This window comes from Scaptodrosophila lebanonensis, unplaced genomic scaffold (genome assembly GCF_003285725.1).
Source record: "Scaptodrosophila lebanonensis strain 11010-0011.00,11010-0021.00 unplaced genomic scaffold, SlebRS2 tig00000159-arrow-arrow-pilon, whole genome shotgun sequence".
Taxonomy (NCBI): domain Eukaryota; kingdom Metazoa; phylum Arthropoda; class Insecta; order Diptera; family Drosophilidae; genus Scaptodrosophila; species Scaptodrosophila lebanonensis.
Window position 1 is genome coordinate 545266 of NW_022060596.1, and position 71034 is coordinate 616299.

General features: G+C 38.2%; 8 protein-coding genes and 1 non-coding gene across 9 annotated transcripts; 5 read left to right on the plus strand and 4 right to left on the minus strand.

The window, feature by feature from the left end:
* The first annotated feature begins 12669 nt into the window (after positions 1 to 12669).
* LOC115629583 lies at positions 12670 to 16554 on the plus strand. Its single transcript, XM_030526076.1, has 6 exons — positions 12670 to 13774; positions 13831 to 14544; positions 14611 to 15002; positions 15667 to 15812; positions 15880 to 15968; positions 16042 to 16554. Exons 1-6 carry the CDS (start codon positions 12818 to 12820, stop codon positions 16330 to 16332), a joined length of 2589 nt encoding a protein of 862 aa, XP_030381936.1. The 5' UTR covers positions 12670 to 12817; the 3' UTR covers positions 16333 to 16554.
* A 92-nt stretch (positions 16555 to 16646) lies between these two features.
* LOC115629584 (ATP-binding cassette sub-family D member 3) lies at positions 16647 to 33398 on the minus strand. The gene is made up of 8 exons (XM_030526077.1): positions 33019 to 33398; positions 20905 to 21017; positions 20535 to 20725; positions 20374 to 20471; positions 19825 to 20288; positions 18159 to 18594; positions 17920 to 18094; positions 16647 to 17858 (listed from the first exon to the last, which is right to left on the minus strand). The coding sequence occupies exons 1-8, from the start codon at positions 33129 to 33131 to the stop codon at positions 17445 to 17447; spliced, it is 2004 nt and encodes a 667-aa protein (XP_030381937.1). The 5' UTR covers positions 33132 to 33398; the 3' UTR covers positions 16647 to 17444.
* On the plus strand, positions 18814 to 18886 carry Trnav-aac. Its single transcript has one exon. It is a non-coding gene; the product is annotated as a tRNA-Val (tRNA).
* Positions 33399 to 33779: 381 nt separating the features above from the next.
* LOC115629558 (FAD-linked sulfhydryl oxidase ALR) lies at positions 33780 to 35847 on the minus strand. The gene is made up of 4 exons (XM_030526049.1): positions 35689 to 35847; positions 35014 to 35379; positions 34706 to 34944; positions 33780 to 34636 (listed from the first exon to the last, which is right to left on the minus strand). Exons 2-4 carry the CDS (start codon positions 35368 to 35370, stop codon positions 34474 to 34476), a joined length of 759 nt encoding a protein of 252 aa, XP_030381909.1. The 5' UTR covers positions 35371 to 35379; positions 35689 to 35847; the 3' UTR covers positions 33780 to 34473.
* A 131-nt stretch (positions 35848 to 35978) lies between these two features.
* On the minus strand, positions 35979 to 38037 carry LOC115629557 (beta-parvin). The gene is made up of 5 exons (XM_030526048.1): positions 37884 to 38037; positions 37332 to 37421; positions 37001 to 37272; positions 36754 to 36938; positions 35979 to 36688 (listed from the first exon to the last, which is right to left on the minus strand). The coding sequence occupies exons 1-5, from the start codon at positions 38002 to 38004 to the stop codon at positions 36253 to 36255; spliced, it is 1104 nt and encodes a 367-aa protein (XP_030381908.1). The 5' UTR covers positions 38005 to 38037; the 3' UTR covers positions 35979 to 36252.
* A 245-nt stretch (positions 38038 to 38282) lies between these two features.
* Positions 38283 to 40959, plus strand: LOC115629582 (histone acetyltransferase KAT8-like). Its single transcript, XM_030526075.1, has 2 exons — positions 38283 to 40753; positions 40821 to 40959. The coding sequence occupies exons 1-2, from the start codon at positions 38329 to 38331 to the stop codon at positions 40838 to 40840; spliced, it is 2445 nt and encodes an 814-aa protein (XP_030381935.1). The 5' UTR covers positions 38283 to 38328; the 3' UTR covers positions 40841 to 40959.
* A 1209-nt stretch (positions 40960 to 42168) lies between these two features.
* Positions 42169 to 44919, plus strand: LOC115629581 (histone acetyltransferase KAT8-like). The gene is made up of 2 exons (XM_030526074.1): positions 42169 to 44680; positions 44749 to 44919. Exons 1-2 carry the CDS (start codon positions 42256 to 42258, stop codon positions 44766 to 44768), a joined length of 2445 nt encoding a protein of 814 aa, XP_030381934.1. The 5' UTR covers positions 42169 to 42255; the 3' UTR covers positions 44769 to 44919.
* Positions 44920 to 45675: 756 nt separating this feature from the next.
* On the plus strand, positions 45676 to 48120 carry LOC115629597 (glycosylphosphatidylinositol anchor attachment 1 protein). The gene is made up of 5 exons (XM_030526088.1): positions 45676 to 45922; positions 45993 to 46343; positions 46412 to 46612; positions 46673 to 47772; positions 47837 to 48120. Exons 1-5 carry the CDS (start codon positions 45745 to 45747, stop codon positions 47981 to 47983), a joined length of 1977 nt encoding a protein of 658 aa, XP_030381948.1. The 5' UTR covers positions 45676 to 45744; the 3' UTR covers positions 47984 to 48120.
* A 6158-nt stretch (positions 48121 to 54278) lies between these two features.
* LOC115629608 lies at positions 54279 to 56095 on the minus strand. Its single transcript, XM_030526104.1, has one exon. The coding sequence runs from the start codon at positions 55872 to 55874 to the stop codon at positions 54333 to 54335; it is 1542 nt and encodes a 513-aa protein (XP_030381964.1). The 5' UTR covers positions 55875 to 56095; the 3' UTR covers positions 54279 to 54332.
* Between the last annotated feature and the right edge of the window lie 14939 nt (positions 56096 to 71034).

Sequence of the window (71034 nt, forward strand, 5' to 3'; positions counted from 1 at the left end):
TTGGTACCTAATGGCATATGCCTGTCCAATGACCAAAATCTGACACGAATGCTGTACTAAGCTCATATTTAAGCGCAGCAGGACATGGTCAACCCCATAGCTTATTAACTGAATCGTGATGAACTAATTAAGCCAAAAAGGTGTCCCTAACTCTACTAAACGACGAGAATTTCAAAACTCACAATGTTTCCAATGCGAGAAAGCAAAGAGTCTACAACACAAATGGTTTAAAGAGTGCAATTAATGGTATTCAAAACGAATACTCTTGAGTAAAACAAAGGGCCATGTCCATGGGGTTTATGGTTCAAGCAAAACAAAAAAAAAAAAAAAAAAAAAACACACACAAATTACAACAAAATTGCAAAAGTATAACACAAATAAGTAGAAGAAGTTGATGATGATGAAAAAAGTAAAACATAGCACCTATATCAATTTTGTGCATATCATTTTTGAAAGAAAAGAATAAACAATAATTAAACTTAAAACAAATAGTAAAAGTAATTGAAATTGGAGTCGAACCGCGAAGAAGCAGCAAAAGGCAATAATTTTAGTTAAATTTTGTTTAATTTAATAACTAAAGCAATTTCTTCCTATAACGACGATACTGTGCAATACAACCAATACCAGAAAAACGAGTTAAACAAATACATAGGTGTGAGTAATGAAATTTATATATATATGTATATTTTTTTTTCTAATTTAATACGAGTATATAAGTAAATATGTATGTATTTGTAAGGGGCATCCACAAGCATATGCCAAAATGCTAATACAGGACCCTACACTAAAAGGATTACCTCATGAGAAACAAATAAGCAAACACGAAAACAACACATACGATCAAAGATATGGAAAACAGCTCAAGCAACTACCTCGTTAAGAACAGAAACTATGTCAAGGATTTTTCATAAATAAAGCGAACAAAAATAAAGAGGCATATTTACTAAATGGCAACTAATTATACGTAAAACTAAAACAAATAACAATTTATACGAATTGAAATCAATTTAAATTAAATGTACATTAAATTTAATTGTTTATACACATAAATATATTATATATACATATATATATATATATATATATACAATTAGAGCGATCTACCATATAGAAGGGGGCTCCTCGCAGCAGCCGCGCTTGCGATTTTTTGATTCACGTTGTCATCAGTTTAAATTTGAATTGAACGTTTTTTGACAAAGGTTTGGCCAGCTAAGATATTGTTGCACACATGACAACGGGCGCGGTGCGAGTCGGGGAGTGGCAAGTGTAGGGGAGTGGAAGATTCTCCTACTATTTGTATAATGTAAATCTAGAAGTTGTGCATCATCTTTTTTCTACAACGAAAACTAATTGCGAATTAAAAAACGTTTTTAACCTAATCTTTCTTGTTTTGAGAATAATTTGTTTTCAAATACTTGTACTAGCATATTGCAGACCTTTTTTTCGTTTTATTGTTCTGTAACCAAAAACGCTGAAGCAATATTGAAAACAGGCACTTAACTATTATAACACTAGAGCTCAGTTGATCGAAAACGTTTTCATTTTATCTATGCAAGTCCTACGACAAGCGAAACATACTTGTATTGTATTTGAATTATGTAGCAACTACATGTTAAATTCTAGTACTTAATTATGTAATTATTGAATGGAGGAAACTCGAAAAAACTCTGCCGAAGCAAATTAATTAATTGAAGAGTAATTAATTCAAAATTTAAACTATACACATACGACTTATACACATATTTAAGAGTTAAAAACAAAACAATTTTAAAGCACCAACTAAGCACATAAAACACAATCCAGCAACAAGCGTATTCCATCAAACGTTCAAACTACTTCAGTCGATGTTAATATCATGAAAGGTATGTCTTTCACATCATCTAGAGATTGGCCAGACCCCCTTTTTGTCGCACAGAGAAAGAAACACTCTCCGAGTCCGAGTCCATAATAATATCGAACTTGAACGCCTTAGTTAACAATTTCCACATATTTAAGCTTAATAGAAAAGTAATGCGAACTCAACTACTAAATAATTTATTTGCGAATCTTCCAAGCCTTTCGGTTTTAAAATTGTACTGGCACGTCCTGGTGGCACTTCACTGAAAGGATTGAAACTTAGATAACTTTTACTTACATAGAAGATTTCATTGGTGATCCCTGGGTAGCTCTAGGGTACGGCTGTATCTCAGACTACGCTGAAAGTATCAGAAGAAAACAGCTTTAAGTAGAAGAAACATTAACACTGTCAGCAGTTGAAACGTTTGAAGGAATACCGATTAGGTCCTGCTGAGCAGATTGCTTTTGAAGGTTTTCAGAGCTAAGGCAAAACCAATTCTGCTCAGAGGGCATTGTTATACTCGTATTTGTTAGCCTAACACAATTGCCATAAAGCAGGAAACTAAGCTAAACAACAAACAATAAGATGACAAGGAACCGTGTACCTCTCACCACTGGCTAGAAAACTACAATTTTAGTCGGCGTAAACTTTTGTGTGTGTGTATTTGTAAATTTTACATTTAACTAAAAAACAAAAAGAAAAAAAAACAAAGAACAAGAAAAGGATATCAACAATTTTAAATTATATATTAAAAGAGGATATATACACTCAATTTTTGATAGCAGAAAGTGAATAAGTTTAAAAAAAGAAAGAAAAAGAAAATCTATGTTGAAAAATCCATTACGAGTATATCAATTTTCTTCAAAAGTATAAATGTATTAAAGTAAACTGTAGTAGACAAGTGACTAAGCCAAAACAACATAACAACAAGAAAGCTAATAAAAGTACATATTAACACAATGACTAATTGAATAATCAGCAGAAGCAACATACAAAGAATTTATTGAGCAACAAGAAAAAAACTAAAAGAAAAACTGTTTTTTAATTGATGAAGAGAAATTCTACAATATATATATATATATAAAAAATATATATATACATAATGCATAATATAATTATTATATATGTACATACATATGAATATATGAAATAAAATACACTGCTCTATATATATATACGCACATACATACATGTGTATGTGTATGCATCGATTTAATAAGAAGCAACTAAATTGTAAACAGATCAAGAAATGCATAACAAGAAACAAAACAATTTTTTTGGGCCGAAATAAAGTATGAAGAAATGTAAACCTACAGAGAAATTTTTACTCAATTGCACTACACTGGCAAAGAGCTGCCTGAGCCGGATGGTACGAGTAAGTATAAAAACTATCGTGCAAAATTATGCTAACTTTTTCACAATGGAAAGGCAAACTGAGGCCAACTTATAATGATTATGCCCTGCATCCAAAGTGCCAAAGGGCATACTAGAAAAGGGGGCTCTATATTTAGCTACAAATATGTCTATATTATGAGCATGATAGATACGCCCGGGCTTTTTTCAACCATTACACTTAAGGATACCTTCTTCTTCTTCTTTAATAAAGATATCGTATGTATTTTTCGTATCTATGAGTAACCTAGCCCTCGCCTAACAGGACCTCTTTTAATACGAACTCGGTCTAAGACGATTAAAAATTTACTCCCTTTTCGCTTTTTCTTACACGATAAAAGTTGAAAATATTTAAAAAAGAAGCGTACAACTTTAACTCACTTTTGTTTTTGAAATGTGGCTAAATCTGAATGTTAAAATATTAGTTCGCAATTTCAAAGCTACTACGTGGAAGGATATCTACATTCCTATGGCCTTGAATTGTTTATTTTATCCCTAAGAGTTTAAGAAGGCAACATTGAATGGATATTGGTAGAAATAATGACCAGTGGTGGTTTACAATTGCAGAATCCTTTCTTTTGCTCACCCAAAAAAACAAATGTTAATTATAATTAGATTATATCCCGATGCCACCAAATGGTTCTTAAATTTTAAATTAAGCTGCTTCAACATTTTTTTGTAAATATTTTTCTTTCTATTAAGATTAATCTGTTAAAGATAAATATTCAACACTTGGAGTAATTTTTTGTTAATTTCAAAAATGTTTGGACCTTAAAAACAGCAGGAAAAGAAAAATTTTGTTTTGTATATTTATCAAAATCTAGGATCGTAACCCCATATTTTGTATGGAGTCCATGTCTCATTTCACACGAGGTTTTTCTAGGTACTTTGATCGCCTCCTGCTCGTCAGGACATCGTTTGTGCAATTAATGAATGCTCTTCGGCAAAGATTCTATTGCTCTTTAGCTATCCACAAAAAATGTAATAAGGTCTCAAATATTCGGTATTCCTAGAGCTGTCTCCGCTGCCTCTATTATTTATCCTTGGAATATACTGCAGTAGTAGTCAGACAACTTATAAATGCTTGAAAATGTTCGTGTATTTTATAGTGCTTCAGCATATTGCTGACTTAAAAATGCAAGCATTGTAATTGAAGAACTGTTGGTTGGGGAGGAAAGGATATAAGAGACTAGATGATTAAACTAAACTAAAGGATCAATTACATTTTTGAAGCAACTACTTCGTTCCGAACTTCAAACTACATTATTTGGGCTCCGTTCCAAAAACTAGATTAGATTTCAGACAATGAAGATTATTTAGCAACAATGCACTTAATTGAAATGAAATGGTAATTGATTTTTAGATATTATTTAAATAATAGGAAGATTGCAAAAAGAATATCAAAATATATTGAAAATAACGAAATGGTTAGGAAATACCCTGAAGGCGCCGTGATTGTAGGCCACGGATACATAAATACGTACACATATATGGATGTACATACATATATGTATGTGTGGCTAGGTCCAATTCCTCACACATGCACACAATGAACGTCGCAACGTAGTCGTGGGAGGGGGGACATGAAAAGCACAATCACGCAGACCGTGTCCAATTAAAAGGCGCCGTACATCATTCCCAATGCAGCACCAACAATATTGGAAAATCTACAGGTGGTGGCGGCAACGGCAGCAACAACAACAACAACAACGGTGCCGACATCGATGAGTTTCCTGCACACAATCTCGTGAAGAGCTGAGCGTGTTGTCCAAAAAAAAAAAAAACAAAAAAAAAACAGAGAAGGAGGGGTAGAAAGAGGGAAATAGAAAACAAAAAACAAAAAAGAAGTAGGCGGCAGCCGGCACTTGCAGTGCGGGAAACTACAACTACTAGTATGCAACTTGCAAGCCACACGCACACACACACACACACACACACACATACAAATGGCCCGGCAAGGACACAGACAAATGCCAACGCCAACATTTTGTTTCGTTCCATTTTGTTCGTCTGTCTGTCAAATTGTTGTAATTTATTATTGCATACCAAGTTAATGAGTCCTCTGTGCGTGTCCGTGTCTACTTCTATGCATGCATATATGTATATGTGTGTGTAGATATACACACTCTCTCTCTCTGTGTGTGTGTTCTCTGCCGCTCTGCCGCCAGGATGGCCGGCCAACTGCCGCTGCTCCGAACAATGGAAATCGAGAATTGCTGTTCAAAACGAGGCAGGGAGGCAGCAACAACAGCAAAGCATACAGATTTTCATTGCAACACACCTTCCTGCATTTAATCCAGTGGAAAATCAAGAAAATAATGCGCTGCAGGTAGAAAAACCTCGAGTCGTCTCTTCTTCTGCTTGTGTTTTTTTTTTTTCCTTCTTTTATTGCCTTTTTCTATTTTGCGTGTACTTGTTCGCGTGTGAGTCCAGGCCCAGTGATTTGGTTGCACGTTGCACTGCAAGAAATACTAGCAGCGGAATAAATGCGTCTTTTATTTTAGCGCTTACGAAATAACGATTCAAGCACACTTCGAAGGGAACCACTAAAAATGAAAATACAACACATAGTACTATATATAAAGGAGCAAAAAGAGCATACAAAAAAAATTATTAATAAAAAAACAATTTAAAAACTTATTCTTCAATTTATATAGAAATAAAATGTATTGTGTTATAAAGTAAAATATAGCAAATGAGAATAAGATTTAATTAAATGTATTTAGATAAAATTATATATGTATTGTTGTTGTTAACTCAAAAGTAACCTAATACTTGTACTTGTAACGCTAGGATAAAGATTTTAAATGAATTAATAATAATGGGTTTATTAAAGTAATATATACTAGTGGGTATTATTTTTAAAGAACGCCACTTTTTGATTGATCGTAATTTTATTGTAGATGGTATATGTCTTAAGTGCTTAAAAAGTGAATTTTTATTGGTCTCCTTGGGTTTGTAAAGCACACATTATCATTTGTTTGTCTCTCCTAGTTCTCATTTCTTCTAGTTTTCCTATCAAGATATGTTCTTCTACCATATTACAGTACTCTCTCGGAAACTAAGTACTTTGAAAAAAGATAAATAAAGATTCAGGAACTTTATACTTTTACTGTGCCCCGAAATTAATGCGACTTTAGAATATAGTGAGAATATATATGATTTGTACACATTTAAAGCGAAAAAAAGTCAAATGAAAACTAATTTCATTTTTTTAATTCGCCTAACTTATAGCTCTTAACTGGACCTTATAGCCTGATCAAATCCAGATTTGGGCAATTTTTCGTTTCCAAGATAGTTGCAAAAAAAACCAAGGTATTCGCTCGGGACAAATTCAAATGTGGATTTCGTGGCCACGAGTTCAAACCCTTTTTTTAACAAAATTATAAATGAAAAAAGCTTAGTAAACTTTCTTTTTAGTTAACAGAAATATTCTATGTATTTGTTTCTCAAAACAACAAACCTAAAAACTATATGTATGAAGGAACAATGTTTGTAAAAGTATTTCTGTTTCGTTATGCAATGCTATCCCAACTTTTCTTCAATAGTTTTCAGAAAATAATTTAAGAAACAACTGTGGTCTGCGTCTTTAGTTGTCCGGTTGTATGCAAATAAAAATGAAAACACTATGGCCGCCCAATCCTGACAATCCAATGTAATGACAGTGGAAAGTCAGTCTATATGTTCTCTGTATTTAAGCTGCTTTGTATCCAGGAAGGAACTGGTGATGGTCTGGTGGATGCCCAGATTGATGACGCCTTGTGGCCTCCTTCACCTCCCTCTGTCCCTCTGTTCGTCCTCATCCTTGCTGTTGTACTTCAGCTGGAACATACGCGTATATATAGGATGCGATGCCCAAACTAATTGAACAGCCTTTATCTTCCTTGGGCGCTTCCCCATTGGCTCCTTAGGCACTTAAATAGAACTTTGAACATATGCTACGCACCGTAAGATGTACTATACATATGTACACACATACATACAAGAGTATTTGCCATCCACTTGGACGGGCCAACGTGGCTTCTTTTTTTCTTATTTTGGGTGAATTTTTAAACCTTTTAAAGCGCTTTGCGCTGTAAGCAGCGCCTAAAAGCGGCTTACACTTACATGTAACCCCCACACACACACACACACATACTCGTATGTTAATGTGTGTGCAGGGGGGGGGTGCTGGGCTGCAGGCCCCGTTGATGCTTAAGCAAACACAACAATAACAACAACAAAAACAACAATGAAAACAGCTAGCGGATAAACATTTTTGCATACGAGACAGCCCAGTCTGCCCTAGAGAGAAGTTTTTGCTCGCACTTTCGCACTCTCACAGGCACACACACACACACACACACACACGTACACACGATACACACACCAGCACAATTCCTTTTCAATGCTCTCACCCAGTTTTTCACATTCCACTTTTTTCCTGCCCGTCACATAATCACATAACTTTTCATTATGTGAGCCAAATACGTGTATGTGTGAATGTGTGTGTGTCGCTGCATACGTATGTATGTAGGAGTATGTGTGAAGGTGCACAACTACTATAGCTATAAGCTACAGTGCTGATTACAAAAGACGTGTTGAATGGGGTTAGGGGCAAATAAGTTATATGAAGAATTAAAGAGACTGCACAGTCTGCACTGTAAAGCAAAAAGGACCTTTCTAAGCTTTCGTCCCCATTTGATACGAAATCCGGCAACCTTTATACCTATCGAAAGCCTAAGTCACATTTATATGAGAATTATCTTATTATATCTTGCATTACGTTCTGGAGCCAAGTTAAAACTCTGGGTGGGATTTTGGAGTTTTCCGTTAAATTAGACTTCAGTTTCTTGGATTAGAGCCATATTTGTACACAATTAACATTCATCGTTTATTTAAAAATTGTTACAATTCGGTCAGCTCCAAAAATGTATTAACGCAGCAATTCTACTGCGGTACTACGCCCACAAACTGCGGCCTCATAACCCTTAGACCGTTTAATTGTTCTAAAGGAGTTATTTCCTGTAATAACCTCTTTTCACCACAAGAAAAATGATCAAAACGGAAAGTGAACAAGAAATGTTATGAAGTGGTCCAAATCGGCCTAATCATCCTCCTTCCCAAAACTTCGTTGGCTACCAAACAAAAACAAAATAGCATCCGCCCAGCGTGTCCTACATTTATGAAGTTCAAAGAAATTCATGTTTTTTAAATCAAGGTTCTTCTCTTAAGATCAAAAAGAAACTTAGAGGATTACAGTGCGCCAAACGATGATCAGGGACCGCAAATAATGATTAATTTTTTTTTAACGACAAAATCATTCAGTTATAGTAACTTTGAGAAAGCGAGGAATTTACCGATATTCTTTTTTTTAAGGATTTTCAGTTTCACCATGGTTTAAAAATTGTAATTTTTACTCATTCTCTCTCTCGTTTTATGATTACTTTTGAGTTTTACTTTACAACTTAACTATTAATCTTTTTTTTGGGCAACAAAACAAAACTAATAAAATAATCATTATTCTTTGAGTTTTCTTTTTTTGATCAAAAAATAAAAATTTAGCTTTAATTTTGCCTGAGCCCAAAAATAATGATTATTAGTTAAGTCGTAAAGAGAAACTCAAAATTAATCATTCTACACCTAATTCTGTTTTTACACGGTTTGAAAAATACAAATTTTGTGTCTTGTAACACGACTTTATTCCATTTAGCACGATTCAAAATAACACTAAATAAATAAATAAAAACACACACAACTTGCAAACAGTTAGAAACTATTCTTATATGGCTCGTTATGCACATTATTTATGTGACTTAATAAAATAAGCACTGATTTTGATTAGGTTTTAGATATAAGGAACCAAACACCTATTCTTGCTTTCGATCAATGTCTTTTTTTACACAACTTTTTCTGGAACTAATCCTCCGTGTGAAAACAGAATTAGGTGTATTGTGAGCGAATGAATAAAATTAAAAAACAATCATTATTACAGTCCCTGATTAAATGAAAATGTAAATACTGATCCATTGTTGTAAATTCAAACTAAACACAGAAAAGATGCCCAAAATGGCTCTACAGTTTTTAAAATAGCCCCCCAAAGTACAACGCTTTTGAGAAAAAAACAAAACGAAATATCTGAAATGTTTCTAAAAATTAGAAAATATTTTTGTAAAGTACCAATCTTTTTTGCTTACACTATTGGGATGTGGGGTTTTTTACGCCCCAAGTATATATATATTTTTTTGGATTGTCGCCCATTTAAGTCACTAAGGAAATTTGTATTATTTTCTAAATTTTCTTAAAAAAAGGTAAAGTATTGAAATATTTTGAAAATTTGGTAAAGTTACTTATGGTGAGTAAGTATAAGACTTTGTATTTGAGAGTAATATTTCTGATTCATATGATTTGTCATAAGTTTTTATATATTCATAGATATAATGGAACGACCTGGAGGAAATTCGATTCCGCTTGAAAAACATGGTTTGTTTCTGGTAGCATGGCATGGGATCAGAAATAGAATGTTCTGACCAGGCAGTCAGACCAACAGCTGACTACAAAAGTGGGTAATGATTTATGCGTCTGTGCGGCGCATAACACAATATTGATCCAATACAATTTTATATGTAAATTTTGTCCGAAGATTAAATATATATGCATGCATACATACACAAACACACACATACACGTATATCTAAATACATACGAGTATGTATGCATATATACATATATATGCCTATATAGGAGTACATGACAGGACCTTGAGAGTCAAACGCAAAATCAAACAATGACACAGACGCCCACAAACATCTGCCACCTCTGCACCGCACCGCACCGCACCGCACCACACCAAGCCACCCACCCACCAAAAACTCGGCCCGACGCATCCCACATCCCCAGCTAGCAGCAAGAGCGACACAGTCGCCACAGTCCAGCGCTTTGCTTCCGTTTGAATAAAACGCATTTTTCAAACAAAGTTAAAAATGCCAATGTCTGTGTGTGTGCGTACATTATTCATGAACACACACATATATGTATATACAGTATTATATATATTTGTAGATACATATATGCTCATGTATTTATGTGTGTGTGTGTGTGTGTGTGTGTCTTGTGTACATATGCGAGATGTGGTACATGTGCGATTATTTGGGGCGGCTGGGCAGTTGAAAGGCATTGACTCCCATCCTATTCCAACCCTATGCCAATATTGAAACTTTCAACTACACACACGCACGCTCACACACACAAATTCCCTGACAGTTTTAAACTTACGCTCTTTTAGTAGAACTATATGTACAGACATACTATATACAGTGTGGCCTCCCAAACTGAAATTTACGAAACAGCCACACATTTCTCAATAATATTTTATATTCATAAAATGAGAAGACCATGAAGAATGAATATCTGAATAAAATTGGCCTGTGCATACATATATGTATATCTAATTAATAAAACATACATATACATACATATGTATGATATGTATAATTTGAAGTAATGCTTTTTATCGGCTCCAATTTGAAAATAAGTTCAGACTTTAACTCTATTTCTCGAAAGGAAATTCTAATTTGGCTTAGGGACGCTTGCCTGTATTTAGGTTTGTAATTGTGTATGCACATATCAGCAAGTGTCTGTGTGCATGTGTGTGTGTGTGTGTGTGTGTTGGACCACTTTCACTTTTCACATAACACAGCACAACTCATACACAAACAAACATTTTTATCCAAAGTGAGAGCGGGAGAAAGGAACGCATGCATAACCATAAGTCCAACAGTCCGTTTGATTTTAGCCCATTGTGGCGCACCGTGGTCCAAATTTAAAATGCTTGGTTCGTCATGAATGTTTATAAAAGGAAGGATAACAACTCGCCATGAACTAACGCCCAAAAGATGATTTTGGTTATTATAGTTTGTGGCTTGGATTTTATGTGCAAAAATAAATAAGCTCAAGTACTTCATATTTTATTTAATACATACTCATATATTTATTACTTTAATCTGGCCATAAACTTAAGAATTATAATCAAACGATCATGGCTCGATCGAAATAATATACCAGCTCAATGAAATTTTATGAAAAGAAAGTGACAAACAATACTTACAACATCATTAAATTATGATATTTAATTGTATGTTGTTGCTTTGAAACGCAAACCAATGTACTTCAAAATGAGCCATTTTCATCAAAAGCATTTGTTTAAGAAACATTGTTAGAAAGTGCTTACGATTCTCTTTTACTTAAAAAGTTTTTCATCCACATCATCAGAACTATTCCATTTTACACATTTGAAAAGGTGTTGGCATTTCTGATTCTAGTTCCACTGCAGAATTAAAATTTGGAATTTCAGAAAGTGCTATGGTCCAAAAATAGATCCACCATTCGCTTTTGAGCAACGGCCCTCTATAAAGTTCATAGCCTACTTTAGAGCGTCGAGCACACTGTGCGCTGTGCTGGCCTCATGGTCGACACGATAAAAAAGCTTAGGCTTATGCTGTGCACATTTTAAGCTGCCCGCCCACTGCTGAATAACAGCTACACACACTCACACACACACTCACACACACACCCGCACATGTACATACAAGTACATGCCCATCTACATACCAAGTAAGGCAGAAAGTCTAGGATAAGGTATGTGTAGTTTAGGGTGTTATTTGCTGCCACACACATGTGTGCACCACTTGTTCATGCGTATGCGTGTGTTTGTGCGAAGGGGGTAGTGGAAAAGTGGCAGTTGTGAGCAGAACAACACACACACACACATAAATAAGCACATGTGACCATCAACGCGTGGCTGCTGTCCAGCGTAGACTGTGTGCTTCACAATTCGTTTTGATTTTGCATAGACTTTTGAAAATTTATGCGCTGCGCTCTTTGAAATGTTACGCACGTGTCCGTGTGAATGCGCGTAAGTACGTTTTCTTTTTTTTAAACTTAAACAGTCGAACAACTTAAAGTAAAGTTGCTCCAATTGACTTTATGTGGGAAAAACTGCCCCTGTGCGCGCTGACATAACTAAATGAAAGAAATGTCTTAAATGTTAAATGTGATCTGTGGTCATCTTTTAATTTTATAAACTATACAATTAGAATTCTTTGAAACACTGACATTTTAATACAATTCATTAATTAATAAAAGACTTGATGTCTTATTTTATTCAGCCAAACAAACACCACTGTACCACCAATAAGCGCTAAATGATAAACTACTAAGATCGCGCTTGTTACCAATCGAAACAAAACATTTGAAATTAACGCTTTCGTGCTGTAGCAGTCAGCTTTTGTGTTAGTCCAGCTTACCGGCCTTGCCACGCAATGGTAGTGCTGCCATTCAATTGTAAAAAATCGCGGCTGTAATCGATGTATTGCCAACTATCGCTATTTGTCTTGTAACGCGGCATAGTAGCTATTTTTTTTGTATAATGAAATAAAAGTAATTCTTGGACACAATGCATGTATAAAACCGATACTAAGATAATATTCTTATTTTGGGTTAAGTTTGCAAGTCCTAAAGTAATAATTGCCAGTTTATCCGGCTAGCAGTGAAGCTTTGCGATAGCGCCTTGAAAATATTTTAAATTGAACCGAAAGGAGGTGAAGCAAAATGAGTTCAAACAGAGCCTGTAGCAATACCAAAAACAACAACAACTCCGTAGAATCGCCACTACATATGCAAAACCAAAGCGATGCTGCGCTCCAGCACTCTATTGGCTACGCGCGCGAATTCAGCACGCAGGCGGCGGCCTATCATCTGCTCAAAACGGAGGAGCCTCTGGTCCATCTGCACCGCACCATCGTACTGCTGAGTACCAAAATCCAACCGCACTGCTTTGCGCCGACGCACCTCGAGCTGGCCAAATTCTTTGTGGACCTGCAGGCATTGATGAGCGCTCTGGATGATGAAAGCGACGCGTTGTGGGCATGCGTGGCTCTGCTGCAGCACTGTAGTCGCAATCTAGAGGCACGTCGTGCCATAGTCGAGCAATATTGCTATGTGCCGGTGCTGAGCTATTTGTTGGTACGCACAACCCGGCCAGAGCGCGTCCATCGCCTAATGCTACTGCTGCAGGATCTCACATATGGCATACGCATTGCCTGGGAGGAACCGTATCTGGTGGTGCTGCTCGAGCACCTAGTAGACATTGTGCACAACACGGAGTGCGACGCTAGCGAGACGGCATCGCCGCAGGACGATAGCTCACACGCACTCCTCGCGCTCTCCATCCTCGTTAATTTGTGCTATAAGAATTTTGTGGTTCTGTTTCTCTTTCTGCGCCGTGTGAACATCTCAAGCTTCAGTCGACGCATTCAACATTATGGCCTGCTGGCTAACAAGATGCTTATCATTCTCTCTCAGGATGTGCACCCCTTCGAGGAGCGTGAGCTGCACATATTCCTTCGCACATCTTTCGCAGCGATCGACGAATGCCTTAAGCAGTGGAACGTTCCTCAGTTGAGTCACATTGTGGACTTTCTGCTCGATTCCCAGTGTCATCCCCGACTGCAACGTGCGATGCTCACGCACACTCACTATTGTGAGGACATCGAGCGGTTGCTGGATGTGAGTATTACAAAATGTATCCCATATATGTGCAAACCACAATTTGTTTCCTGCAGCAAATCGACGCGCGTAGCGGCATGGACGACTCCAGTGAGGATATGCGCAAGCATCAGCAACTCTGCATGGATCTCATCTTCCGGCTGGTCAGCCACGTGTTGCAACTCAGTACTAAAGACAACAGCAACATTATTAGCCTGGACGCCATCACGCCACGTCTCTATGAGCTACTCTGCTGCTGGATGGAATCGGAGCATTGTGGTGTGGCCGCCATCGAATTGCTGTCCATACTATTGCGTGTGGGCAGGCGCGGTATCATTTCCCAGCTCATAGCCCGAGAACCCACAACAGTGATCAAGTTGGTGGCCAGTACCAAGCTAGCAGACACAAAGCCCGATCACGTGATGGCCATACTGCGCCTGTTGCTGACACTGCTGCGTGAATCCAAGACCGAGAAACTAGTACTGGCCGAGATATCCGAATCGTATTTTGATAATATACTGGCCGCACCGCTGGCTCTGAAGCCGGAGCTACTCAGCAAGCACGCCATTGCTCAGTCCGAGATAGACAAGGCAATTTTCTGCCTGCTGCTGCTCATCAATTTTGCCAACATTGCCAAGAAGGCGTATTTCGACAAGTGCCGTGAGCTCCTCGACAAACCGCAGCTCCAGTACGCGATGGCTCGTGCCATGGTCTCCGGAACTGAACAAGTGGCCTCAGCTGTATTTAAAATTGCACAATTCGAGCACTTTCCCAGGGCAGCCGTGGCTAAGGTAGGTGCTCCAGGCTAAAATTCTATTTTCTCCCATGCTCACACTTCTCTTAAACTTGTCACACAGCATGTCGCCAACATTAGCGCCAGCGGCAATAGCAATGGTGAAACACCTTCTAGCACCAACGCGGATGCCGAGCAGTGGCGGAACCTAAATGCCATTTTAAAGAGTCATCGAACTTTAGTGGACAAGGAGCTAACCCAGCGTGTTAATGGTCTCATTGACAGCATTAACAGCACGCTGCAGAATCACGAGCTGCACAATGCCCCTGTCTCACAGGTCATTGAGCTGTACAACCATCGCATCAGCAGCCTAAACTGTGCCATGTCGAATATGCAGCAGCGCCTGGAGCAGGCCAGTGCCCAAATCACAAGAACCACTCAACTAAATAATATGCAGAATGCAGAGTTGGAGCTTTTTCAGAGTAAAAACTTTGAGCTACTGATCAGCCAGGAGCGGTAAGTAGCCCAGAAGCAGCGAAAGATTTTTATCCAAATAACTTTCGAGGCTATCCACAAGTTATTGCTGTTTTATTGTTCTTAATTATACGTACTGTTCGCAAAGAAAAACCTGCACTTACATTCATTTCCTTTGTTTTAACGTTAAGCATGCCTTCACAATGAAATGCTTAATAACTGTGGCAAGCATCCGGCCATCCACTGGAATCGCACATAAGCAGCTCAAAATTGCAATTTTGAAATATACAGACATTTGTAACTATTGAAATGTAATTTGGCGACTGTTCTATTTAATATTGATGGCCCGAAACCGAGTCGCCTGAAACCATAAATCTTTAAAAATAACATAAAATCGCCGTAAAAAATCTAAAGTTCATATATCATTAGATAAATACAATTGTTATTGTATGTACGATTTTGTTATACAGCCAGCCATTAATTTACAATTTGTTTTATATATTCTTAGCAAGTATAAAACTGAGCCAAAGCATGCAATTTTGAATCTTAAAGCAGAGTATAAATTTCCCAGCCGAAGATTCAATCCAGTCTACTATGTTTCACATAAATAATATCTTAATGCATTTTCAAGAGCTTATAGAGTATTCAGAAATGTCTTTAACTGCTTAATACATTTGTGTCTATATTTCTTTCTTAAAATTATAAGACTTCAATCACAGTGCAAAGATCTGAAACAACAGACTGACAAACTCAAGTCTAACATGAGCAATTTAATCAAAGACTTTTCGGAGAGCTCCGAGCAATTGCAAGTCAAGGAGCGCCGACTGGCTGTGGCTGCATCCGAAATACTAGGTAACAAATGCACAGATATAGCTCTATAACCTGTATGGACTATCATTTCACAACCGCATACTTGCAGATTACCAGAAAAGGTGTGAAGAGTTGCGCAGCAGCTTGAGCGCAAAAACTGAAGAGGTGGCCAAACTGGAGACACACAACAAAGAGAACGTAAGTCTTATGCCTACGGAATAACTAGTATCGCTCTTAACTTAAAGCATTTCCGGTCTATATCATACCACAGCTCACACGCATCGAGAAACTTAAGAAAACTGTCAATGCATACGAGCACGATATCAAAGAGAAGGTTCGCACCATTGAAGAGCGCGAGCGAGATCTTGCCAAGACCCAAAAAGGTCTGGAAGAACAGCGTGAGGCGCGTAAGAAATCCGAGGACTTAGTTAGTGTCCTTGAGAAACAGCTGCAAGAGCGGAAGGAGCAAATCGAGAATCTCGAAATGGAGCAGAAAGAGACCGAGGACTTGCGCAAGACCATCATGAGTCTTATGGAGAGCAAAAAGCCGAAGCGAAAGTAGACCCACTTTTTTTTTTCTTTTCTAATTAAGACATTTTTAAGACACATAAAATGGTTTTAACTCATTCATTCATATAGGCCCCGTTAATGAAAAATTGATTCATTTGTGTTTATTTACATTTTATTGCATTCCGCATTAACAAACATTACAATATTTATTATGCAATTTATTTCGTGTCGCGCTTTAAAATTCCATTACAAAAACCAATTTAACCAAAAACGAAAAAATACGATGTAAAAAAATATATGTTAAATATAATTTACAAATATTGCAATGAGTTCAATACACATGGCTGTGTGTGTGTGATTACGCGCGTGTGTGTGTGTGTTGTTTGATGTATAATTTTTGTGTGCTTTTCATTTTATGATTTACATATAGTTCGTGCATACATACATACGGGTATGTATGTATATATGATCGTATAAATTTACTAAAAGTTCGCTATATACTCATTTATCATTTATATTTTATGCATTTTACTTTACGCTTAAATATCTAACACCAACTTCTGCTCAACTCTTTGCCTAAGCTATTAAGGGGGAGGACTAACAAAATTAAAGCAGAGGAACAGCTTGTTGAAGGAAGTATGTAGGTTGGTATGTAATCAAAAAACAAATCACAAATTATGCAACAAATAATATGCCACACTTGTCGGGGAAAGCAAAAGGCCATATCTATATACACGTACATATATATGTAAGTGTATCAATTTGTAATTATATATGTACAGTGCACTGCGGAAAAGATAAGAACGAAACTAAAAAGCTGAATTGAAAGCTGCAGGGATAAGAATAGTTGCCAGCACCAAATGTTCACAACAAATAGCAACCAGAACTACATACAATATATAAATATGTACATATATGCATATATATATATATATATATATATATATATATATATACATATGTACATATAGAAGTATATAGGTGTGTATATTTGTATTGATCGTAAACGCTTAGAGCAGGCCTCCAGATCTAGCAATGCGCTGTAGAAAAAGGAGTTGAGGGGGCGTGGCATGATTGAAATGATTGCAAAAAGCTCTGACTGATTGCCCTGCAAGAACAACTACTGCACTGGAAAGGGAGCGCTCAGAACGCCTTCACCTTTTTTTAGGAGCCGAAATGCTCCTTCTCCTGATCGATTGGACCGAACTCGTAGCTGCCACGTCCATCAAATTGCAAATAGTAGTCGTGGTGCACCCACAACGATTTGCGATGCGAGACTGTGAAAAGCGTAATGCCAGCCTCACGGCAATAGCTATACATCTTGCCCTCCACATCCACGGACACTGCGCTCGTGCACTCATCTAGAATGGCGAACTGCGGACTGTGGTAGAAGAGACGGGCCATGGCAATGCGTTGTTTCTCGCCGCCGGACAAAACGTCGATCCAATCCTCAATGGCATCTAGACCATTCTCGCGCTGCTCCAAATAGGTAAGTTGCACAATGTCTAGATAGTGCATGAGATCCTCATCGGATTTTCCCAGGCGACGCATGTCATCGCGTGTATGGGGATAGATAATCTAAGTAATAGAAAGACATTGTTAGCTCGGTCAGATGCAAAATATCGTTCCTGATAGTTACCTGGTCGCGCAAGGTGCCCAGCGTCATGTACGGACGTTGGGGTATGTAGAAGAGCTTGCCGCGCGACGGCTTCGTCACCTTGCCACCCCACGTGGGCCACAACTCGCCCAGTATACGGAACAATGAGGATTTGCCACAACCATTGGGCCCACAGACCAAAACATTCATGCCCGATCTGTTATAGAATGGAGATGGAAACATGAAAAGCGAACCCGCATCGTCATGCTGAAGCTACTTACTTCACTTCAAAGGTAAGTTCATTGAGCAGCACATCGCCATTGGGCGTGACCAAGGGAACTTGCTCAAACTTGATGATGTTGTCAGTGAAACACATGATACCCTTGTTTGGTCCAAAATTATTCACCCCATCGCCTCCCGCACTGCCGTTTAACGTTATGCTATTACCATTTACCATGGTGCGCTCGTAGGTGCCCTTATTGAGATCACTCAGCACCTTGATGAGCTCCGTCATACGAGCCGTGAAGCCAGCGAGGCGCGACATTTCGCGTCCGGCCAGCACCAAACGACCGATCGCCTCGGCCAGCTTGACCAGCATCCGACCGTAGGTGTAGTAGGCCTGCAGACGCTGACCGCTGTGCTCGCCAGACAACAGCGGATGGTTTTCGGCGAAGAAGGGAATAGACACGGCGTAGAAGCCCACAATGGAAGCAAAATCTGCAATGAAGAACATCCAGTTTAAATTCGTCAGTACATAGCCCGTTTAAAGGCAACTCTCAAAGCAAAGAGTAGTATCTATCGGTTGGCCTCCAGTTCGTCGGTTTCGCGCGAACACCCAATACTACATACTTACTAAAGGGTATTGCTTGCCTACTCCTTTCGTTATGTTTATCAAAAACAGATAGAAAGGCTCTATATTCTCACATGTCTCCAACTGTTTCCGTGGTGTAGCGGTTATCACATCTGCCTAACACGCAGAAGGCCCCCGGTTCGATCCCGGGCGGAAACACATGGGATGATTTCTTTTACTACTACTTCCTATATAGATATATATTATCCATTTTCTAATAAAGCCGTGCGCTTAAGTAGGCACTTATTTATTTATGTCGTTTTCCCTGAATTTAAGATTTGATTAGAAATGGGAATATCAATAATTTTAATTTTATTCTAAAAACAATATGTTTTCAGCTTACTCTGAAACTTATATCTGCCAAATCTATGAGAAGTTAGTGCTGTTGAATCGAACCATTACTCTAAAAAAAAATCTGTTCAACTGTAAATATCTTCAGACAAATAATACTCTCTATAGCAAATGAATAACAATATGTTCACAGTATATAAAAAACCTCTGACTAATTCCCAAAAATAGCTCATTCTATAAATAGAAATATTGGGAAACGGGTGAAGCCCAATAATAATAATAATTTGTAAATGATATAATAAAACAATGGAAGTCTTTTCACTTCTATTATCCGTTTTAAGAAAAGTGTGTTACATAATTGTGGAGACGAGAAGATAAACGAGAAGAAATAATTCTGTGTACTCCTCACAGAATTTGTTTCTTATACTCTCGTATTAATTTCTAATAAAAATTTGTATTCTTTATTGAAAATAACGTGCGATTTGGATCATGGGAACCCTTAAACTCTGTCGGATCATAAATACTCTTCCCTTTCTTCATAAATAGTTGCATGAACGTATAGTTTAAATGGAATATGTGGTTTGTCTGTCTTTGATTCCCCTTTCTCCATCAATCCGTTGGGCTGCCCAGATTGGCTGCTATTGAAATGATAAGTCGGGGTTCCCTGCCTGAACACATATTTCTGGCTGGTAATCAAAGCAATATTTAAATTTCATATCTGTCCGTTAACCCAGACCAGATCTAGACACAGTTCGATTCGTGGGCCTATGATTAATTTTATACCTAACTATATGCTAGCGACTTACATTTGCCGATGATATTGTCAATGATACCCATGCTGACGCGGAACTCAAGGAACTTGCGCAAATGTGAACGGAGCTTGGAGTAGCTGGCCAACAGCGTCATTTTTTCGCGAACATTGCCCTGATAGAAGGCAACCTCCTCGGAGTTGGTGATGAGGCGACTATTCACGTAGCGGAATTCGCCCTCCAGCTTCTGCTCCTCAACCGTCAGACGGCCTGTGGGTCGACGTAGTCGAGTCAAAAAGACGCCCGCAAACAGCAAGTAGAGCATCAGTATGGAAGGTGTTTTGCCGCCCAGATTGACCGTCAGGCGATAGACATAAATGAAAATATCTAGTACAGGCTTACTAATATTGGAATACAGATCTGTGGCGCTTTCGCAAAATTTGTCAATGTCCGTGGTCAGCAGTTGATCAGCGTTGGCTATTCTGTTATCCAGATTGGACATTTTGTAATATGTGTAACCACTGGCGACCAGAGAAGAGACAGAGAAAGAGCAGAAAAGAGGACGTTAGCTGAACACTCGAATAGTTCTGATGATCATTAACTCACTTCAGGTATTGACTGTACAGATGGTGGGTTAGATTTGTGCGAAAACGTAGCTTCAGCTCGCCCAGACTCCATTTCAAGATATTCGTGACCACTGAAATCTGTAAACATATAGAGCTTGCATTAGTTTTTGTTGCATTTGACAAATATAGATATATATTTACCGCTGGAAGAGCCGCCAAATATTTAAGCAAGGCTGTCTTAAACTTGGACTTGTTCATATGTATAATGGTGCTTTCAACAACAGTGGCATTCTGTATCATCCAAATATCGCTGACGGAACGTCCGATGAGTGCACCAGCTATAAGCAGCAGAAGGCCCGTCTCAACGCTCCAAAAGCTGGGTATTAGAATGGCTTTAAAAAAAAAAAATAGGAAAAAAGGAAAACGTTAAAGAACGACGTTTAAACGATTTTGGTCGAGCATGGAATACAATTCCCAAGTATCCTCTAAAAGTTTAATTAGAAATCTAAACTCTTCTAGAATCAATAGCGTACTCCCGTACCACTCTTTAAAATGTGACTGCAATACTTACGCAATAGCTTTCGCAATTGTTTGAAGAATAACGAGTTGACATGCGCCTTGCTCGCCTTTTTGTCCTTTTTCTCGGCAATTGTGTATTGGATTTTGTCCTCATAGCCTGGTTTTCTGCAATAGTTGTAATAATTAGTATTGGTATTAATAAATAAATAAACAAAAAAAAAAATTATAATAAAAACATACTAAATCTTAATGACTATAGATAATTCGAAAAGTCATCGATCAAGTCTTCGAACCGTACTGTACTTGGCGTTTATCTTGGCCTCAAGGGGAGAACGAAAAAGAAAGAAGTAGAAATCTGCAGTTTTATTTCCCCTCATATACTTATTGACTATACTATATTGCGTCTAGACATTGGCATGTATTTTATTTTTACCTTGATAAACATTCCGGCATTAATAACCTAAATGCGGATGCATTTTTGCCATTGCACAGTCCAGTCAGATGTCCAGTCAAAGTACAAAGCTTAGGGTCTTATCTGAACCAATGGCGTTTCCATCGGGTTCGACGTCGGTATTGTTGGCCACCATTGAAAGATGCTAATTGGCCGTGACTTGCGTAATGCTTAATTTCTATCAAAACGGTCTCCCCTTCTGTCCGTGTGGCGTTCTCTTTTGTATTGTTAGGCAAGCAAGCTCCCAATGTTGCTGTTTGAGCATTTCTAATTCTTTCATTGTTTGTCTTGTTTGTCGCTACGAATGTGAAACATGTGTTCGCGTCCATAGGTCAATCGCATCAATATCAAGTAACGAAGTAGACGCGCCAGCGCCGACGCGTTTAGATTACATTTGTCTATGGTTGGCGAAATCAAAGGTCTCTCACATCTCGATTCACTTCAACCGCTATATAGCGCTGGACTAGATCATCCAGACTGATAAATATTCAATTATATATAAGTGCATTACAAATAATGTCTTATCGGCAATCCACACGGTCTGCATACACGATAACTATGTACATGTACATACTTAGATGTATAAATGTTGGGCTCATTGAACCCACAATATTAACATACTACCCACCGCTGATTCATCACTATAAAAATCGTGAGGGGAAACTATTTGATTTCGAGTGAGGAAGACAAAAGCTTGGGCATCTACTGTATCTGCCAATGTTTTGTTTTGACTTGACAATTCGACATTATCACTTATCAGAGTTGGGGATCATCACATGCGCATTTTAGTATTTACATTATAGAGTACAAACAAATTCCATATTGTCAACACAAATGGCCTGAATCGTCAAATTTGTACTTTGCCCACCACTTCTTTGCTTCAATATTTAGATGCTTAACTTTTATGTTTACCAAAGAATTCAAACATTCATAATAAAAATGTATAAATAATCAGCATGATGAGTCAAATTTATATCGCGGTGTCCGTCTGTCTATCTTAATCACTACCCCACCCACAGTTTAGGACCTATTGATTGAAACTTTGCACCGAGGCTTTTTTCTTGATGGACACAGATAATATTTGGCACATGTGTGAGCGACCAATCAGATCACTATATCATATATGTGGTGTCATAAAAACTATGTTATTTACTGAAACTGTTATATTGAGAATACTATCGTTATTCCTAGTGGTTGGGATTAATTCCGGGTCGCGGTAGGTTGCCCCGAATGTCCAAATGTAAAAAAAGGAAAGAAATTATACTACGAGCATAGCAATATTTATTGTTCGCGGCCCATGAGGAATAAAATTCAGTTCAGAAAAAAAGGCACAAACATATAGTATGTAGACATGCTATATGATTTATCTCCTCGTGTTGAGTGAAATATATATCAAAGTTGAGTAGCGTATATGACTTAAGTATTTATATTCTATTTGAAGAAAACTTTGTATACTTCAACTACGAGTACAAGTTCGAACAGTTTGTTTTTCCCATGAATATTTACAAATTGTTGAAATGTACATTTTTAGAACTGAACACAAAAGTCGTATTCGTAACCCCGAACACCCCTGTTCACAGATGATGGTTAATAAATTAACCTATTATATCTATAACAATATTTAAATCAGTTGAGTGCAGATAGCAACCCACTCATAGCTCGAACCATTTGCTCATGACCATAGGTACGGCTAACAAGCACCATACATAGGTGCCAAATTATATTTCTAATGTTTGATGCTGCGGCTGTGAGTTGGTGATAGTTCTCCAAATCTTTCTGACTGGTTTAGTAAGACTGAGACAACTGTCTGGCTGCTTCACCGTCTGAACATTTCTTGTTGAGAAACAGCGCGGTTTTTATGGCTGTTGAATTTTTTCTATTTTGCTCTTTCGACTTTTGTTTTTCCTGTCTCCACCAATTCGTTGATTAACAAAGCGCAGGAAAGAAGAAAAAAAAAAAAACACATAAAAAAGACTACGTCAGATATTGTTGCCGGCATTTCTTCAAGACACAACTAATATGGGCGCTGGCTAACATGCGAAATTGTTATTACTTCTATGAGTTTGTATGTGTATTTGAATATGCTCGTAAGTATGAGGAAATAATTTATGTATTGGCATGCCGCATGTATAATTTGTTTATGAATCTGTTTAAATAACAAAAAAAAAAGAAGAAGCACAAGCGTCGTTTTTTCTTTTGCTTTTTATTTTTGGGTGCAAAGTTCAGTGAATAAGTTTAACTGATTTAGTTTTGATTGTTGTTTCTGTTTGTTGTGTGTGTGTGTGTGTTGTTGATATTATTATAATGGCTGTGTCATTGTGTATGCTTTGCTTTTATCGCCATGAAAGCATCATCTTTCCACCGTAGTCTTCGTCCGTTGCCGTATCTATTTGTCTATTATCACTGATAAAAGGCAGTCGCATTCATTATCTACATGCTTGCAAAAAGTTTACGTGGCTTTATGGTCGGACTTGGCTGCTCGGCTGCTTGAATGGTTGGGTGCCTGACTGCTGTTCAAATGTGAACAAAGCGATCAGGCGTCATTCCGATACTCTGGCAGCACATTGTTATCGATGCCGTCTAATCGATAAGTGGCTGAGTTCAAAAGTCCATTGCGTGGGTAGTGGGGGCTAAGCTAACATTTTTTTAGTTGCTAGGGCCAAATCCAAGCGATTTGTTAATGCACTCAAATGAGTCGGCAAGCTGGCAATTTCACGCCTTAATCCCAACAAGAGGGGGTTGACTTGGCGATGGTGTCGGCTCGGCACTTTAAATTATTCAAATTGTAAACTTCATTTTGATTTTATGCATGAAAATTAGTAAATTATATATTAGAATTGGGCAATCAAGCGTCAAATGAGCACACTCACACAAGCACTGGTGTATGCACATGTCGGGCACTTAAATTCGACAATTAATACGCCAGCGATATGATTAAGATTTATCACAAAGTATACCTATACCAATATTAAATTGACGCGTGGAGTTAAATTCGATTAGCAATAAGTACTTATATTTATATGATAGTCATATTAATGATGTTCTCAAAAGCGTAAATTAAGCATACAAAAAAGGTTAATGCGAATATCATTTACGTTTGCGCTATGTGCCTAAAAAGGTGTGACAGACCTTATGAAATACGGATTAGTTAGTCGTTTACAAAGGTTAAGGTTCAGATAAGCTTTATAGCCACAAATCTAATTTGAACATAGTATTCCATTTAAAAGAAAACACCTATATTTTGTGATTGTGGAACAATTAGAATTTAATTCTTAATGTTTACAAGTTATTAAATTTGTTCGTTTCTTCTGAATAATTCATCCTCTTATGAATAAACGGAGAAACTTCGCGTTATAAAGTTTTGTTTTTTTACAAGAATCAGTGAAATGTGGAATGTCAAAACAATGCAAAAGGCCACTCTAACAAATTTATAAGAAAACAAGTAAAAAAGCTAAAGTCGGGTGTCACGACTTTGAAATACTCTGTACATATGTTTACAATAATTATAGAAAATAAAAAAATTAAGAAAATTAACAAAAACAAAATTTGATCGATTTTACCTTTCTCGGTATTCGAACACACGTAAAGGGTGTATAATTGCACATTTACATAGCAATTACGTCTGTGTGAGTGTATGTATACCTATGCGCGTCTATTCGTGTCTGTGTAAACATGTGTGCAGTCAACCAAAGCACCAGCATCAACAACAGCCGCGGGCAGCGCTGCAGCAGCAAATATATTTATGGCTATAACTTCTTGTTAAATCGGTCTATCATAGTGAATCTTGGCACACGGACACATAATAACCAACTGAAGGTATTTCTAAAATTTCAAGAATTACGGGAGTTAGAGAAAATCGCGATTTGCGGAGGAGAGGGGGGAGGGAGGGAAATTCCCAAAAAATACATTTTCTGCGTATTCACATAAGGCATCTGGGACTGAAATTTGGTGTTCCTAGGTCTTATAGTCTCCGAGATATAGGTTATTATACGAATGGAAAATCGGGAAAACCCCTATAGGGGGGAAGTAGGGGGGAAATTAAAAAAAAATAAAACAAACTCGTATAGAATACACACATAAGGCATCTTTGTGCAAAATTTTGTGTCTCTATCTCTTATAGTCTCTGAGATCCAGGTGTTCATTCGGACGGACAGACAAACAGACAGGGCTAGATCGACTCGTCTTGTCACGCTGATCAAGAATATATATACTTTGTGGGGTCTGCCACGCCTCCTTCTGCCTGTTACATTTCTCAGCTCCCGCAAACCTAATATACTTCTGTACATTTCATGTACAGAGTATGATAAAGTGAATAATACTATAGCATTAAAGGCCACAAAATATTTAAACTGAAACAGTTCCATCTCATATTTTGTTTGTTTTCAATATAGCATCTATCAAAGAAGATTTATTGTCATTTAAAAAAACTATCAGGAGACCTTTCCAGAGAGATATACTATACTTGAAAGCAAAGAAATACCGCCCCACTGTTTATGGTCATGTAATTAGAGCTCAGAATATCTCTTGAATAAGGTTTACTTTTCATCAAATTAAATCGAAAAAACCCAATGGCACAAAACCATAAACTATTTCTTATAAATTACTATACCATAACTTTAAAACTCACAGAATAACGCATACATTTGGGACAGCTGGTCTAGTTTTGATTAATCATCCTGTAGAATCCTTTCAGGATTAATTCAGAAGCCATTCAAACCGAAAAATCGGAATACAAATTCTGAAAGTCTGTTTTAACGCCCTTCGATTCACATACCGTCTACATACTACCTAATTTTTGTTATTGTTTAAAATTACTCGATCTACAATATGTTGAATTGCCTTGCCTTGCTGGCCACATATACTTGTAGGGTGTATTTATGAATCACATTCACATTTCGGTCACACGAGATCTACCATTTTTGTAAAATCTTCAAAAATATTGAATTGGATGCGGATACTAGCTATAAGATTAATATTTGATTAGTATGTACATATAGGTTAAAAAAACAAGACTGCTATCCAAGATATCTCTGGAGCTGTTTACTTTTTTTTTAGTTTACTCTAATACTAGATCTACACATTGTAATTTATTATTATAATTCATCACTGTAATTAATGTAATTATCAAATTATAACCATTTTTTATGATATACAAGAATTTCTTAAGAACAGTTAACTATACTGCTGATATAGTAGTTATAGATAATATGGGAAAATCACTAAGGGCGGGAGAGTAGTGGGTAACGAAACTAATACACTTCCTGAGAACCGTGTTCTAAGATAGACCTACAGACATTGCTATAACGATTCGTCATACTGATCATGCATTCGCACTCACCTAGTATACCCTTTGGGGACTGGGTATAAAAAGTCGATTATTCACAATACTAGACTTGCGAATCAAGTATTGTGATTACCTGAGGCTATTTATATATATGTATATACTTGTGCCTACATACTATATGTACGAGTATGTTGATGAGTGATAACAAAGTGCAAGACAAAATTAACATTGATTGGCAAATGTGTGAACTCCACGAAAAATCGAAAACAAAGCCAACCAAACCGTTGTCATATATGTTTTTGGTACGTTCACACATGCATACAAACATATGCATACACACGGATGCATGCATTTGTATATAGCTATTACATTGCATCAGTAAAACTCTCCCGCAAGCCATTTGCCAATTAAACAACTCACAGCCAACACCATTACCCCAGGCACATTATTAGTAAACAGGTTGGCAGGCAGTGTACGGGAAAGTCCACAAACATATGTCCACATTTTTAAACACAGGAAGGATACAAACACATACCAGTATATGTATACAGTTGTTAACAACTAATTGGAAACCAAAATTCAACTCTTGCATTTGTGATATTTACCAATACTATGGCTGACCTAAGGGTATATTATCACAGGTTTTAAATTCTTCCAATATCCCTTTTGAAAATTAGCACTGAATTCCACATTTCTTAGCGACGTACACTTTATAAAATTAATTTTTTAGCCGAGTTGTGCGAATAATGCGTGGAAACAATTTCGCTTTTCTATTTTTGAACGTTTTATTCCAAAACTAAAGTAAGTTTTTGTTGTTTGTGCTTATTAAAAAGGTCCTCAATCATGGGGAATGACAGAAGTTGTACGCCAGTCATGAGCAAATCAATCCTTCTTAAACTCCAAAAGAATTGTATGACGTTTCAGGCTATTGCAACTGTATATTGCTGTAGGAAAATTGTTTTTAGTGCTTTTAACCATTATCGAAAAACTCGCGAAACAGCAAATGTTCTACACAAAAAAAGATCTTGTCAAACTTCGAAACGTTCGGATAGCAAGATTGTATTATGGTAGAAAAAAATGCGAGCCAAAAAGTAGCAAAACTTAATACAACTGTTGTCAAGTATAGTCCAGGCAAAATAAATATTTGAGTGTTTCTCATAGAATGGAGTTGGTCTCATATTCCTCATCGAGAGAACTCTGACAAGGAAGAAGTAAGTAGATGTATTGAGTGATGTCTTGATAGCATATGCGAATGAAAAAATTACGACTGCTTGGGCCTGTAAGCACGATAATGGCCCAAAACATTCGGCGTGTCTAACAAAATAATTTTTAGACACAAGTTCTGTTAGGGTTCTTGAATGGCAATCGTGCAGTTCTGATCTAAATCCCATTGAGCGTTAATGGAATGACATTGCAAAAGGCATTGCTCAACTGAACAAAAGAAATTTAGATACATTATTCGAAGAAATCAAGAAAGCATGGTCGACAGAGGTGCAAGCACCTTATAAGGTCAATTAATTGTCGATACAGCGCTGTTTTTAAAACAGAAACGTACTATTAAAGATATTTGCATTTATAGATTTTGTTTGTTAGATAATATTGTTTGAATTTTGTCCTTTCTATTATGTACATTTTCGATGTTAGTTGTCACACTCAAAAATAAAATATTAAAACTGCTGACTTGAACTTAAAGTTGAGTTTTGTGAAATTCATACATACATATGTCGAACATTTAAATTTTGTGTAAATCTTTCAGTGCGCATTACGAATTTTATAAAAGAAATTAAGAAAATCACAACCAATATATTTGTTTCCAATTAGTCGTCAACAACTATATATGTATATACGAATATTTGCTTTTCGCCTTTGAAATTGAGTTAATCTGCGGGAATGTCAAAGTTGCGGTTCCCATACCTGCAGCATATTGCACACTCTTGTGAACTGAGGAGAGCTATGGAGGACGGGTGCCCCGACAAATGCAATATTTCTTTAATAAGAGGGGAAGAACTATGTGTATATATATATATTGCCGAAAGTACTATAAGGACTGGGGGTCAATAGTTTTGGTGTGACGATTCGCTCCAAAATCAGCGCAGGGCAAGTGTGTTTTTGAAAAGCATGTTTAAAAAAACACAATTCATTAAAATTATAAAAGAGCTTTTACCACTAATATTGACTTGAAAATGCTATTTTCCTTGGTACGCCTTTTAAGTTTTTCCATTTTTTAACAAGAGCAGAATAAAGTGAAGTAGAGTAGTGTGAACCAATGTTGCTGGGCCATAGCAGACCTTAATACTAACTAACTCATAATTATAGGGTAGAATATAAATGTGCTTGCATTGGTAAAAAACACAAACTATAGATTAATTTTAACACCAACTACTGTGTTACCTAACACTAACAAGTGGCGAATATTGATCATGTATTAAAATATATACGTGACCATATCAATACAATAATGGAAATGCGATTTGCTGTAGTTAAACCAACTTGTTTTGTGGCTTTAAAGGTCAGCTAGTTGGGTAAGACAATAATCGAATATGAGGAATTCGCTTTTGAAGGCATGCATTGTTGTTATTCCCCTTCGAGCAATTAACTGTTTGCGTCTTTATTGCATTTCCGAAGTATAGAAAAAATAAACAAACACCCGCGTGGCAAAAACAAGCAAATGGAAAAAGTATTAATAACGAGTGAATGCATTAAGCATTTTTGCAAGACAAAGCAAATTTCAGCCCACGCCACAAGGCCCATGTAAGCATCCAAAAACAAGCGCCCTCGAGCCAGTCATAAAACTATGGCTGATAAAAACATGTGGCCGAGATTACTTCAGATCAAAGTACACATAAAAAAGACCAACAAATAAAATTCTGCTCTCACATACTCATTCGAACCTACCTGTATCATTCAATAGAAATGAAATTCTGCCATTTCGTATAATTTTCTAAAGCATATCAAATTATTCTCTTAATTTATAGCTGGGCATTGGAATGTGGCGGTGATCTACATTAGCATGGCTACGTAAAAACGTACATAAATATGTGCCAAAGAGTTTATAAGAGTGAGTCTTTTCATTTAGTTGGGGGTATTTGCTCCAATTGTGTCTATATACACAGTTTGGTTATAGGTTGGAGTTGAATAGAACCAATGTTACCGAAGTAAGCACTTTTTATTAATCATGCGTTTTGATAATGGGATACCTTAGTATCATTATCATTAAATGTACATATATATAGAATTTAATTGAGCAGTGCATATTATTACTGCGAATTTCTAACGGAGCTGTCGTATATACATACATACCTACAATACATACGTACATTGTGGGATAAGTACATATGTAAATATTTATCTACTAAAATGCTTTTATATTCGTCGTTCCCACGGCAGGTTTATTAAAAAATAGTGAAACATATATACATTTAAAGGCCGTGCTATTCGTACGAATCTGAGAAGTTTGATGGCTCTAGAGTCTAGACAGAGACGAATAGAAATAACAGCGATTATTAGCATCTCGTCTGCTCACTTGCTATATAAGGTTAATGTGCAACAATAGTCAGAATTAATATAATTTAGTTGCCATGCTGTGCGCTTCTCTTCTATAAAAGATTTAATTGAATGCATGAGGTGCAGTTCAAAAATAAAATGAGAACCTTGAACCAGACCAAGCTAAATCGATCCAACTCGAACAAACCTTCACACAAGCTTTGCATTTTATACATATGTCGATTTTAGCTCTGAGATAAGATATAAACAAATATCGGCATATAGCGAACCATACAATTTTCTTTGAGTTTCTGTTGCTAGAGTCAATTGCGATTGGTTGTAAAAAATTTATGAGTGCCCGCATAGTGTGGACAGGGCCTACAAAAATAAATACAATAACAACAAAACAGCCTGCTAACTTTGCACAGTCACAGTTTTCTAGTCAAACACACGCTAGTGCGACTTTTAAGTGCTTAGCTGAACATAGCCACAACCTTAATCATTTATATAAACGTGGAAAAGTTAGGTAACCGGCAAACGATCGCCACAGTGGGCCAAATATTTGAACTTTTGCTCCACACTGGCCGCGGCTCAAAGTACACACAAGAACAACAAGAGCAAGAGTTGAGGTAACAATTGAAAGTGTTATAAATAAATCATTAACTGCATTGCGCACATTGAGCCAAGTTGGCGCTTAATTATAACTTCTAATTAATTCACTCGCTACACCATTTGCATGCACATCAGACAGGGCCACCGTAACTCTGTGCTGTGGCCAAATAACAGTTATAACACAAGCATAGCGAACACGGCGCCCGGCTGTTGCAACTCCGATTGGCAACTTTGCACAATTAGACAATTGGACATCCAACCAGCTGTTGCAAGCTGCACAGCAACATGTACAAATTGAATGTGCGAATTTCTGCCTACAGTATTCGCCAAAAGTTTTGAGACGAAGTGTCAAAATCGACATCTATAGCAGTACTGGCAATACAATACATTTGTGCTTGACAGCCTAAACACATTGATTAAAGCTGGAGCCACCAAACTTGATATGGTCGGACCAAAATGTCGCAGTAAATCCAGTTAGATATTATATATACATATTAACTCAATCATTACAGTGATGTAAAATAAAAGGAGTTTTGAAACTGTTTATGTATAAATTGACTAAATCAAATAGTTATGTCTGAACGCATCAATCACCCCAGCTATAAGGGACCTCAAATTTTATGACCTCTTCGATTGCTACTTCATATATTTTTGAATGTCCCCACAAACCCTCAAACCCTACAGCAGGCAACCTAAAAGTAATAATAAACATTCTAAAAAAATAGCTTATAGTTTTAATTTTAATAGAAGTAAATAATATTGTAAAACAGTTTTGCTAATATTGTTTAAAAATAAAACCTTAGGTACGAGCATATACATATGGATTGTACTTTAAAATTTACTTTTATTAATTTGTGATGAGCGACAAACGTTACATGAATATACACTTCGATCAGGTTCAAGGTTATCTTTAGGTATTACAAATCTGCACAGGAGCTCCGGCCGATATTTGATTAGAAAACACCAGAATGGGTAAAGAGAAGTTAGCTAAGAATTATAGCGTATTTTCAAGCACTGATTATATGTTATCCACATGGATATGGCCGATATAAGCGATTCGTCTCGCAATGTTGATCAATAATACATACATACATGCAATTTCAAATATTATTAAGATCTGTTACGCCTTCTTGAAATCATTTTGTACACAAGCAATAGCCTATCATTTGCATGGTAATGAAGATTTTCTGTAACATTTGATTTTATGGTTGTTAAAGTTATACGTAAAGTACGATAACTTCGATATGTTTGTTTCCCCCAGTCAATTCATAAAATCAACGTAGGTAAGAAAAAATAAATAAATAAAAACTTAAAAAGCTCCATTATTATTATTAAACGCAGCAGGGGGTAATGGACAATTACTGGGCACATTCTGTGATCAATTGCAGCCACTTGCACCATAATGTTGAGAAATAGTTGCTTCAGACTCAATGACCACAGCCCAACAACAACAACAACAACAAACACAAAAATTGCAAGGTATGTGTTGTTGTGTATTGCAAGTCAAAAAAGACCAAAAATAATGAGCAGCCTGACGTCGCAGTATATTCATTACATATAGTGTACCTATCTTGCAGTGGTCCGAGCAGCGTATAAATGCATAAATAAATGAATGTTTTTGTGTGTTTGTATGTGTTGTGGAGCTGTTAATTGCAAGACATTGCGCAAAACAGGCGCTCCACAATTGGGTCAACGACGACCGACTTAGTGGAAGCGTCCGTCAAATGGGTTCCCAGTCAATATCAGATCTGGCCAATAATCAGGTAGTTGTCCTTGAAAAACTCACTCACACAAGCTTCATGGAAAAGTGGAGGCGCTGACGATGGCCCTATTGCTGCAGCAACAGCCGCAGACGCAACCTATCAAATACGGAAAGTGGCAATAAAACAAGTTTAAGTCCCAAAATGACCAGCAACAGCGCGCCAATGACCCAGTGAAGTACCCAGCGACAACGCATCGTACGATTCGAATCAACAACGCTCACACACATATTTATATGCATACATAACGCACAACTATTTTTTTTTACATATATGTACATGTATATAGGTATAACATATATAGGGTATGGTATGTATAGAAAGATGTATTTGAAAGTGTGTGGAGCTTATGGGCTTATGTGCAATGTAAGTATACGATTCAAAAAATAAATAATAAATAAAATTCAATGTCAGACTAAACAGCAACAGTGCAAGCAATTCGGCTAAAAGAGACTACCTCCAATGTGTTATTATTGCAGAAGCGTTGTTGCTGCTCCTGGCAACAACTACTACATTTCACACATTACACTATAAATGAACGTGCGCAAGCATGCCACACTTTCACGCCTAACTTACCTTTTCTTGTTGGACAATTTGCCATAGGCAATTATCCAAAGTGCCGCCGTCATGCCCGCGACGCCGACGATGGCACTTTGATTTTGCGCTAATTTGCTTAAAGCCGGAGCCATCTTACTGACAACGTTTGCAGCACTGTTGGTAACTTTGAATGTCGTTTAATGCGGTTTTGGATTTGCGCGTTTTTATAAATTAAACAAAAGAAACACGCAAACGCTCTATTACACACACACGCACGTGGATATAGTAGTAAAATATATAACTTTTATTTGCTAGCGCGCAATTGCCGTTGTTGTTGATGTTATCGTCGTGCAAATCTATTGACAAAAGGTGTAACTGCAATTTATCATTTATACATATTATTATTACAGTAATATGCACACTTCCACTTATATTATAACTTTCCTATACATTTCTCTTGTATAGCGAACTTCACAAGAAAAAAAGACAGCAAGAATTTTTGTTGCTACCTCCGCAACGCGTAAAAACAAGACTGCGACCCGAGCCAATATTATCGATACTCCATAGCACCGAAAACAATGTTTCCGTGGTATCGCACATACCGATTATAGAAATATGAGCTTGAGGTGTGTGCACACTGGTCGAATGGCGGTCCAAAGTTTTTTCTTTCCATTTAAAAAGCTGGCTTGTATGCAAATCAAAATTAAGCAGCATAGATTTATTGTCAATGCGTTTAATGCGTAAAACCTTACATTTTACAAAGAAAATGCTTTAAAACTGCGATTTGTAACATAGTCATAAAGTTTATGAAATAGCCCCATAACTGCTATTTATGTATATCTTAAATGCTAAATTCTAATGTGCTTGTCTTATGGCTTATTCGCAGCTAACAGATAAGAAAAATCCGCTGTGAAAGGCAACCACGTACACATACATACTTATGTGTGAATGTAAAGTTATTGTGAAGTTTGCGGTCTGCGGCAATAACAACAATGATTCTTTTTTTTTGGCATTCCACATTCTTAACAGTATAGTATAATACACAGCAGATACGAAATTTAGTTTTTGAAATGCAGCTCGTTATGTTTTCATCATCTAACAGATTTTCAACGTGCCTCTGGCTTGACTTTTTTCAGCGCCGACCAATGGGTAAAGCAATGCTTAAGCTCAAACATGGATAAGAAAAAGGAAACGGAGCACAGGATTAAACGTAAACAATTACAATTTCATGGCGCTAACGAGGGCGTTAGGTCGTTCATTTAGGTGGGAATGACGTCTATGTTCGATGATGATATATAGTTTTGCTGCTACTATTGTAATTGGCGTAGCTGACGCCAAAAAATGTTGGACAACAATGGGAGCAGTTTTTCCTACTGGAGCGGGTAGTTAATGGTAATTATGATACTGTGATGATGAAATTCGATAAGCCGTGCAACTGTCGAATAATAATGTGGGGGGCTAGTATTATAAATGGACTATTCGGTCTATGTAGATCTAATCACAGGAACCATCTAACCAGCCATCGCGCCACCGCTCGTTCACTTTACTGCAGTCAAATAGTGGCTTTCCAAGCTTGTCATTCACTCGATTGTGGAACTTGCAAAGCCACATGGCTAGCTCCTTCTGCGAGTTGACATTGATCGGATTCACGTCTAAGCTGCATGTGGGAAAGAGATGGCATGATGTTAATAAGAAGAAACACATTCATAGTTAAATAAGCACTTACTCGCTGCGAAAGTCTTTGGCACAGTACTCGCAAGGATACAGACGAGAAAGCACTTCAAAAAACGTTTTCATATCTCGTTTCTCATTATCCGTCGGATTATCAGAGTAAAACGCGGCCATGGTATGGAGCAGACCCCACGTGGATATTCCAAGACGCACTTTGTCCAACGGGCAATCATCACGAGGCGCCACATTGTTCGCATTCACCGTTAATTTCTCAGCGACAGCCATGTGTTTTTCCTAAAAAAAAATAAATTGAAGAGTTAGAGGGGGCAGCAAGCCATGTGCTAGACTTTTATATGCACATACCTTTGAAGCTTGTGTATTGGATATAAGGCGCTGTTGCTTAGACCATGACTTGAAATCGTTGCAGGTGCGGCAATTATTCTCCTGCTTGTTCTTCCTATGCTGGGCAAACTGAGTTTCCTCAACCGGTGGCTCCTTCTCCTGATTCTGTTGATAAGCTGTCTTTGACATGGCGAAATTTATTTGCGGATCCCGCAGGACGCGCAATACGGTCTTTTGCAGGCGGCGTACAATTAAACGGGCGCCCTCGCGTGTTGGTGCTACTTTATTTTGATAGCTATGACGTCGAAATAATGTCGTTGCCGACTGACCTAATATGTTGAAACTGCGCTCAGCTGTTGTGAAAATCATAAAAAGCATGGTTGCCACCTTGGTACAATTGGTAACAAAAATGGTTCATTTTGTAGAAACTTTTTTAGCTCTGAGTTCTTGCAATGCTTTAGTTTATAGTTGTAGAGGTGTTGTAGAGTGCTATATTTGTTGTTTATTTATTGAGATTGTGATATAGCCAGCATTTGTAACTTTGTGCGCTCAACAAGTGCAATTTATGGCATGCGCTGCAAAATTGTAAAGTCTGGCAAGCTCTGTTACTATGAGCTTCAACTATTGTGAATTGTCAACAACACTGTAGAAGCAATAAGCACGGTTGTCAATAATTCGAAACCAATTGGAACTCACATGTGCAGATAGTCAAGGATGTATTTTTTTTGGGATGGCGCTTTAGCGTCAGCCACTGAATTTTGAAATCTGGTATACTGGATTAAAATAAATTCTGCTACTTATTTGGTCATTCACACCGAAAATGTTAAAATACACGATTTAATTTTAGAACGCGCAATGCCAATTTTACGAATCTGTATTTATTTTATTTAAAACTTCATTTCCGTGTGACATGAAAATAAAAACACAATTTCCAAAAGCATTGCCTACATTATTTGTACCGCCCAATTGAGGATTTAAATTACCCGTTTCGGGGGACCTTACAATAGTAAAGGCACATTTATTAATACACAAGGTAAAAATTCGTTTAGTAACAATAACGGTTTGGTACCATTTGACAAAGACAAGTTAACTAATGGGGAAAAGGAAGCGATAAGGTGGCGTTGGCAGATCCAGCTCAGACGGTTAGCAAAATTGAGAGTTAAAACTAAACATAAATAATCATAAACACATATGAATAAAAGAAAAAAAATACACACACATATATTATATGTTGACAACGATAGAACTTGGCATGCTACATCAGGCATAATCCCTAAATGTGGTGAACAAGCTGTAGAGCACTCGCAATGTTGACTTTAAGTCCATATTGACGATATCTTCAGGACGTGCCTTTGGCTTAGGCAAGCCTACGTCTTGCATCAAATCGAATGCGAATGCCACATTGTTAACCATCTGATCGACATCCTGGGGCGTTAAATGGAATTCGTGAAGCGGCACAAAGAAGCCTCCCAAAAGACCCATCAGCAGACATAGATAGACACCATCTCGAAAGTCCGTGTTCAAGTCGTTGATTTCGAAATTTAGTTTTGACAAATGCTTATTGACAAAGGTTATTAGAGACTTCTTCACGACAGCCAATTTGTCGGGTGCGCAATCGATGAGTGTATCGAATGCATCCTTTTCACAACGCATGCCCAAATCATCATACTCGGAGGTGATTTGCTCTTGGAACTTCCTTTAAAGGGATAGGGAAGCACATGAGACCCATATGAATTAAAATTGTACCATTTCGAGACTTACTGTGCATTCAACACGCCTCCGTTCTTTTCCGCAATGACCACGGTCACAAAGACATTTTCAGGCAGACGCACCGGAGCACGGAAGTGACGCACCAGGGCGACCAGCAGATGCAATATGGCCACAATATTCTTCGAATGTACACTGGCCACAGACCATTTGGGTATCTTCTGATGAAAGCCAAGAGTCTGCGGACAAAAAGGGGATCAAAATGTGATGAGGATTCTGGAATGCTGAATGGATTTCTCACATGATTGACGGCTTTCAGCACAATGTTTAGCTTCTCGTGCTGACCCTGCTCTGACTGTGTGACCTCGGGCACATCTAACTTTTTCCCCGTCAGCTTCTCCCAGAGTTTGTGCAGCACCTGTCCATCATACATGTCCTCGTCGAGCTGCTGGACAATGATGCGTTGCTCAGCCAGTTCGTCATTGATCCAATCGATAAGTATCCGTTGCAGCTTCATCACCTCCGGATCATTGATGGACTGAGGGTCAATGACAGCGCGTTGCTCGTGCTCGCCTGTAATTTACATTTATTACGCATAAATTCATTCATATGTGTAGGTGTGTGGTTCTTACGCAGGGCATAATCCTCAGGTGGTATGTCATATTGGTTCGGTGAGCCTGGCGAGTCGATAGCATATTTGCCCTCCTCTTGGATTTTTTTAACTGCGCACAAATGCAAAGGAAAAGGAAGATTAGTCTAAGAAAGAATAAAAGCATTGAGCGTTGACGTCATTGGCACTCTTCCTTAATAGAAAACATATTGGTTTATTTGCAATATGTGTGCTTGATTTGCGCCTACACGAACGCATTAACTCATACCTACCTACTACAGCAATTCAATCAAATTGTTTGCTGGTTGATTGTGTATGTATCATACACATGTTTGTGTGTATATTAGTGACGCAATGATTATAATTATAGGCAGGCGCGCACATCTGTTCTAAGAAACCTTGGGCAGATACACTTAAGGGCTTCCCAACAGTAATTTCTTACAACAGTTTGCAACTTCCCAATTGAACTATTCCTTTTGCATATTGCTCATAGCTGGAGGCCAGTATTTTATGCACTTTTCAACGTTAATAAATTGTCTCCCGATTTCACATCATTTTCACTTGGATGTCTCACCTTCTCGTGTACCACGCTTGCGACCCAATGTACTGAATTTGTCCCAAAAGCTATCTTCCTTTTCGCCCTTTTTAATTGTTGTGGGCGTATGTGGAGATTTGGGACGATTTAATGTTGACATTTTGCACAAACAAAGCTACTAATGTTAATTCTTGATTTAGTGGCAACAAACAATTTTTATTGTTGTTGCTGCCTTAAAATATAGTTCGAGTTGCCAGAGCGCAAAAAAACTGGGACTAGATATGTGCTATACTATTTCACAGCACTGTTATCGTAATCGGCTCTTTTGAGCGAGGCAGTTCGTCGTTCCGACCATTTCTAGAAGCATTTGTGTGTTTTTAGGTACAACCACAACATAAATAAGACGGTTGGGTGAATAGTGAAGTAAAATATCTCGTTACGTCCCGGATAAAAAAAACAAATCATCCTGAGGAACATATATAAAATGTCCGTCGCGGACTTGGAGAATATACGCGGCGATGAACCTATGACGTTAGACGGACAAAACAATTCGGATAACTATGCAATGGGAGGGCCACCGCGTACGCCGGTCCATGATGCGGCTGCGGAGCTGAATGCCAGCTTGGATATTAGCGGATCTACCGAGTCCGACCCGACAGAAAGGTCCGAGAAGTCTATCGAAAATAGGGACTCTGGTGATGAATTTGGCGGGAACGCAGAAACTCGAGTGCCGCGCGCCCCACGAAGTGACGACAGCCCCGTGTCTGTCGACATGACGACGATTGGGCAGCCACCTAAGCGAAGGCGCATAGACTCGCAGTCTAGCAGTGACAGCAGCAGTGCCTCCTCTAGCAGCGGTGAGCAAAGTGAATCAGGAACATCGCATTCTGAAGAGGGCAGCGAGGACGACGGAACCGAGGAGGGCACTGATGAGCAATCGCCTAATACTGTAGTGAATTTGGGCGAAAGCAGCGCCCCTGATGAGTTAAGCAAACATGCTTCTGGCACCTCGGAAGCTGTAGGTTCAGTTGAAATGGAAGAGGAAGCACATATGGAAGAATATTGCGGAGGTGATCCCGATATTGACGAAGATCCCGCCCTATCGAATGTTCCCGAAACACCCCAATCGCCAACCGATGATGGTGAGGATCTGGACCTTCCTACATTTATGCACGCACGATATGTATCTAATAAGTCAGAGGAGCACTTAGACGGCAGCCGGCCAAAGTCGCAGACGATTGTTAATAAGCAGGAGCAGCAACAGGACCAGCCAGAAATCGAACAAATTGATAGTAGTAGTGAAGAAGAGCCTGATGATGAGGAAGATGATAACGAAGAGGAAGGCAATAATAAAGAGGAGAATATACCCCCAGTCAAGCACACTTTTGTGCTCACCCCACGGGATCCACGCCAAAGGGTACGACAGCAGCCGCCATCACCGCCGCCACCACCGGCGCCCGTAAGGAATGAGCTCAACGAGGAGATTGAGAGCATTTCAAGTACAAGTGACGAAGGCAGTAGTACCGATGAAGACGACAACGAGCTGGACAGCACCTCAAGAGAAACCATCACAGCAACGGAGACGACAGATGCCGAGGGTGACGCGCCGTTGCAGCAAATCGATATCAACGAAAACCCGGAAAAGATATACTACATTCGTCGCACAGACGGCACCGTGCATCCTGCTCACGTGCTCCAACAACGCTCAACCGACAATTCTTCTGTACCAAATGAGTATTACGTGCACTATGTTGGTCTTAATCGTCGCCTGGACGAATGGGTTAAACGTCATCGAATTTCGGACAATCCTGATGATTTGGGTGGAATCACCGCACCTACCCAGCCCGGCACTAGTCAAGCTGCCGTCGTAGAGCGACACAAGCGTCAGCCTTACAAGGATTACTTTTTAACGGCGAACGAGAATCAGCGCTATGACTATAGTGATCGCAAAATGACACGATACCAGAAGCGACGCTACGACGAGATTAATCATGTCCAAAAAAGCTATGCGGAGCTAAGCGCCTTACAGGCGGCAGTGGAGAAGGAGCATCAGTCCATCACCAAAATCAAATATATTGATAAGCTGCAGTTTGGAAAGTATGAAATCGTTACTTGGTACTTCAGCCCCTTTCCTGGTGAGTATCGTAATGCGCAAACCCTTTATGTTTGCGAGTATTGTCTGAAGTACATGAGGCTAGAAAAGAGCTATCGCTACCACTTGCAACAATGCACACGTCGCCATCCACCTGGACGTGAAATTTATCGTAAAGACACTCTTTCGATATACGAAGTGAATGGCAAGGATGAGGCGCTATATTGTCAGCTGCTTTGCTTGATGGCGAAACTGTTTCTTGATTACAAGGCTCTCTACTTCGACATGGATCCATTCCTATTCTATATACTCTGCGAGATTGACAAGGAGGGCAGTCACATTGTGGGCTACTTTTCCAAGGAGAAAGTGTCCTTAGACAATTACAATGTGGCATGTATTTTAGTTCTTCCACCACATCAAAGAAAGGGCTATGGAAAGCTCTTAATCGCATTCAGTTATGAATTGTCGCGCAAGGAGGGTGTAATTGGAAGCCCTGAACAACCGCTTTCGGATCTTGGCCGGCTGAGCTATCGCAGCTACTGGGGCTACACATTGCTGGAGCTAATGAAGGAGTGTCGCTCGTCATCTCAGAGCATTAAAGAACTTAGTGAACTCAGTGGCATGACAACCGACGACATCATCTATACGCTTCAGTCGATGAAAATGATTAAATATTGGAAAGGTCAGCACGTAATCTGCGTGACGCCCAAGACCATTAATGATCTGCTTCAGTTACCACAATATAAACGACCTAAGTTGACAATAGATTTGGACTGCTTGGACTGGAGGCCCCATAATAGAGTTCATCCAAGGCTGGGTAAGCTTATCCCTCATAGTATTATCTCAATGGCTTCGACTAACATCTACATTTCTATTCGTTACAGGCCTTCCGCCACCACAGTAATACCTTTAAAGTTATTTTTGAACATAAGTCTAGCATAGTTTTTTTTTTTTAATTTTTTTGTTCATAAAGTTTAATGTTATAATATACCATACATACGTACCTACATATGTATAACTGTATAACTATTGTGCGTTTAATTTTGAATACATTGTATTTGTTTGTTTTTTTTTATTTTGTTTTTACTAAACTAAAAAGCCCTTGTAAGGAATTCGAATTCTGGGACTTATGTAATTTTATTTGACTATCCTTCGCGTTTTGTAATATTAATATACTATGTGTTCATACAATGGCTTCTGCTAAATTGCTATCTTACGTGAAATTTTAAAATTTTGAGAAGCTGTTTGTATTATAATTAAAAGACCATACTAAGTTACAAGTAGAGCTCAACTCGCAGCTGAATTTACAAATATTTTTTGTGAAATATGTAATAAATTTTCATGAGCTTGTACCGCTTACACCAATACAAACGCCTGATCTATCTATCTCGCTTACATTCGTGTCCATTTTAAGTAGTGAATTGTGGTCCCACTTATATGATTAAATATATGGCATACATTTCGACACTAACTAGTATGAAACGTACGCTCTTCTAGCACAATAAAATATCATATTTATATACATGTGTACATGTGAATGTAAACTTTAAAGGATCGGAGTTGCTGCTAGCGTTTTTCTGTTAATTACTTGAATTTATAATTGGTTAACAAAAACAGTTTGAATGCTCTTTTTAAATGAAGCTCTACATCTGCAAAAAAATTATATTCTGGTAGAATTCTATCAAGAACTTCCTACTACTCTTGTACCTTGCAGAAATTATAAAGAATTAATAAAGAAATATGATATTGCTTTGAAAAGTTTAAAGTATTTAATAAATAATATTTTGGATTATGGTTCTCATTCTGTTAATGTATTAAACATGGTGTATATTTTATTATAAAGCTTGCGCAGTGGTGTATATGATGTATATGATAATAATAAATAAAATTTCTCCGCTAATAGCATAAGCATTTTTAAACGGAAATTGAATGACGATAGATCCCAGCCCTGGTTACCGGTGCGTGAGACTTCCCAATACTGGTTGATACAAAGAGAAAATTTGATATACTGTTGATTAGTGTGTGTTAATTGCATTTAGAAATTAAAAGCGAATTTTGTCAAATAATTTCTATTGTTGTTGCTGCCATAAAATATAGTGCGAGCTGCTGGAGCGCAAAAAAAACGGTATTAGATATGTGCTATACTATTTCACAACACTGCTATCTTAATCGGCTCTATCGAGCGACGCAGTTCGCTGCATTTGCGTGTTTTTAGGTACAACCTCAACAAAAATAAGACAGTTGGGGGATTGGTTAAGGAAAAGATCTCGTTGCACCCCGGATAAGAAAAAACAAATCATCCTGAGGAACATATATAAAATGTCCGTCGCGGACTTGGAGAATATACGCGGCGATGAACCTATGACGTTAGACGGACAAAACAATTCGGATAACTATGCAATGGGAGGGCCACCGCGTACGCCGGTCCATGATGCGGCTGCGGAGCTGAATGCCAGCTTGGATATTAGCGGATCTACCGAGTCTGACCCGACAGAAAGGTCCGAGAAGTCTATCGAAAATAGGGACTCTGGTGATGAATTTGGCGGGAACGCAGAAACTCGAGTGCCGCGCGCCCCACGAAGTGACGACAGCCCCGTGTCTGTCGACATGACGACGATTGGGCAGCCACCTAAGCGAAGGCGCATAGACTCGCAGTCTAGCAGTGACAGCAGCAGTGCCTCCTCTAGCAGCGGTGAGCAAAGTGAATCAGGAACATCGCATTCTGAAGAGGGCAGCGAGGACGACGGAACCGAGGAGGGCACTGATGAGCAATCGCCTAATACTGTAGTGAATTTGGGCGAAAGCAGCGCCCCTGATGAGTTAAGCAAACATGCTTCTGGCACCTCGGAAGCTGTAGGTTCAGTTGAAACGGAAGAGGAAGCACATATGGAAGAATATTGCGGAGGTGATCCTGATATTGACGAAGATCCCGCCCTATCGAATGTTCCCGAAACACCCCAATCGCCAACCGATGATGGTGAGGATCTGGACCTTCCTACATTTATGCACGCACGATATGTATCTAATAAGTCAGAGGAGCACTTAGACGGCAGCCGGCCAAAGTCGCAGACGATTGTTAATAAGCAGGAGCAGCAACAGGACCAGCCAGAAATCGAACAAATTGATAGTAGTAGTGAAGAAGAGCCTGACGATGAGGAAGATGATAACGAAGAGGAAGGCAATAATAAAGAGGAGAATATACCCCCAGTCAAGCACACTTTTGTGCTCACCCCACGGGATCCACGCCAAAGGGTACGACAGCAGCCGCCATCACCGCCGCCACCACCGGCGCCCGTAAGGAATGAGCTTAACGAGGAGATTGAGAGCATTTCAAGTACAAGTGACGAAGGCAGTAGTACCGATGAAGACGACAACGAGCTGGACAGCACTTCAAGAGAAACCATCACAGCAACGGAGACGACAGATGCCGAGGGTGACGCGCCGTTGCAGCAAATCGATATCAACGAAAACCCGGAAAAGATATACTACATTCGTCGCACAGACGGCACCGTGCATCCTGCTCACGTGCTCCAACAACGCTCAACCGACAATTCTTCTGTACCAAATGAGTATTACGTGCACTATGTTGGTCTTAATCGTCGCCTGGACGAATGGGTTAAACGTCATCGAATTTCGGACAATCCTGATGATTTGGGTGGAATCACCGCACCTACCCAGCCCGGCACTAGTCAAGCTGCCGTCGTAGAGCGACACAAGCGTCAGCCTTACAAGGATTACTTTTTAACGGCGAACGAGAATCAGCGCTATGACTATAGTGATCGCAAAATGACACGATACCAGAAGCGACGCTACGACGAGATTAATCATGTCCAAAAAAGCTATGCGGAGCTGAGCGCCTTACAGGCGGCAGTGGAGAAGGAGCATCAGTCCATCACCAAAATCAAATATATTGATAAGCTGCAGTTTGGAAAGTATGAAATCGTTACTTGGTACTTCAGCCCCTTTCCTGGTGAGTATCGTAATGCGCAAACCCTTTATGTTTGCGAGTATTGTCTGAAGTACATGAGGCTAGAAAAGAGCTATCGCTACCACTTGCAACAATGCACACGTCGCCATCCACCTGGACGTGAAATTTATCGTAAAGACACAATTTCCATATACGAAGTGAATGGCAAGGATGATGCTCTTTATTGTCAGCTGCTTTGCTTGATGGCGAAATTGTTTTTGGATCACAAGGCTCTCTACTTCGACATGGATCCATTCCTATTCTATATACTCTGCGAGATTGACAAGGAGGGCAGTCACATTGTGGGCTACTTTTCCAAGGAGAAAGTGTCCTTAGACAATTACAATGTGGCATGTATTTTAGTTCTTCCACCACATCAAAGAAAGGGCTATGGAAAGCTCTTAATCGCATTCAGTTATGAATTGTCGCGCAAGGAGGGTGTAATTGGAAGCCCTGAACAACCGCTTTCGGATCTTGGCCGGCTGAGCTATCGCAGCTACTGGGGCTACACATTGCTGGAGCTAATGAAGGAGTGTCGCTCGTCATCTCAGAGCATTAAAGAACTTAGTGAACTCAGTGGCATGACAACCGACGACATCATCTATACGCTTCAGTCGATGAAAATGATTAAATATTGGAAAGGTCAGCACGTAATCTGCGTGACGCCCAAGACCATTAATGATCTGCTTCAGTTACCACAATATAAACGACCTAAGTTGACAATAGATCTGGATTGTTTGGACTGGAGACCCCATAATACGGTTCATCCAAGGCTGGGTAAGCTTTATCCCTCATAGTATCATCTGAATGACATCGACTAACATCTAAATCTCTATTCGTTACAGGCCTTCCACCACCCCAGTAATACCTTTAAAGTCATTTTCGAACATAAGTGTCTAGTGTAATATTTTTTTTCTATTTTTTTTTGCATAAATTATAATGTTATAATATACCATATATATGTATAAATGTATAACTACTGTACGTTTGATTTTGAATACAATGTAATTGTTTGATTGTTTTTTTTTAATATCCTGTACCCAAAGGGTATACTAGTTTTGTGGGAATGTATGTGACACACAGAAGGAGGCGTGGCAGATCCCACAAGGTATATTCATATATTATTGATCAGGATGACAAGACGAGTCGATATAGCCATGACCGTCTGTCCGTATTGCATTATTAATGTACCAATTGTTCAGATGCACATGCAATGGCTTTTGCCAAAATGCCTATGTAAGACAACATTTTTACCTTTTGAGAAGATTATCAAACGCCTTATCTGTTTACATTCGTATACACGAACGTAAACAAAACTACGTCGCTGTTATATACATATATATGTATGTATGTACTCCATATACCTATGTATGTGTTGTTTCGCTTATACAGAATATATGTGTATACTTTAAGGGGCCACTGCTACCATCTGTCTGTTACATACCTTGCACTTACAATTGATTAACAAAAACATTTTGAATGTACATATACAAAAACAATTACCTTTTAGAAGAGTTGTTTTCTCAAAAACTTGGGGGTGAAAAACATCCAACAATAACGAGATATACATAGGTTATTATACGAAAGGCGTTGTGAAAAAAATAATAAAATAAACTCGTAGTGCGTACACATATGTGCAGGGTATTTACGAGCCTGACTCTATTATTCCTTTCTTGTTTAATCTTTGGAGTGTTGGGCAATGCTGAAAATGTCCAGCCCTGGTCGCCGGTGCGTGAGACTTTTCAACACTGGCTGATTACACAGAAGTTTGATATATTTTTGATTAATATGTGTTGATTGCGTTTAGAAATTGATAGCGTATTCTGAGCTAAACTTGCAAAATGGGTCTGCTGTCCGATCCATCGTTGTCGACGCACAACAAACTCGTGGATAGTCTAGCAAAGCATGTGCGGAAGGTCTGCTACACCTTTTACGCCGCGGGCGTAGTTTGGTTTTTCTGCCTGGCGCTGCCAGAATTTAACCACGGCACCTATTTATCAGAAAACGCCTTGTCGCCGGGTAAATGACAACGCCCCAATTGATTAATGGAGTAGTGGAAGTTACGAAGTTATTTTGTTTGTTTTGACAGGTCTGGTTTATCCAGAAATACGCATAGATGCCAATAGACTGACAGTGCAATTGCTGGAGGAACTGCAGAGAGAGCGCAAGGATCATACCGCGACAACGCCATATGCCTGGATAACGGCCAAATTTAATGAGTTTGGTCTGGAGACACACACGCACAACTACACGCTGCGGTATCCGTTTGGCGGTGGGAAGGAGTATCATGGCAAGAATGTTTACGGCATACTCCGTGCTCCTCGCATTGGCTCCACTGAGGGTATTGTGTTTTCAGCGCCGTACAGGGCCCCGAGCTCTGTTCATCCGGATATATCTCCAAGTGTGCCGTTGCTGCTGGCGTTTGCGGAATTCGCGCGAAGTGAGCTGGAAATTTGAAAACATTTTCAAGCTCCTGTTAGTATTTGCAAAATATTGATTTCGTTATAGGGAAAAACTATTGGGCCAAAGACTTGATATTTCTGGTGACCGAGCAAGAGCAGCTAGGAATGCAGGCTTGGCTAGAGGCGTATCACGATGGCGATAGAGAAGTAGATCCAACCAAGGCGTATCTATTTCCCGGCAATTTGCCGGCACGTGCAGGCTCCTTGCAAGCGGCTTTAAATATTGAAGTTCAGGATCTTGATATCGGTAATAACATGGCTACGGCGAATGGTGAAAACTTAACAAAACTAAACATTTTTATTGCAGATTATATTGATGTAAAGATTGAGGGCCTTAATGGCAAGCTACCCAACTTAGATATGTTCAACTTGGTGCAGCGCATAATGGCGCGCGAGGGCATCAGCTCTGGTTATAAGCAGACGCCGCGCAAAGCTCGTCGCTCAACGTTCTCGACATTCGAGCAGAACCTGCGCCATATTATTGCTATGCTCACTACACAGAGCTCTGGGGTGCCCAATGGCAATCATGGCCTATTTCACCGATATCGCATCGACGCTCTGACTATTGCAGCCATGAAGCGTACAACGCATAGCAATATCAAGACGAGCCCCAATTCAGTAGCCATACCTCTTTTAAAGGCTATTGAGGGCATTGCGCGCAGTTTAAACAACTTACTGGAGCGTTTCCATCAAAGTTTCTTTTTCTATGTTATTGTGCACAATGATCGTTACATATCCATTGGAGATTATATGCCCGCCTTGGTTGCTTTAGTGGCCTGTGCTTTTATCAAGGCCTATCTTACATGGTCGACGCTGGACACCGAGTCATCCGGCGCCCCTGAGATAAACGATTCTGATACATCGGACAAACTTCCCCTTCCCTATGGTTCCGTGCTTATTTTCTTGACGGCTGCTCTGCTTATCGGCTATTTGGGCAATGTGCTGCCACTACAACAATATTTTCAGGAAATCCCGATGAGTGCTGCACCGCTTACGGCTTCCTTACTCACCACATTGATGCTGATCGGCTTTGTGCTTCCTTTCTTTGTGGTGCTCCCTCCTGGTGGCTTGGAACTCTTACACATTGGTCTGCTACTCATATATGGCTGTGCACTGATCGTGGTTGGACTCCTGAATTTCGCCCTGGGCTTCTTTGTAGCCGTCATCTCGGTGCCGTTGGTGATAGCTTTAAACACAAACGCACCGGACACTCCTGAGAGCAGCAGTGTCGGGTTACGCGCTTTGATCCGTGTTTACACATTACTGCTGAATCCTTTGGTTATTATCTATGGCATTGTTCTCATTATGACTTTCTATCAGTTTCCTGAACTGGGGCTACAGCAGCTGCTCTTACGGGCGGCCATTGCTGCCATGGACGCCGTCACATTCGCACTCATAGATTCAGTGGTAAGCTAATGGATTTATTGGATATTTTATCAAACCTTTTCCCATTAATTGCATTGTATTTAAGATCTATGGTAACTGGCTTTACTTTGCCGTTTGCACTGTTTTCCTGCCAATTTGGATTATCTGTTGGACATTAGCACTCGCAAGGCGACGCGACCCGGAAGAAGATGAGGATGATGAAGACCCTCAGGTCAAGCTGAAGACAAATTAGATAGTGTGTTGCTTAGTTTGATTACGATTCTAAGTTATGTTTGTATATTCATAAATCCATTTATATATATGCTTAAAAAACTATAATTAAGTAGTATCTATTAATTTTCTAAATATATGAGTATAATTGTGTCTGAATTTGATTAACTTGTACAGTAGTAGTATATTTGCTGTGATATATTTTTCTAACTAATATAATTCATTACCATGGACGGCAGTACATTTTCAGTGAAGAAAGCACCAGCATATAAGCGCCGAGTTGAGTTGTGAATTTGGTTGCAATGTATAAAAATTGTTTGTTTTCCAATCTTATGTGCATCGAAAGCAGACCTTAAATAAGGACACGTTTGTCCAGGACTTGTACCCCCAAGCTGAAATAATGATCGATCACTGTGGCCGTACAATTGGTACAGTACAGTACTCCTAGTCTAATTGGACAATTTAATGCTGTCAAATTTAAAGTGCTATAACTTGTAAGCGTACACAGCTTTTATTAAACGGGGGGCCAAAAAATTAAAATGTTGATTAAATAATGCACAATGCATTTAAAAAATAATTTATGCATATTATCAATGAAAAAACGTCAACAAATCCAACTCAGTTCCATTTTAACGCGAAATAGTGCGTCATAATAATGAACGTGTGGTGGACTTTTTTTGTAGGGGGGACATTAAATTCGGTATATTTTCCGAAGATCTTTGGTTTGGCTAATATGCTGCCTGAAATACTTGTGTTCAAGCTCGAGGGGAATTTCCGATTAATACATAATATGTATGTAGTACAAGTGTTGCATTTTTTTTTTAATTTCTTGCTTATTTCAGCTGTTTTTCCATTTAGGCGATTAAAATAAAGTGGCATTATTCAGTTATGAATTATATAAGCCTTTAATCAATCACAATCAAAAATAAAAATGAAGAATGAAATTCTTTCAAGTGTTATAAATGTTACATGCATACATAGTTGTACTTATACTACATAATTTATAGCTGCATTTTGAAACTTGTTGTACGTTTCCCTTTTTTGAGTAAAAACATGCCGTTTAGAAGTGCAGTGATTGGCTTCAAAAATAACAGAAAAAAATCGACGTTAATATTTGTATGTATTTTTCTTTTGCGACAATTCCTTAGCTAAATAAAAACATGTTGAATTTATTTTGCAACAACATTAACTAGATGTACGCGTCCGGCTGAGAGGTTGTATCTAAAATTGGATGTGCCTATACATGTTGGCGTCTATTTTTACTTGTAAGAGGTTTGCATCCAGCCAATTGAGGCTTTTGTTACAATTTTTCAAAAAACAGTGTCCATGTCCGATCAAGAGAGATGAACTTCCTCTAAAAAGTATACTGACCAGAAGAAGTGCCCATTAAGGGACGACTCTATGTACGCTTTTTTAATTTTTAAAATTAATTATGCTTAAGCTTTTTTAATTTTTAAAATAAATTTATTTTAAAATAAATTCATTTGAAAAGTATTAAAAAAATCCTTTTTTTTTATTTTTGTGGGTAGTTAAGAGCTTAAGCATTTCTTTTTTGTTCAACTTCAATCGTTTAATAACGAGGTCTTCGACGTGCTAAAAGGGGGGAGTGGGTGCAAGGCGGACTTCGGGTAGCTAACATATGTACCTCGACATTATTTGATTTAAAATATGAGGTGCTGCCTGGCTCCACAATTGCAGCAGCATCGGCACCAACGGTTGACCTCGCGCAAATACAACTCGCGTCACTGTTCGATACTGGCGCTCTGTTTTATTTGGTTGTTGGCATTTAAATATTTAACACATGACGTAGTGTTTGTAAATTTGTTATTTGTGTATGCACATAAATATTTTACTTGTATACTATGTATATATGTACATATGTATGTATTTATGACGTGGTATTTATCAATGCAGTAGCATCAACAATTGAAGCCGTGCTTTTGGCTCACGCACATGCATTTTTTTTAGTTCAGCTTTGATTTAAATTTAAAATTTGAACTGATTTTGTTTCTTAAATTATACTCACCCAACTGCGCAATGCAAGGAAACCTCGTTGGAAAGCTTTTGTTGCGCCAATTGTGGAGGTAGTCACCCGGCTTGGTCTAGGGAATGCCGTGTCTACAAAGCCAAAGCTGAACAACGGAAGCCAATTATAAATATAGCTAAACGTGCCAGTAATCCAAAAAATCGGCAAGAATTTGTTCCTGCAGCTATGGTTCAAGAGAACATTTCTTACGCAGAGGCGCTTCGTACCCGTACTAGCGTACACAATTCTGATCGGAACTCGGGCTCAAAAAAGGGAATTAATATAGAAAAAAGAGACAACTTGGACATACACAACCAGGAACAGAATTGGCAACACATAAACACAAACCGTAGCACGAGGCTTGAGGCGGCTATTGAGGCCCTCACAGCGAAAGTTGACACACTACAAGCCATGTTTAAGGAACTGCAGGAGACAAATCACTTCCTTAAGCAAATGTGTTTAAGTCTCTTGAACGCCAAAAAATGATGACACGCACACTTAGCCTTGGATTGTGGAATGCGCGTGGAATTTCTGGACATGTTGAGGAACTCAAGCAGCTTCTTACAGAACATAACATAGACGTGATGCTCATCACTGAGACTTGGCTACAGGAGTGCATCTGCGTCTATTTTCCAGGCTACAATATCCTCAAAGCAGACCATCCCAGCAACAGACTTAGAGGAGGAGCGGCGATCCTAGTCAAACAGGACATTTCGTACTTCCCTTGTGACCCGGTGAAGACTGCACATGTACAAATGGCTACGATTCAAGTTGCCACAAGCTCAGGAGATTTGGTTGTGTCGTCTCTCTACCTCCCTCCAAAACTTTCATGGTCAGAAGCAGACTTCAGCCTAATATTTAGTAACCTTGGGAATAAATTCATTATTGGAGGAGACTTCAATGCCAAAAGCAGACTCTGGGGAAATTTTAGAGCGGATAAGAGAGGCAAATGTTTGCAGAATGCAGTCCAAAACTCTTCTGCCCAAATTCTTGCAACTGGACAAGCAACACATTATCCTGCTGTAGCAAGCCACACACCCAGCGCTATTGACTTTTTCGTCTTTAATGGATTGCGTCAAGACAGCCTCAAATTAAGAACAGAATTCCAGCTTTCTTCTGATCACCTGCCTTTAGTAGCCACCTATGACTGTATTCCGGTTTTAAAGGTACAGAAAGCTCGTCTATTACCACGAGGGGCAGATATAGCTATATTTCGTCGAGAATTGGAACAAGCTCTTGACTTAAATCTGGAAATACTGGTGCCAGGAGACATCGAGGATGCGCATGCGATCTTTCTCAATAAGGTACATGCAGCTGCCCTATGCGCTACTCCCAATACACTTTCGCATGGATTAAACTCTCAAAACAGACTCCCGCCAGCAATTGAAACTTTACTGCTCATTAAAAGAAGGCTCAGAAGACAATTCTGCCGCACTCGGGATCCAATAGTGGACAGGGTATATTGCAAAGTAGCCAATAGAGTAAAGAAGCTGCTGGTACTACACAAGCAAAACAAAAATGACGAACTTCTTGCTAAAGCGACCACGGATGCAAGCTCAAAGCATTCACTGTGGACTTTGGCTAAACGGTACAAGCAGCAAGTGACTCCAAAGTTTCCAATAAAAAGGCCTGATGGATCTTGGGCTAGAACTCCAAAAGAAAGAGCAGAGGCTTTTGCACTGGACTTAGAGGCACGGTTCCAGCCATATAGTACCAGCTCAACAACCACTCAAAACGAAGTACAACTGGCGCTCGAGAGTCCGGAACAGCTATGTCCCCCGGTTGCTCCCATTACAGTGGAGGAAGTCACTGAACACATAAAAGGGCTGAAAAGCAGAAAAGCTCCAGGTGATGATGGCCTGGATAATTACATCATCAAGGCGATGCCAGCCAAAGCAGTGTTGTTCTTGGTGCTTGTGTTCAACGCAGTACTGAGACTGGGTCATATTCCAGCCCTCTGGAAGAAAGCGAGGATTTGTATGATCCATAAGTCTGGCAAAAGCCCTTCTTCCATGGACTCATACAGACCAATCAGCTTACTGCCCACAATAGCCAAACTTTTCGAGCGGTGCCTGCTGAAACGACTTTTGTCCTTAAAAGAAGTGACAAATAAAATCCCTCCCTTTCAATTTGGGTTCCGAAAATCCCACGGAACACCAGAACAATTGAATAGGGTAGCAAATTTCATCCTTGAGGGATTTGAGGCTAAGGAGTACGTGGTGGCGGCGTACTTGGACATAAGGCAGGCCTTCGACAGAGTCTGGCACAATGGCCTACTAGCCAAAATTAAGCCAATGCTGACTCCTCAACTGTTCTGGATACTACGGAGCTACCTCGCAGATAGGACCTTCACGGTGGTGCTGGATGGAGAGGAATCCAGTGTCAGGGGTATTAGAGCTGGAGTTCCGCAAGGCAGTGTCTTGGGGCCCACCCTCTATACCTTATTTACACATGATATGCCCACTGGCACTATGATTCCTATTGAAGACCCGAAGGACCTTCTAATAGCTACCTACGCAGATGACACGGCTATCCTGGCTAGAAACAAGAATATCTTTGAAGCCACAGATATTTTGCAGCAGTACCTAGAGAGCTTCGAAATGTGGGCAAATCGCTGGAATATTGGCATCAACGCAAGCAAGTGCGCCAATGTCACCTACGCACTGCGCAGGATGAGCTGTCCTGGCGTTTCCTTACAGAACCAGCTGTTGAATCACACCAAGAGCTACAGATATTTGGGCGTACTTTTGGACAGGCGCCTCACATTTCGAGAGCACATATGCTCTGTTGTAAAGACACTAAGTGTTAGAATAAACAATATGAGATGGCTCCTAACCAACAAAAAACTGTCACTAAAAAACAAAGTGACTGTTTATAAGTCCTGCATCGCTCCCTCTTGGCGATATGGCTTACAAGTTTATGGAATCGCTGCAAAGTCACACCTGCAGAAAATCCGGGTCTTGCAAGCGAAAACCCTTCGCCTCCTAACAGATGCCCCCTGGTACATGAAAACGGCACACATAGAAAGGGATCTAGGGGTGCAAAAAGTTGGAGACGTGCTAAATAAGCAGGCTGAGCAATACATGGAGCGTCTGCGAACCCATGTGAATGTATTAGCAAGGCGCCTGCTGAAACGGCGACGAAAAGGAACAAGAGTAATAAGAAGGAGGCTGAAGAGATCACACCCTGCCGATCTTCCTAATAGATTTATTTAATATAAGATTAAATAAATAATAATTAAATGATATAAATAATTAAATAAGACTGAACTCCTAGTTTAAGCTGTATTTGTATATTTCTATAAGTTTAATTTAAGTTGTTGTAAATAATAACAGTAAAATTAAAGTATTATCATATAAAATCATATAAAAAAAAAAAAAAAAAAAAAAAAAAAAAAAAATTATACTGCCAATATTTCTAGTGCTTATCTGGTAGGTTATTGCTTAGAGCTCATAATATATAATACTATATGTATGTATATAATAATACCATACGTATGTGTCTTATTTATTACCCATTAGGGGATTTCTTCTGATGTGCGTACTATCTATGGTATTGTAGGGGAGCATGCAAGCTACTTAAATTATTGGTTACAGATTGATTACTGGTTTTTATCAGCCTGTTACTTTTATACTCTGTACATGAAATGTACAAGAGTATGTTAGGTTTGCGCGAGCTGAAAAATGTAACAGACAGAAGAAGGCGTGGCAGACCTCAGCATAACAAGACGAGCATAACAGCATAACGAGACGAGTCCATCTAGCCCTGTGTGTCTGTCTGTTCGTCAGTATGAACTCCTGGATCTCAGAAACTATAAGAGATAGAGACACCAAATTTTGCATATAGATGCCTTATGTGTGTACGCTTCATGAGTTTGTTTTATTTTTTTGAGTTTTCCCCCACTTCCTCCAATGGGAGATTTTCGGAAACGCCGTTCGTATGTATAATCACCAATATTTCGGAGACTATAAGACCTTGTAAATTTCATGTACAGAGTATGAAAATGCCAATTATGGGAATTGGAATCTATATAGAAGTTTACATACAACCACACCTGACAGAAGGTCTGCTAAGAAGTGCGCGGTGGCTTGAGCGTGGACAAACACACATTTTTCTTCCACAGCCCACATTTTCAATTTTCGGGTATACGTAATATTCGGTACTCCATTATACTCCAATAAGCCAGAGCTTAGCACATAAAGTTGGTCATTTCGTGAAAATTCGAGCATTGAACCATTAGGCGTCCGTTAGTTGCTTTTGAAGCTCGAGGATTGAATCTTACAGCAGAATGTTTGGAAATTTCGATAAGTTGAACTGCTAGATTTTATTTACAATCAATAACAATTCAAATGTGAGTGGTGGATGTTGGCGGTGCCTCTTCGCTTTGCTGAGTCTTCAACTCCAACTCCAATGACTGAGCTTTTAGCGATTTGTTGGTCAGCTCCACATCGCCCACGGTTCCCGATTCCAGTACAGTGGTGCACTTCCTTGAAGCACTTCCACTGTCAGCAGTCTTTCTCATTTTGTCGACGGCCTGTTCCAGCATGGAGGCCAGATTGGTGGTGGTGGTGGTGGTTGTGGTAGCGGTGGCGATTCCATTGCCGACTGGCTCTGCAAAAGTAGCCACCGTTTCCGTTTTGTTATCTGTGCTTTGCTGCAATAACTGGAGAAGCTCTTCTTCGGCGAATCGCATCATGTCATGAAATATGAGATTGCGCTGGCACTGTACGCGGAGCTGCTGAAGGCGCATATCCTGCATAGCTGCATCCATGTCCACAGCGCTGGCGCTCACCACCATGGGCATGAGTTGGCGCACTTCATCCACACGCTCGCGATACTCGCTCATTATGGGGCGGAAGCAACAGCTCGATGTGGTGACTGCTGGGAGGCTGTCCAGCTGGCAGCCACGCCCACATGGCAGAGTTAGAGACGGTGGCAGAGCCAGGCTGCGCATGTTGCTGATGGCATGTTCGATGCGCTCGCATGGCTCGTGCCGCTGCATCTGTGTCTGTGTCTGTGTGGGTATGGCCAGCATTGTATGTTGTTCGGTTTGCGTGCTGGCCACCATGGATGCCTTTGGGATTGGCATTGCCATTGCCAACTTTGTGGCTGTTTGCAGGCAAGATGGGGAACCGGGGGAACTGGCCGTCGTTTCTGTTTGTGTGCTATTGGCGCGCAGAAAGCGGCTGTTGAATCTCCTCTGCTTGTGCTCCAAGCCGAAGTCCAGACACTCGTACTCCTTGCTCAATCCATCTATAATGGCCTCCACGGATCGTGCATTGCTTTCCAACTCGATTTCGCGCACCAGTTCGATGTCACGCTGATACTCCCAATAGGAGAGCAGATCGTGGTTAATGCTCAAAGCGTCCTGCAGCAGTTGATTAGTCAACTGCTCGGTCTGTTTGTACTCCTTGATAAGGTTATCGGCCAAATCCATAGCTATGCACAATTCCTGGGCCGGTGCGCAGCGCGGCGACGGAGGTGGTGGTGGCGGTGGCGGCTGTGGCGCCGCTGGTACAGCGGATGTCTGTGGCTCAGCTCGCGGCGTCTTCACCGTCTGCTTCATCGAGCAAGGACATCTGCGACGCCTTATAGCTGGGAAGCTGGGTTTCTTTGGCAGCAGAGCGCTCATCGTATCATTTGGCATTTTGCCAATGTTTTTGGCACTTTCGCATATTTTGGACGACATCATGAAACGGTCGACGCTGCTAAGATTCAAACGCTTTGCATGCTCCACCACATTGCTGAGCGCCTGCTCCAGCACTTGGCTCTGGCTGCTGTTCTCTGTCTTCTTTGCCATCTTCGAGTTGATGGCCAAGGCCTCAATTCTGCTAAAGCTGTGGCCCTCCTTGCCGCCGAGCTTGTTGCAACTGCGTTCGCTGGCCATTTCTCAAATCCGGCCTAGAAAATCGAAAGAGGGTGAGTCTCTGTCTCTCTGTCTCTCCGTCTGGCTGTCTGTCTGTCTGTGTGTGTTGGTGTTGATTGTGTTTTGCCAAAATGGAGTTGGGCTTTCAGATAACGGAACTAATTTTGATAAAGATATATGTACTTTTTGCTGTTGTTGGCGTTTTTTATTGTTAATGAGTTGATTTTTGTTTCGGAGATTTTGTTTCTGTGCGACCGAATAGTTGAAAAGTTTTTTTTTTTTTGTCTTGGTCATGGCAGACAGATAAGTCAAGAGTGTTAAGTAACTAATATACTTGTATATTATAAATAAATAAAAATAATAAATACATAAATATTTATACTCTGTACATGAAATGTACAAGAGTATATTAGGTTTGCGGGAGCTGAAAATGTAACAGGCAGAAGGAGGCGTGGCAGACCCCACAAAGTATATATATTCTTGATTAGCATGACAAGTCGATCTAGCCCCGTCTGTCTGTCCGTCCGTCTGTCCGTATGAACACCTGCATCTCAGAGACTATAAGAGCTAGAGACACCAAATTTTGCACAAAGATGCCTTATGTGTGTACGCTGTGCATTTTTGATTTGATTTTCCCCCCCATTTCCCTTCTATGGGTGTTTTCCCGATTTTTCATTTGTATTATCGCCTATATCTCGGAGACTATAAGACCTAGGGACATCAAATTTTAGTCCAAGATGCATTATGTGAATACGCAGAAAATGTGTATTTTGGAATTTCCCTCTCCCCCCTCTCCCACGCAAATCGTAACTCCCGTGATTCTTGGAGTTTCGAACTCAAACTTGGCAAATACCTCCATTTAGTTATTATAAGTCCAAATGCCAAGTTTCATCATGATAGGCCGATGCCCGCAGCTGTTGTTGTTGTTACTGCTTTGCTCATGTACACGAGACATACACAGACACACACAAATACACACATACACGCATAATTATTCTACACATATGTACAGAGTATTTCAAAGTCAGCATACCCGACTTTAACTTCTCTACTTGTTTTATTTCCATTTCTTAGCAAAACAATTAACTATTACAATAACAATCGTTCGTTGTAGCGACTAGTATGGCGCTTGATTCCAGTCTCTACGGTCTCCAGATTTAGATCATGAACACGCATTTCGGCATTTGACCGGGCTTAGTCGGATGTTCCACTTCTGATCCCAAGCTGTGATTTAGGTCTGGTATAAGAATTTCCCAGCCGACTGTATTTTTTTTACTTCGATACCAACGACTTAAGCACGAAATTGTTTCTTTTTTTGACAGGAATAGTACATTTGATGGTCAAGATGGTCAAATATTGATTTTAAAGTGGACCCAACCTTTTTTTTTTTTTTATAGCTATGAAATGGAAAGAACTTGGTATTTAATTGCGACAAAATTGTGCTGCTTTCAGCAGCCGTTTTCAATCAAATGTTCTCCTTAATGATGTTTCTTGTACACGCCTGTATGTACATATGTACATACAACTATGTATGTATAGTATGTATGTAGGTCCCATTTACGATAATCCAGCCTCTGTGTGTTTGTGACGAACAAGTGACTTAAAACTTTGAGCAGCCAGTCGACGCAGCCACAGAGTGTAAAGAAATTGGCAAGATAATATTGCATAATTGCATCTGCACTTCCCGACTTAATTATTCGTGTGTCAACTTTCTGGCGCCAGAGTTAATTCACCGGCGAAACTAACTCACGGCAATTTGGCGGCACACACTTGTGTGTATAATGAGGCAGAGGGTGCAAAAATTGTGCAACTTGCAACATGTCAGCAAAGTTTGGAGAGCATTAAGAAAATACTTATGGCTGGTGTGGATTTGTTTGAGTTGGTGGCGTGTCCGTGTATTCGTAAATGGGATTCTATTTACGCTCTAAAGGGATATTCGTTCTTGTTTATTTAAGAGTTAACACCTCAGAAGTGATTGTTTTGGTTTATCTCGTAATCTTTATTATAGGAAAGTCTTAAACAATGCTTAATAAGTGCTTGTCAGTGTAAGTGTAAAGTTGTTTTAATAGTTATTGCGCAACTCGGAAGAGTATAGCTTGTTTATGATAAATATATTAATATTCATGATACAAGTCATAATTGCACAATTCTAATAATAATCATAATCAAATTAATAAGTAGAGTAAAATTAAAAAGAACTCAATGCTGGAAGAAGGCGTATAAATTTTGTGATCAGTGTGACGCTTAAGTCGAAGTAGCCATGACCGAATGATCGCCAACCAAATTTGTCATACTCTCTTAAGCCAGAAGCAGACAGGACAAGTTTCTGTTTCTTCCTCATCCACCACTCCATTCCCCCGCTATTAGTGGTTCTCCACAATTCTCATACTACCTCAAATTTTTGTTGAAAATTGAAAATTGTTGAAATTTTGTTTAAAAAAAACCGATGTTTTTAAAAATTAAGGTTCATAGAAAAAGAGGTTCATATTAGGAAGCAAATCAACAGATATGTTTTACAACAAAAATGTTTTAAAATCAAAAAAGGGTGTCTTAGTATTTTACTTAATCTTATTGACACATAAAGTAATCGTAATCCTGACTTTTAATGAACGTGTATTATTTACTTGAAAATAAACGTATTAAATAAATAAGAATATAAGGTGTGGCTATATGCATACTTTTAAAATTATTATGTACAAATCAAAATGAGATTTAATGATCTAATCTACTATCTACTTAACAATCTAATCTAATCTAATCTACACATTGAAATATACCTTCTTCGACAAAACATGTTTTCGTCTAGGTTCATATAAATATAATAAATAACGCTTAAAATATAAATTATAGTCCGAAAAGGCATTGAGATATTTTCATTTTATATTTGAATTCAATTCGAAATGAAACATAAATATAATAACGCTCAAAATATAAATTATAGTTCGAAAAGACATTGATATATTTTTATTTTATATAAAATAAAATAAATAATACATTCATATTATTTATAAACAATCTTGCAATCTTATTTCAATTCCGCACTGGTGTTGAATGTGTGATGTGAATTTATTTTTAAAATCTCGCAAGTAACTCCTGAACCTTAAACCTTAAACATTTATAAGTAAATATACATTTACTTGTATTCTCACGTTTATTTTGTTCATTTTGAGGCCGATTATATCCTAATTGTTCTCAGACTCTCAGCTCCCAAATAGTTATTCGAGTACACCAATTGACTGTAAATACGAACTACATTTGACTAGGTGGCGGATATTGAACAAGTTAATCGGGGGTTTATTTGAATGGCTTCTCTACCTATCTATGCGTCTACAATTTTTTGTCATTTTCCGCGGTTTCAATTTCAATTTATAAACAATTTCAGTTCGCTGCGACCGGAATAATGGTGTTTCTATCATTCTTTTTGTGATTGCAACGAATTCTGATATTGGCAGTACAAGTATGTTCGTTTGGAAAAATGCAAAATTGAAGCACATATCGCCACACCCACCCACACCCACGCCCAGGCCCAGGCCCACACCTACACCCACACCTACACCTACACCTACACCAACAACCGCACCGTACACACGTAGTCTGAAATTGTGAAGGTAGCATCAAAATAAAAACAAAAACAAATAAACCGGATATGGAGTAAAGCGTATACGGAGTGCGAGGCTAACAAAAAGTAAACTTTTGTACTGAATTGAAGCTGTAATCAAAAGCTGTCGAAAATGCCAATTTTTATAAATTTGTAAAGTTTGAAACACATTGTTGCCGTTCCTCGTGGCCCGTTCCTTGTTGCTCGCTGCTCGTTCCTTGTGAGGACATGCGCTATCAAATTATTGGCAGTTTCGTTCGCTCTGTTGTATGCGAAATGCAAAATTGTAGTCGTTGTCAGTTTCTGTCTGTACTCGCACACTTGTGCATTTATCTGGTTTATAAGTAGTATTGCTTACATTTGTCACAAGCCTCGGGCAATACTTGCGAGAATACTTACATATGTGAAAATATTAAATCTGCCTTTCTTTGTTAAATAAAGCTGTTACTTGTGTGTTTATGTCACAAACAAACTATAAAAGTCTTAAGCTTTTGTCTCAATTCAAGGAAGCATTTCACCCAATTATATATATATTCCTAATTATACTCTCTACAAATAGTATGTGTAAAGGTATATTGTTGTTCGTGTGTAAGCCTTTAACACCAATTAGGAAGGATGCCGGAGCATACAAGTACAATATATTATATGTTCATATGAACAAGATGCGTTCCAAAGTAAATTGGGCGTTTTACAAATAGGAACACGTAATTGAGAAGGGCTTATTTAATATAATTTATTTATAAATAATCACTTTCCGACCCAATACATGCTCAAGAAGCATTTAAACGCGATTGTTTTAGCCCGTTGGCTGACATGTCCTTTGAATGGCTTCGACTTTCTTTTCCCCCAATTTTCCGAAAAAGTAATGGCCATATGGAGAAAAATCAGGAAAATATGGGGGCGCTCTCCTTGATAGTTAAAATACCATGTTTCAGTCAAAAAATGTGCAACAAGCGCCAACTTCCTTCTTTAAAACACCAATATTGCTTTCATGCGAGACAGGCGCTAGAATGTCCTTTGTCCCTTCGATCTTACGTTTTTCTTGTTATACTCGTATATATGTACATGTGCTATATACAAAAATATAAAAACCTCTTCGAAACAATTTTATTTGCATTCTGGGAACATTTATATTCCAACAGGAACTTTGCCACTTGAGCTGTACTTAGTCAGACCCTTCTGGCCTGCTGCTAATCTCAATGATACAACCGCCCTACTCAACATAGAATGATGTCGCAGATATCTTAATTATGTATTAATTCCAAACTATTTTTATGTTTTGAACATAGAGCAGAGGAAGGCAAACAAAAAAACAAACTTAATAACAAAAACCAATTCAGACAAATAGCAAACTTTTAACAAATAGCAAACTGTTTAGTTTAGGTGTGGAAATGGACATTATTACATGTTCTCTATTCGAGGGTTTGCCTTTAGAATGGTTATTTATTCATTGTACGGATTAGTCCAGTAAATAGCAAAACAGGTTGGCGAAAAAAAGACTAAATAATTTTCAGTGTCAACATAACCTATCGGGGAAAGAGTGGGAGTCTCAAAACGCTCAGCCCACATGAATTTTTAAAAACAGGAAATTTCAAAACTGCACATTTTTTATTCCCATTGCAATGTAAAAACACATACATATATGTACATATTATGCAATCCTCGTCTATCCTTAAATGTGTGCGAATGTGGCCATGTTAGTGGACGGTGAATTGAATTAAAATCTCACGGTCTATTGGAGTGAAAAACATTAATAATAACAGCAAACTATGGTCAATAAAAGCGAACGCTTATACATACACATATAATAAGTCAACGGTTAAGTAAAAAAAGAGAGAATGATACAGTCGAGCCATCCGAAAGTAAAATACCCTTAACCCCAACAAACTTTCGCTGCAGGAGCAAAAAGAAGAAACAGAAGGGCTAACCCGCATCTGCAGTTTGTGGGCGTCGTGCTGGAGTGAAATTGCTTCGACAATAACTTTTCTTAGAATCAACGGATTTGGATAAACTATAAACAAATGTAGAAATCAGAAAAATAAAGTATATTGCCTGGGGATAAGGATAGAGAGGACACGAAGTTTGGTCAGGTGTTTCTGAAATCCAGCCGTTCATCCAGACAAACGGACTTGGCTTCATCGATTTCTCTCGTTATACTCATTAAAAATATACATGTATATATTCCTTATGAGGACGGAGATGCTTCCTTCTCCCCGTTACATACTTTGTACAAACCTTATATACGCTTTTCGCCCTTCGGGTACAGGGTATAGAAACGAGCATAACAGCGTCTGTACACATTTTATATGATTTATAATAAAGATAACAAATTTATGAATCTGCAAGGGGGGAATCGATTCACAATATCGAGAAACATAAACGTGGCTATTATTTAAGGTACTGTTTTCATGTTATTTTTAAATTGAAGAGGTGAAATAAAATAAATAAAATTATGAAAAAGGCTTATATTGCAAATTGTCATAATAAAAAAATGCAAGTTATCCAAAATAAATTACTTGATAAATAAATGATCTATTGCCTTCCCTTCTTTATTATAGATTTACACTAAATAGCAATAGTTGTATATACTCTACATACCTGCATATAAACAATAAATAATTTAAGAATAGTAAAAACAACTTGTATTGAGTACAGGGATCGCAATAAATGATTATTTTGTTTTTTCTTTAAACGAAAAATTCATTCATAACTTTGAGAAAGCGAGGAATCTACAGATATCCTTTTTTTAAAGATTATCTATGCATTTTCACCATGATTTATAAATTTTAATTTTTATTCATTCGCTCACAATTTAATGATTAGTTTTGAGTTTTACTTTAAAAATTAACCAATTCTTCATATTCTTTTGATCAAACATAAAACTCAAGCTGTAATTTGGCCTTTTTCATAAAGATTAAGAACAAAATTTATATATGTATATCCTTAATGAGTGAGTCATCATTATTTTCTAACTTTTTTAATAACACTTGTAATGATTACGGTCCCTGATTAAGTTAGTTTAATGTAAAGTTTGTTTAGTATTAAGTTAGGTTCAAACCCATTTTGTTGAATTAAGTAGAAAAACTAAGCTACTATGTACTCTTAACATTTAGATATCTCTACCTCACTTGCAAATTCATAAAGTTTTTAAGAAAAGTGAATAAATTGAAAATCAAAAAGTGATGATAAGAAAGTTCTGTGTATCAGTGGAATATCATTTCCCCATCCATTATATTGGTCAACTCTTCCTCGGCGGCATCGCTGGCCTAGAGAAAAACTTTCGTTTTTACCGTCAGCCTCTTTATTTATGCGGGCCAGTAAGTACAAGTAATCAAAGTTTTTCACGTGCATAACGCTATTTGCCCAAGGGTAACAAACTGGAGAGCTTATTTACAAACAATCAGCAGTCAAGTACGCGAAAGGTGGGGGACGGAGTGCGAAGAAGTACCACAAAGCGAATGACAAATAAACTCTCAAGTAGGCTAACTAAAACTATACTACAAGTATACAGGGATTGGCATTGGAATTGGGCGATTTCGGTGTAACGGCTATGGATATTGAGGGCAGCGGGAATTTAGCCTGATGCCTGGCAATTGAGCAAGCTAAGCTAGCCAAGATTTATTGTGCCCGCCCAAACGCATCTCTACACACACAATGGATGCTACCTTTTGCGACTGTGTACACTGATAAAAAAAGAGTGACCTCCTATTTTATGAACAATTCGTAGAGTTCATAGTTGCGAGTTCTAAATACAGCTCTTTACAAATTTACTTATATTTAATTCACAAAATTCGAAACACATAAGAGGGAGGTGATAACAGACACACCGAAAGGAGAGAACACATATAGAGTAATACTCCCAATAATACTAATAAAAATATGCATACATTTTAACCGGTATTTTCAGATGTAAAGATTAGCTCAGGATACTAGTAATTATTTATTTGTATTTTGTGTACACATAGGAATATTATGATTCGTATGCTTAATACCTATGTTCTATTCAATTAATTCCTAGTTTCTGTTTAATTTGCATTTAGTTATACGTTTAATTTCAGTTATTAAAATAACAGTATAATTAATTCAAATCTGGAAAATTATTTGCATAAAACATGCTGAAATATCGAAGACGTTGAATTAAAGATTGTGTATCATAACCATAAATAAATACAAATAATTGGCTTAATAAATAAAAAGAAATAAACAAGTACAAATACTATATAGTATTACAATTTTTACCTGTATATGTTTTCATGTATATGTATACTAATTTTAACAATTTTGTAAGTCAATTGCAAGTCCAGGGATTGGTAATGGATTAAAGTATATTTAATTGGGATATTAATGAATATAGACCAAATTTTTAAAATATTTTTAATCCAATTGCAATTGGATTGTAAATGTATTTATGTACATATGTTGTATGCTGGTCTTTTGTTTTCAAGTCGAATCAAAGTCAGGCTTGGTGAATAATTGAATCAAATGCATAAATTGGTGGCAGCGCTAATCATACTAAGTACATATGTATATACATACTCGTTTATATTAGTAAAAACAATACAAAACATTAATAAATATTACCAAAATATTAAAAGGAATTAAATGAAGTCATTTTATATATTATATTAGATAAATTTTTGCCGTACGAGACAGCTCCCCCATGGAAGTTTATAAGACGACCCTATTAATAATTGTTTGTTTCTTTTCCTTTTTTTTTTTGTATTTGCTCTCTGTGTATAAGTATGTAAAAGTATGTATATACATGCAACATCTACGACATCACAGTTTTATTGTGTAGCACGGTTTCATGACATCTACTATACTGCTCATACTTGTATATGTATGTAGTATACTATAGTACGTAGATATTTGTTTGCATCCTACGAGCACTTTACTCACTGCTTAAATTTTTGCCGCACATAAAAAACAATCTCTTTTATTCACAGTTGTTTAGCACATCAAGACACTAGTTGTAGTTATACATAACTAAGCCATGGGGCTACAAGTGTGGGAGGGGTGAGGGGGGGATATGAGGAATGGTTGGCAGCTGGCATCTTGGCATCTTTTTCTTTTTTTTTTTGTTCATTCTGGAGTTGTCAACTGCTTTAAGGGTAATGTTATGATGTGCCCATACACACTGGCTTATCATGGCCCAGAAATTTATGAGAGGCACGACGTAGGAGGCATGTAGTATGTTTATATATATGTATGTATGTAATACTACATATATGTAGAAACGAAAAGCAGTGCAAAAAGCGGAGGTGAAAAAGTAAAAGGAGAAGGAACAAGTTTTTTATGCCTTACACATAACTTTTCCTTTAATGCAGGTACGCATATGCGCGTATAGTACCTACTATGTGTGTGTGTGTGTGATAGGTTCAGATATGTTTGTCTCTTGGATCGCATGTGTGCGCTTCTCTAGTCAGTCAGCGTGTATGTGTGTGTGTGTGTGTGCGCGCTTATGACGTTTTGTGTGACATTTATTGTCATTTAACTGCTACAAAGTTTAAAGATAAGCATGTATGTCATGGCGTTCTGCAGGCAGATGTGCCGGCTGGTGACTGCCAGAGCAGCATGCCGCGCCTGTCAGCTTCGAAAGCTGGTACACGAACATATTCCATGCATACATACATATATATACATATGTACATACTATATACACTCGTATAGCACATATCAAAATGGTTAGCTTCATGCTAAATTGAATACGAAAGCATGTCAAGTAAAATAAAGAGAAGCTGAATTTATACATACTCGTACATATAGTATACAGTTAGAAGACAGTTATACGAGTATGTTTTGATTTGTAAGTATTACAATGCCCGCCCTTCACTGAAAACTGAAGCTGCACTAAAAAAAAATGGGTACTACAAATTAATAATTTCATATTTAACTCAACGTTCTAATATTTCGTATTATAATCAAACATAGACAATGTAAATTAAACTAATATCATATTCAATTACTGCTTTAAATATGAATAATATTCAAATCAAAGTGTATTTCATATTTAACTCAACGTTCTAATATTTCGTATATTAATCAAACATAGACAATGTAAATTAAACTAAAATCATATTCAATTACTGCTTTAAATATGAATAATATTCAAATCAAAGTGTAAATCTTTGTCATTAAAGTGCGTCATCCTCAATTTAATGTTGGACCATATTTAATTTCAATTAAAAAATTCAATTTAATATTTAATCCATTGTAAACTTTAATATTTTTCTCAACTTTAATTTGAAGTTTTTTGCAGTTGCTTTAAATATACTAGAAATAGATTACATTTTAATATTTTTAATAGTTAATTGGAAATATTTTCAAATGTAAAATAGAGACAAACATTGACTTGAACTCTCAAGTCGGTTGTCAGCGGTTGTATTAATTACATATGTGTCAAGTAAGAGTATTCTATCAGCCATTCCTCAATTTTAATATCAATATTGATCTAAGCTATAAATAGGTTTAAATATATTTATGATAACAAAAAATATAATAAAAATGTTCTGTAATAATATTTTTATTATTATTTTGTTATAATAATTAATACTGTTGTTAGAAGAGTAGACAAAAAAGTATTAAAAATATTTTGTATTATAAAAAATAAACCTTTCATAATTTGTGATGAAATATCGTCACATTTTAAATTTAATATTTTAATATTAAACTCGAAATTGAAGTGTGCATGTTTTCTACCTTTCTTTCACAATTTACTACACACACACTGTGGTGAAAAATAGATGGGATAAATATTGAAATTTACGTGTAAATATTTAAATATACTTGTGCCTTTTTATGAGTGTATGCATATTGTTTATTGATTTGTACAAACGTGCACACAGAAGTGATCGGCACGACGAGGCGCATCCAAATAGTTTACATGTCAGATTTTGTTGTAGCTTTGGAATCATACAGAAAGCCATTAAAACTATCAATGTCTAGCGGATCGATACTCTGACAGATTTGGATTAAGTCTATTCATGAAACACGTGCAGATGAAGCGCGGATAACGCAAACGGATATACATACATACATACAGTATCAACATACAGGCTGTCGGTGGTGATAAAAAAAAGACTAAATCGAATAAAGACCATTTCTTTGAGATCTTTCGCTTTATTGCAAGCCCTTTCTCTATTTACTATACATACATATTTATGAATGCTATTCTCATCGAATGACTGCGAAACAAAATGGACATAAATAGTGCAGGATAGCTATCTCCATTACCAAGTGCTGTAAGAAACAAGTTAAAAAGTTAAAGTCGGGTGTCCCGACTTTGAAATAGTCTGTACATATGTTTAGAATAATTATAGATATTAAAACAAGATAGAAAAAATTAAATTATTTAAAATAATTTTATTATTTTATTAAATTAATTAAGAAACTGTATTTAATACATACATAGAAGACATGTTGATGTTCAGTTTTAAGTTGTATGTATGCATCACAAATGTGAAACAAAACAAGCAGCAATAACAACAGTTGCGGGCAGCGCTGCCAGCAGAGCATGGGCAGCGATTTTATTTATGGCTATAACTTTCTTCAGAATTGACATATTAGTGATGAAACGGACACATAAGCACTAACTGGACGTAACTACTAAAACTGATTTCAAAATTCCAAGAATTGCGGAAGTTATACAAAAAAACACAAATTGCGGGGGAGTGACCTGCCTAGGGCTTAGGGGAACCTAGATACCAAGTTTGGTAATTCTAGCTCTTGTACCTTCTGAGATCCTTGCGCTCATACAGACGGACGGACGGACGGACGGACAGACAGACAGACAGACAGGGCTAGATCGACTCATCTTGTCATGCTGATCAGGAATATATACTTTCTCTACTCTTTCTTTCTACTTTGTGGGGTCTGCCACGCCTCCTTCTGCCTGTTACATTTTCAGCTCCCGCAAATCCAATATACTCTTATACATTTCATGTACAGTATGGCAAGAGCAGCAGCAAGAATTACACAAATGTTCGTTGTTTATAATTTAGCAATCAAATTGAATAAATTAGTATTTAATAGTTAATAAAATATAACAATGGCTAATTCCAGTGGGAGGACAAGAATGTTTCGTAACATAAATGCAGAGAGAGAAAACAATATACATACATATATACATATGTATGCATATATTATTTAGCGCCTAAATCAATGAAAAGCACTGAAGAAGGTCAAAGTTTTTATACTCTGTGGCAGACCTCAGAAAATATCTATGTACTTACATACTATACTACTATTACTTACATACTTCGCCCGTCTGTCCCCCCGACCGTTCAAATGCGTGCACGCAATTATCTCGGAGAGTATAAGAGCTGGAATAACGCAACTTGATAGTATTTATAGGTATTCCCTTAAGCCCCAAGTAAATCAAGTATTTCATTTTTTCTGATATATCCCACACTCTTCTGCTGCTAGCGATTTTTACTCGAATTCGCCAAAGGCTTCATCCTCATCGTATCTGAATTATAGGCTTTAATGTACTACTCCTGCTTTGTCAGCTAGCTGCTGATGTTGTTGTTGTACTGCATATAGTTGTACATACATACTTATATAGGCACGCATAGATAAATGTATGCCATCGAAATTGGTTCACGCCCCACATTCTCTTCTGATTTTCTTTCATTAACTGTCATGTTTGTTAGCAAAGAAAAAAAAATACTTTTTGGCTATAATTCCCAAATCATAATTCTCCTGAATGCAAAAAATTTTTTTATATTTTATTTCCCATGTACATTTGTATGCCATCTGATTCAATTCTTATTACAGAAACTACCAAATTTTAATTGTCAGATTAAATGCTCTGCTCTGACAATTTATTACAACACTTTTGGCCTAAGATTATGACTAGAAGGGGCTCCCATATAACTTGAATAATGCCAATATCAAGAACATAACTCTCTCCTCTTGCTTCGATCGACGATGTTTGGTGACCGCGGCGGAGTGAATCGAACCCGGGTGTTCTTATTACCTCTGGGTACAAAACTCACTCATGTGGACCCGGCTAGCTCGCTTAGCTACGCCGGACACAAATAACTGGCAACGAATGGTCCTCATAAGTTGACATGGCAGACAGCGTGTAAAGGCATTGCCAGCCCAAAATTTTGGTGGCACTGTTGCCAACCTTAGACTGAAAGAAAAAAAATCTGTTTTTGCCGGGAAGAAGAGTAAATACATAAATAAATTCTTTTTGCAGAAAATGCTAAAAAAAACATTTTTTCACGGTATTTTAATCATCTTGATGAACATTTAATGTCATATTCGGGCATTTTGTTTTAACATAAAGATGATTTAAGGTCGTTTGATATACAATTGTCATCAATCTTTAAAGTATGTAGTTGAAACTATTTAACGAAAGATACCCAGATACAGTTGTGATCTATGAACGATTTAATATTCCGATTTGATATATGATCATTAACCTATACTGGGAGTTATAAATTATACACTCATGAAAGTATACTTTTACTCTTAAATATAAATAATATATATTAGTTATTTAATTACAAAAGGTAATATGCGGTCTATATTTTAATTCTTTCTTTGCGATTGTGTCACATTTTACTTTGTTATAGTACGAAACATACGTTCTTACTAAATCATAAATAATGTTGAGAGGGTTTAAGCTAAACTGTTAAATCCATACTAATTGGGACCTTAAGTTCGTAGCTTGCATTTCCTCGCACAAAGAGACTTTAAGCAGACACATTTGGTTGCCAGGATAATGTTATTGCCACGTTATGATTGCAGGATCACTTCATTGTTATGATGTGTGATGGGTAACGAGGAAAACCAGTTCGAGTTAAATACATACAAGGAAACGCACGCACATGCAGATTAAATAAGTAAGTACAATTTAAGGCAGGCACTGGCCCACAGACACACAGCTAGCACACTGAGAGCACACAACACAACTCTTCTCCGCTTGTTATGCAAATAGTCAGCATATCCCAACAGGATATACTCTAAGGATATGCTTACAAAGCAAACATATTGCTGTCCGCTCCACATTTTTTGTCCGCCCGGAACGCCAACCTCGGCACACAAGGAGTGCAGTTAGTACTGAGCTTATGGCTCGACACGGCTCAGCTAGTCCAACTTCTGCTTCTGTGTACTTCGCTAATTATACACTCCAGCCATAACATGGGTGTCTTCAAAAATGAGAGAAGTTATCTAATTTAAAGCGACTAAAAAATATGTTTAATTTGCGTATAAGTTTTATCCTGCAATCATCGTCTAAAATGCGCGGCGGGGAATATTTTTGCACTCACATTTCAAAAGAATTATTTACTACTTTCTCACCCTGAGTTGTTAAAGCCAGGGTTCCAAATAGGACTTTTATGGCGTATATATATAAACTATTATCTATAGAGACGCCAGGAAACTAGGACTTGTTTATAAAATTGTCAAGTGATATAAGGTTTAAGGTGCCACGTAATCTATTATTCTTACTCCGACATTTTAACGACGCAACATTTGAAAATAATTGATTTTTTATTATTTATTATATTTATTGATAGCATCTGTATGTAGTTACATAATATTAAAAAATTGCAATGAAACTTAATGGTTGTATTGGAATGGTTTATTTCGAGTTAATTTTTTTCATTTTATATTGGTGAGGGGAGCCGTTATAACTATTCAGCAATGACTGTTGGCTAATGTAAATTTGACTGGAAAAGAATGGCTAGAAAATTGTTATCAATATTGGTTGTCGAGCTAGAAAACCGCTAGAAAATGGCGTAACCAACCGCTATGAATGCCTAGAATTTGGCAAGAAAACCAATTATAGGTAGCTATCTAGCTAGAGAAAGGGTAGAAACTCTGCTAAATAACCGCCAGAAAATGTCTACAAAACCCACTAATAATATATAGAAAAACCCGCTAGAGAATGGGTAGAAACACCGCTATAAATAGGTATAAAACCCGTTAAAACACATATAGAAAACCCGCCATCACCGATGGTTTCCGATCCAGCATTAATTTATGTACGCCTGTCACCATGCTATTGGTTTTGTCACAGAAAAGGTTGCCGATCCGGGATTCAAAACCCTCACATAAGAAGTTTCACTTCAAAAGCTGAAGCTTTTACCCGTTTAAGAGTGAGTATAGAAATAAACTATGCATTCCAAATAATTCTTACTTATCAAAGGACTGCAACCTGAGAATGTTGTTGCATTGGGGACAGGTTCTCCCGCAAAAGTAGGCTAGGCATATGTTTGCTGAACATCCTGGTAGTACTTGGCTTCATTGAAGTCGTCTAGGCTGCATGTACTAAGTATATTATTAATATTTATTTCCAACTAGCTCGTTACTCTGGCCTAATTACATTGCGATTTGAATTATCCTTAGGGATTTCGGGCACAAAGCGTCTGATAGTGGAGTTTTGAAAAATGTATGACATTCTTTCTGATAAATTTGCTTTTTCTTTGCATTGCGTTGTGTTTTTTCTTGTTGCGTCTCACTGTAATTTTGTGAAATATCGACCGCCCATGGCTTACAATTTGCTGCCCGTTGGAGCCGTAGTTATAGCTGAGTTCTGATGGCTGTTGCGTTTTGCCAAGGCCTGTTTGTCGT

What these genes read in the sequence shown, in the direction of transcription:
- LOC115629597 (XM_030526088.1), top strand. Translation starts at nt 45,745, where the DNA reads ATGGGTCTGCTGTCCGATCCATCGTTGTCGACGCACAACAAACTCGTG. An exon ending in AGAAAACGCCTTGTCGCCGG is followed by an intron (nt 45,923 to 45,992) that starts GTAAATGACAAC and finishes TTGTTTTGACAG; the next exon opens with GTCTGGTTTATCCAGAAATA. An exon ending in GTTTGCGGAATTCGCGCGAA is followed by an intron (nt 46,344 to 46,411) that starts GTGAGCTGGAAA and finishes ATTTCGTTATAG; the next exon opens with GGAAAAACTATTGGGCCAAA.
- LOC115629558 (XM_030526049.1), bottom strand. Translation starts at nt 35,370, where the DNA reads ATGCTTTTTATGATTTTCACAACAGCTGAGCGCAGTTTCAACATATTA. An exon ending in CCAATACACAAGCTTCAAAG is followed by an intron (nt 34,945 to 35,013) that starts GTATGTGCATAT and finishes ATTTTTTTTTAG; the next exon opens with GAAAAACACATGGCTGTCGC. An exon ending in GCCAAAGACTTTCGCAGCGA is followed by an intron (nt 34,637 to 34,705) that starts GTAAGTGCTTAT and finishes TCCCACATGCAG; the next exon opens with CTTAGACGTGAATCCGATCA.
- LOC115629583 (XM_030526076.1), top strand. Translation starts at nt 12,818, where the DNA reads ATGAGTTCAAACAGAGCCTGTAGCAATACCAAAAACAACAACAACTCC. An exon ending in CCAGGGCAGCCGTGGCTAAG is followed by an intron (nt 14,545 to 14,610) that starts GTAGGTGCTCCA and finishes CTTGTCACACAG; the next exon opens with CATGTCGCCAACATTAGCGC. An exon ending in GGCTGCATCCGAAATACTAG is followed by an intron (nt 15,813 to 15,879) that starts GTAACAAATGCA and finishes GCATACTTGCAG; the next exon opens with ATTACCAGAAAAGGTGTGAA.
- LOC115629581 (XM_030526074.1), top strand. Translation starts at nt 42,256, where the DNA reads ATGTCCGTCGCGGACTTGGAGAATATACGCGGCGATGAACCTATGACG. An exon ending in TACGGTTCATCCAAGGCTGG is followed by an intron (nt 44,681 to 44,748) that starts GTAAGCTTTATC and finishes TATTCGTTACAG; the next exon opens with GCCTTCCACCACCCCAGTAA.
- LOC115629557 (XM_030526048.1), bottom strand. Translation starts at nt 38,004, where the DNA reads ATGTCAACATTAAATCGTCCCAAATCTCCACATACGCCCACAACAATT. An exon ending in CAAGCGTGGTACACGAGAAG is followed by an intron (nt 37,422 to 37,883) that starts GTGAGACATCCA and finishes ATTTGTGCGCAG; the next exon opens with TTAAAAAAATCCAAGAGGAG. An exon ending in GGAGGCGTGTTGAATGCACA is followed by an intron (nt 36,689 to 36,753) that starts GTAAGTCTCGAA and finishes ATCCCTTTAAAG; the next exon opens with GAAGTTCCAAGAGCAAATCA.
- LOC115629584 (XM_030526077.1), bottom strand. Translation starts at nt 33,131, where the DNA reads ATGGCTCCGGCTTTAAGCAAATTAGCGCAAAATCAAAGTGCCATCGTC. An exon ending in AAATTGTCCAACAAGAAAAG is followed by an intron (nt 21,018 to 33,018) that starts GTAAGTTAGGCG and finishes CAACTATTGCAG; the next exon opens with AAAACCAGGCTATGAGGACA. An exon ending in TGGGCACCTTGCGCGACCAG is followed by an intron (nt 17,859 to 17,919) that starts GTAACTATCAGG and finishes TCTATTACTTAG; the next exon opens with ATTATCTATCCCCATACACG.
- LOC115629582 (XM_030526075.1), top strand. Translation starts at nt 38,329, where the DNA reads ATGTCCGTCGCGGACTTGGAGAATATACGCGGCGATGAACCTATGACG. An exon ending in TAGAGTTCATCCAAGGCTGG is followed by an intron (nt 40,754 to 40,820) that starts GTAAGCTTATCC and finishes TATTCGTTACAG; the next exon opens with GCCTTCCGCCACCACAGTAA.
- LOC115629608 (XM_030526104.1), bottom strand. Translation starts at nt 55,874, where the DNA reads ATGGCCAGCGAACGCAGTTGCAACAAGCTCGGCGGCAAGGAGGGCCAC.